Source organism: Camellia sinensis, chromosome 11, assembly GCF_055761805.1.
Source record: "Camellia sinensis isolate YWXY chromosome 11, ASM5576180v1, whole genome shotgun sequence".
NCBI classification, from domain to species: domain Eukaryota; kingdom Viridiplantae; phylum Streptophyta; class Magnoliopsida; order Ericales; family Theaceae; genus Camellia; species Camellia sinensis.
Genome location: NC_138971.1, coordinates 113,137,201 through 113,209,289, shown reverse-complemented (window position 1 = coordinate 113,209,289; position 72,089 = coordinate 113,137,201). Strand labels below are relative to the sequence as shown.

At 35.2% G+C, this 72,089-nt stretch overlaps 4 protein-coding genes across 10 annotated transcripts; 2 read left to right on the top strand and 2 right to left on the bottom strand.

Annotated features, from left to right (window-relative positions):
* The first annotated feature begins 38,453 nt into the window (after positions 1-38,453).
* Positions 38,454-41,938, top strand: LOC114270935 (uncharacterized). The gene is made up of 2 exons (XM_028212548.2): positions 38,454-40,215; positions 40,308-41,938. The coding sequence occupies exons 1-2, from the start codon at positions 38,687-38,689 to the stop codon at positions 41,635-41,637; spliced, it is 2,859 nt and encodes a 952-aa protein (XP_028068349.2). The 5' UTR covers positions 38,454-38,686; the 3' UTR covers positions 41,638-41,938.
* Positions 41,939-42,782: 844 nt separating this feature from the next.
* LOC114270936 (uncharacterized) lies at positions 42,783-51,459 on the bottom strand. 7 transcript variants are annotated; one of them, XM_028212549.2, is made up of 10 exons: positions 51,275-51,459; positions 50,567-50,683; positions 49,511-50,365; positions 48,831-49,232; positions 48,651-48,715; positions 47,822-47,896; positions 45,877-46,057; positions 45,675-45,746; positions 45,423-45,536; positions 42,783-43,378 (listed from the first exon to the last, which is right to left on the bottom strand). In XM_028212549.2, the coding sequence occupies exons 2-10, from the start codon at positions 50,606-50,608 to the stop codon at positions 43,331-43,333; spliced, it is 1,854 nt and encodes a 617-aa protein (XP_028068350.2). In that variant the 5' UTR covers positions 50,609-50,683; positions 51,275-51,459; the 3' UTR covers positions 42,783-43,330. The 7 variants fall into 7 exon arrangements, with proteins under 7 accessions (XP_028068350.2, XP_028068353.2, XP_028068354.2 ...); XM_028212552.2 differs by having other exon boundaries at positions 45,675-45,737; XM_028212553.2 differs by having other exon boundaries at positions 45,675-45,728.
* Positions 51,460-54,869: 3,410 nt separating this feature from the next.
* Positions 54,870-55,651, top strand: GLP7 (germin-like protein 7). The gene has a single exon (XM_028212591.2). It carries the CDS (start codon positions 54,890-54,892, stop codon positions 55,553-55,555), a length of 666 nt encoding a protein of 221 aa, XP_028068392.2. The 5' UTR covers positions 54,870-54,889; the 3' UTR covers positions 55,556-55,651.
* Positions 55,652-63,472: 7,821 nt separating this feature from the next.
* Positions 63,473-65,057, bottom strand: LOC114270937 (putative galacturonosyltransferase-like 9). Its single transcript, XM_028212554.2, has one exon. It carries the CDS (start codon positions 64,708-64,710, stop codon positions 63,580-63,582), a length of 1,131 nt encoding a protein of 376 aa, XP_028068355.2. The 5' UTR covers positions 64,711-65,057; the 3' UTR covers positions 63,473-63,579.
* Between the last annotated feature and the right edge of the window lie 7,032 nt (positions 65,058-72,089).

The window sequence follows — 72,089 nt, the reverse complement described above, 5'->3', positions numbered from 1 at the left end:
CACCCTTGAAGCACATCAACAAGAGGACAACTTCTGAGCCAAAACCCAGCTTTTTGAACTCCAAACAAACCTTTAAGGACCTCAGCTCTAAGGTAGTGGTGTTTGACTAGGTGTTTCTTTGCAAAAATGTGAAGAAAACACACTTCAAAGCACTATAGAGCACAATAGAGAGAGAGTATGAGAATTCTAGAGAGAGAGAGAGATTTTGTCTCTAAAATTTTTGAACCCCCAAATAGGGGGAAAGGCCTCCCCTTATATAGGCAATGCAAGCAAAAGCTTGCTTGATAAGCTTAAAGCTTGCTTCTATCCCTTCATATATGTGTATGGAGGATGGCTCAGTGAGCCACAATTGGCTCAAAAGATCTGAGAAAATATCTGTTAAAACAAAGGTGGCCGACCGGCCATCAGTGGTGGCCGGCAGTGCCTCATTGATGGCCGGCAGTGCCTAGCCCATGGCTGGCAGCCCTCTATGAGGGCCGGCAAGCCATCAAGGACACCACAAAGCAAAGACCAACACATAGTCCAAAAATGAGACAGAATAGAAATAGGGTTTGGAAGGATCAAACCTAGAGCATTCTGTCGCGAAAGTCAGACACTCGATGAGCAATCAAACTTGTTGCTGGATGAACCTACAAGAACATCCAAGTCTTGAGGACGGTCAAAAATGGGATGTCTACACTCATATGTGAAGCCCAAATCTGTTGTGACCTTTTGAGCTTTATAATATGAGTTCGAGAGTTTCACACCTAACGAGAACGCCTCATTCAATAACTCAAGTAACATGTCAATAGACTTGTCTGTTCACTGATTAAGCACTTTCAGACATAGAAGTCGAACAATGAATGACAAAGATGTGAACTTTTGACAACCCGGATACAATTCACTTTGTGCATCTTGAAGAAGTTTCAAATACTTTGCAGTCTCTGCATTTGGACCGAGCTGGGGTTCAGATGCATGAGGATCAGGCCCCTGTGGTTCATTACTCTCAACACTTGTACTGGCATGTGGATTTCCCATAACCCCTTGTATCATTCCAACCATATTATCCCCAATGTCTAAATTAGCCAATGTTTCATTCCCTCGATTACCATGCAAAGATACGTAAGATTCCCCATGATTAATCCAATGTTTGTACTTTTTTAGAAAACCATTCAAAATCAGATGCTCCCGTACACCCTCTCGTACAAGATGGTATCGATTCTCACATTTCCTACACGGACAACTAATTATCAAACCTTCAACCCTATTGGGGTAGGCAAACACAAGGAATTGATCAATGCCATTAATGTATTCCCTCGACATCCTATTTGGCAAATCAATCTAACTCTTATCCATCATCTGTGCTTCCCTCAAATGCACACTTCACTTCTTTTATAATCTTCTCAACAATATATATAAATATATTTAAATGCTAGTCATTTTCTACATGCATATGTGTTCCCCACCATTAATTTGCTTCAAGCAAACTTACTGGGAGATATACATCTCACATGCAAAACAAATATGCCCTAGAGAAAAATACAATTACAACAAATGTAAGGGTCATAATGATATAGGATTATGAGGAAGGCAGATAGAGAAAGAATGACAAAATTGGTCATATTTACAACAAATATGCCCTTGAGAAAAATATAATTACAACAAATTACTCATTAGCTGACAAAAGCGTTAAACTTATTTATATTTGCTATGAAGATTGTTTTTTTATTTTTGGGCGGGTACCATGAAGATTGTAAAAAATTGACTTTGTAACCCCATGAATGATTAGGAAATAAATGATTACTTAATTATATATCGCAAGAAAAACAATTTTAATAGCATTTCAATAGAGCTATATACGTATATAACTTCTCTTAAAGTTTCTATGTAGGACGATCAATTTAAGAAAATTTACATTTGACTCTTCAACTTCCAATTTCACAAACCCGAAAACGACGTCAACTTTTCATTCACTTATAAATGGTTTTGACGAATCGTTTTCACGAATCGTTTTCACCGTGTGACTTACCATGCGATAAGGAACACGTTACTTTTGGACTCACCCCAAAAAACGTGTGGGCCCCACTTAAATTTGGGTTCAAAGATGGCCCAAAATAAGCTTATAAAACTATGAATTTCCAACAATTTTCATTTATATAATACTATATTTATCAAATTTTCATGTCATTTATCATCTCACATATCAACATGTAATGGGTTCTCCACTCAAATATATCTCTAATATAATGTTGACAATTGGATTAACATATTAGATGTTAAGATAAAATGATACAAATAAATGATCATTACGATACTACTCATGGATATAGTTCCCCCATCATTCACCAGTCGGTTCATTAAAAATTAAATAAAATATTTAAAATATGATTTTAATATACATTTTATATATTTCTATACTTTTGTACATATTTTTATATGTATTTTAATAGATATATATATATATATATATTGTCATATATTAAGACCTGTTGAGCAGTGGTTGGGATCAAAATTCATTTATGTTAGTTTAAAAGTAAAAACATTAAAAAATATATTTCAGAATATTTGGAAATAAAAAATTATATAAATATTAATATATTCTCAATAATTACATTGGTAATGGCTCAACTATTGATAGAAACATTGATGTTGGTAGCCATGGCTTGGTTGAATAAGACATCAACTTTAGAAGGCCAAACAAAACCCATGCATCGCATAACACTCAAGAAGGCCTTATGGCCAAAAGGGATATCCATGACAGTGAATTCAGTTCTATTTTATATTTATATGAAGTCTATATGTTGCTTGAACAATTTTATTATGTTTCTCAATGTTTCATCAGTTAAGAGGTATTTTGGTGAACTTCTAAATTGCTGGACATGGGCTATGGTAATAACCCATAGGTTGTTTAAAAGGTCAAGTTATGATATGTGGTCTATGTGGTCGAATAATCTTATCTTAATAGTCAAAGAGTCAAGCTTTCCTATTTTTTAAGTCAGTAAATAAAAGTATCATATATATCCATTTAACCTTTCCAATCAAAGGATTTGTTGTTCGACATACCTTAACTTGGAGAGTGAAGCATAGAGAATCATAGATGAAATTCCTACATTCTCTTTTTATTCTTCTGCTTTGATTTTCTACATGTTACTCAACAACCAGACTCAAAAACCAATCTTTAACCCCATAAATTCTCTTTAATAAGCCCAACCTCCCTTCATTGAAGTGTTTCTCAATTGTGTGTGTGTGTGTGTGTGTGTGAGAGAGAGAGAGAGAAAGAGAGAGATCGTAATACGACGTCGCCGTACCACCGCTAGTTGTCGTCGAGGGCGATTGAGACTGCTAGCCGTCGTCGCTTGTCGAGAGAGAGATCGTCGGTGAACACTCGTCGTCGTCGCTCGTCAAGAACCTACCGTCAAAGTTTTAGGGATTTTGGGAGTTTTGAGGGAGAATGCTCTTAGGGATTTTGGGGATGAAAATATTTTGGGGGTTTTGATCGAGCGCCAATTAGGCTAAAAGAGAGGGAGATGAAAATATTTCATTACTTTTTGCGACGGTATAGATAAACCGTCACAAATGATAAAATCCATTTATTAAAACGACTCCGTTTCAACAAGGGTTTTTTTGCGATGGAGAATTGTTGTCACAAAATGTCCACTATTTGCGACAGTAAATTTCCCCTGTCTCAAAAAATTTCTTTTTGCAACGATACACAATGCGTCGCGAATATTTCCGTATTTAAGACACTTTTTTTGTGTGCTTATTAGCGACGGGGTTACTACTGTCGCAAAAGATATTTATTTGCGACAGTTTCAAATGTCGTCGCAAAAGATCACTTTTTGCGATAGGATACACGCTGTCGCAAAAAGTTCCGTGTTTTATGGGGACTTTTCTTGTAGTGATATATACATATTTGCTAGTGTATATGGTGAAAAATTTTAATTCGAATTTTGGCTCCTCAAGTAAGGAAATCCTAGTTGCGTCCCTGTGTCTATGATCTTTTCTCAAAATGTTAGTATTCGTGTATTTTTGCAAGAGTGTTTGTGATTTTACAAAATGCCAAAGTGTTTGTGATATAACTTTCAAATGTCAAAGAATATTTGTGATATGTTGAAAATGTTAGGGCTGTTCGTATATTTTCATCAAATGTTAAGGGATGTTAGTGTACCCATTTTATTTTGGTTTACTAAATTGACTCCAAAATAATAAATAAAAAGACTGCATTGTTTTCAATTGGGAACTTTAAAGTATCATATTGGATTCTGTGGCTATAAATAAGTCGATGCTCTCCTTAATTCAATGGAACTTTTAGTTCCTTTGGTTGAATTTTGTAGTTCCATTGGTAGAAATTTTTGGTTCTTTTGATCCCCCACAACAAGTTTTATTGGTAGGCCTTTAGGTATTTGAAGTGGCCTTTGATCACTTAGTATCTATTGGTTGAAACTTTAGTATCATGAGACTTGTGTAGAGAGAATTTGGGCTTGGTGAGAGAACTTATATTTTGGGCTTGGTGAACTTAATTATTTTGTGAGAGATTTTTTTGTCACCATTGTAGTTCTTCGGAGTATTGTTCTCTTTGCTAGTAGAATACTTCTCTTTGTGATTGTTCGTAGACGTAGGCATAGGCCGAACCATGTAAATATTGGTATCTTGTGATTGTTTCTCTCTCGTGAATTTACATAATATGTTTGGTTCATCTGCTATATATTTGAAGCTATCAATTATCTTGGTGTGGTTGGGTTTTTATGAGGCTCTCTGCACAACAAATAGGTATCAGAGCTTGTGTGACAATCTAGGCTTTGTTCGTTTGCTTCCATTGAAGTTTGTACCGCTGGTGGTTCTTGAAGATTGGAGAGAATATTGGCAAAGAGAAATCTTCTAGCAATTTTGCTTTGGGGGAGAAACTTGAGGATGATGATTGTATCTTTTTGGGAGGTAAGTTTTGGATATATTGTTTGTGGCTTTCCTCATTGTTTTTGGATCTATCCTTTAGAAATCAAATTTGTTTACATATGCCTTTGATTTGGTGAAGATAAATCATATGGAGACAGTTAAGTCAATTGGCACTGTTGGTATTTTTTGAATTTGTTTTGAATTTTGGAATTGCTCGATACTTTAGAAAATTTGACTTTTGTTATTGTTTGAAGTTTGTTCCAGTACTTTAGAATTTGGTTAGAGCTTGTTTGCAGCAGTAGTCTATTTAGTTTGTTTGGTTGAGAGTTCATTTTGGTTTTCTTAAAATTTGCTCGACTCTTTCATTCGATTGTTTTTTTTATTAGGTTCTCTTGTTTTGGTTCGAGCTTGTTAAGATTAAATTTGTTATTGCTTTAGGAGTTGCTTGGAAGGAGAATTTGAAGTCTTTCTTGATTTTGGATTGGCATCCTTACATTGGTTCAAGTGGTAAGTTTGTTTGTTCAGCATGGTTTGTTTAGTTTTGGACTTATTAGAGACGACTTGTTTACCTGGATGAAAGTTAGAAGAGCTAGCTTGTTTTGTTCTGTAATTTGTTTAGATTGGTTCGGTGCATCTCGAGCACTTGTTTGATTCTGCTGTTTCGTTTTATTTGCCCTGATTTTGATTTGAACGCTCGTATTTTAGTTTGGTACAGTAGAATTTGTTCAGTTTGATTTTGATTATTATGTATCTCACCTAGGTGGAGTTTTGTTTGTGTCGATTCAGCATTTGTGTCGGTGCAACATCTGAAATCTCGCAAAGGTAGAGATTTGTTGGTTGGTTGGTTGGCTCATTACAGTTGAATATTTCACCAAGGTGAAGATTTGTTAGATTATTGGCTCAATGTCCGTTCCTAATATAATTTGGATTTTATATTCTATTTCCTAATTAGAATAGGATTTGTGGATAGTCAAATATTGACTTAGTTTGACTTTCATATTGGTTTGGATTTATGAGAGACCTATTTGACTTGGTTTGAACTTCCTAAAATTTTGTATTAGTGTTTCCTAGTTGGTTTTGAATTGGATTGGAAGGAAACCTGTTTTGCTTTAGGAAGGATTCTTTAGCTATAAATAGGTGGATGCTCTCATTAATTCAGTGAAACTTTTAGTTCTTTTGGTTGAACTTTTGAATTCCATTGGTAGAAATTTTTTATTCTTTGGAGCCCCCACGGGGGTTTTGTGGGTGGGCCTTCACCTCTCAAAAAGATTGACAAGAATTTTCATAAATAAATCCATTTTTAATGATATTTAATTTGAAGTAAAATGTTTATAATGAGTTACATCATTATATATAAAAATTATGTATAAATTTTTTATTTGTATAAAATTACTCAAATAATACTAATTAATAGGTAAAATCCAATTTACTCCCTTGTAGTTTGACGCTGGAGCACTTTACCCTCATATTGTTCAAAAATAGCCAAAGAGATCCCATATGATTTTAACCATTTTGCACTTAACTTCCTTTTCACTACTAATTCTATCAAAACTATAGCGTTTCTGGTTCAGACCCGACCCATTGTATGTTTTGAATCAAGGTTTCGTTGTCTTTTATAGTTATTCATGTCTTATTTCCCCGTGTACCTCTTTGAGTTTGGTTATTGGGTTGTGTTGGTTGCGTTTGAAACAGGTTGGTAGTTTTTTTTTCAAACTTTTGGCGCCCAGATTTTTGTCCTTTCGCTCGAGCGAAAGCTTCTTGCGCTTGAGCGGTCTTTGTGAACCTTCGGTACTTTTGTAGGTATGTAAAACTATTGGGAGTTTGTATTCTTCGCTTGAGCAAAGATTCTTAAGCTCGAGCGACAAACTCTGTCTGTAAAACTACTCAGAGTGTATATTCTGCGCTCGAGTGGAACAACTTATTATATCTAGTCGCTCGAGTGACAAATCTTGAGCTCAAGCGAACTGTGTGTAAATTGAGCTCAATCTTGAGTTCGTAAATAGGCCATTTTGTATCACTTTTTCATCTCTCTCTCTCTCTAAAACATTTCAAAATCGTTGAGACCCTCTCTCTCTAAAACTCACATTCTCTCTATAAATACACTTAGATCTAGTGATTTCTTTACCCTACTCCCTTTGTTAAAAAGGTAGAGCTCACCTAAAGCTTTGTTTTGATCCAAACCAAGTTGAGTTTCGGCATGGTTGGAGTCTCTTCACTCTTTTTCTCGTCTTTCAAGCTCGAGGTAGGGATTCTCTATACTCTTTTATGATTTTTAACTTAGCTATTTGTCTTTGCAAAATAATTGCATGATATGGGGGATTTTGGACTAACTTAGGGTTTTGGTTTAAAATCAAAAGAGGGGCTTTTAAATGGATGTATTGAAAATGGTTGTGGAAGTGGAGATGAGATCGAGTTGTGATGAAATTATTGATTTAGATATGTGGAATGTGTTTTGGAAAAAGAAAGGATTTTTCCTTAAATGTCTCAAATATTTATTTTGTATAAATAAATGAAATTGATGTGAAGCCATGAAATTGGGTTGGTATTGATGAGGATGGTAGAGTTGAATATGTATTATTACTCACCTCTTGAGATTTGGAAGTTTATCTTTATGGAATATAATTTTCTGTTTAGAAATATCTATTTTGGGCTATTGATGCAGGATAGTTATGATTGTTGTAGAAATTGCATGTGAATTAGGAGAATTGAAACTATTTTCTCATTTATTTGCATTGAACATTATTTCACACTTATACATTGAAGATGTTATTGTTTTGAGAAAAAATGGTGAATCTGGGAAATATGAACTGAAATTTGGAACTAAGTTAGCATGAATGTCTAGGGTGAAAGTCTCGAAAACCGCGCGTATACATGGGTGCCGATCCCGCAGACAAAATCTCTATGAAATGGTAATAGTAATGCTTGCATAGCCTACGTTTACATGGGTCCCAGTTTACGATTTCCTCTGGACGAAATTTTCTGGAAAGGTTGTATTTGTTTTAAAGTTCACAGAGTATGATTCACTGCCCTATTTTCTGTAGTAATGGAAATGATTTATAAATCAATATATTAACTTGGCATTGCATGGTTTTGAAAAGAGATATAAGAATGTTTTTGCACGAGCATTGCATATGCATTCACCTTATAGCTTTGTTAAGATTCATATACTGTGTTGGATTATTTCTACTGGGCTTGGGCTCACCTTATATGGGAAAACATTTCAGGTGCTGATAATATGCTTCTACCAAGGCAGTAGCTTGAGAGGATTTGGAGCAAGAGCTTCTTTTTGTTGAATTCCTTTTGTACAGCCAAGGGCTGTAAATGTATTGGACCTAAAGTCTACTTTTGTTGTAATCAAGAACTATCTTAGAAAGTTGTAAGCCTTTAGGGCACCTGTTTATCTGTTTTACTTTCTTATCTTATCTCTTGTTGTACATATGCTATAGATTTAGGGTGAAACTTATGAGTTTATACCTACATATGTTACCACTTGTACAAGTATTTGGGATATATGAAAGATAAATATTTCATCACTTGTTATTATGTAATTAATATCGTGGATGGTTTACAGTAATTATTTCGGGGTGTTACAAAAATTGACAGAATTTATATAGCATGCGCTGATTTTGAAAGTGGCTTAAAGGAAAAATAAAAAAATAAAGTCAAAATTCAATTACATAGTTAATGGACAAATTTACGCTTTATTCTTTTTCTTCCCATTTCAAAACTAATCTTAATACAACAATCACCCCATCATCATCACCACCACTTTTTTAATTCATACTATTTATAATGCCCAAATATATATATATATATATATATATATATCTACTATTTTAAAAGTGTGAGCATCCTCAATTATTTTTTATTTTTTGTATTCCTAAAATACCCTTCTCAATATGTTACTCTTGAAAAAGCATCACATAGCAACAAGTACTAAGATTTTCTGAATTTTTGTGAATGGTTGTTTTATGATTTTCATCCATTAGAGAACTTCATATAATAATAATAATAATAATAATAATAATAATAATAATAATAATAATAAAATATTTGAAACTCTTAAAAAAATTTCGATTTAATCCACAATGATGTGGCATAATTAATGGTAATATTTTAATTTTTAATTTATTACACACTTAATTATAGTAGTAGATATAGTGTCCAACTGTCTTGCCACATTATTGTAATTAAATTTGTAGACATAAAATTATAGATTTCCAGCATTTTTCATATAATAAACATAATTTTAGGGTTGAGTTTTCCGAAAATTCAAATATAAACTCAATAAAATTTGACAGGCTCGTGAGGCTTACCACAAGTTCTATTTTAATTATTTGAATTGTTCATTTTGTATGACCCTCCATGTAATTTTATCGTGATTGTCTCAAAAAAATTGTTTATTTTAAACAATATATTTGCCGTCTATTTTTCAAAGACATGTGATAAAATAAACATGTTACGCTTATCAAATCAATCTAATTTTTTCTATAAATGATATCTACTGAGAGGTTCTACAAAATGAACGGTCTGAATTATCAAAACAGAACTTTTGGTAAGCCCATGAGACTGCCAAGTTCTCTCAAATTTAAACTCAACCCTAACTTTAAAAATTAAAAATTACCATTTTTATATAAACCGAATGGTTATGCTCCTATAAATCATTATAAAATTAAATTGAATAGACATATCTATTTATTGAGAGACATTTCATCTTCTATATAAAGTGAAAGTTTTTCATTATTTTTTGCATATACAATTTTTATTTATGTTTAATGTACAAGAGAGAATTCAACCACTTTTTATAACACACATTTATCTTTGTTATGAGGATTTCTATAAACCCAAATTTTTTACTAAAAATTTGTCTAGAAAATACATGTGTGGTTAAGATTTACTTTAGAAGTGGGACCCATCATTTAATAAATGAATCAAAAAAATTCATCAAGATTCTCGATAAATTATATGTTTAAGTTTCTGCTTTCTTATAATTTTTGCTTAGTTATTTGTCGGTTAAATCACATTTGTACATTATCAGTTAACTTTATATCAATGGTTGTATAGCTTTCTAATACCAAACCTATTGCTCTTACTTTGTTCATTCATTATGAAATATTATTTTTGTGTTTGGTTGATAAATCCACATAGTTTATAAATTCACTATAAAATACTATTTTTCTAATGTCTATTTCCTTTATATTATTATGAAGTTTTCCATTCAAAAATACAATTACAAATTCCAGTGCAACGCACGTGTATACCACCACTAATATATATTAAAATATCCAGATCTACATTTTTTGAGGGTATTTATTCATGAATCCTTCTTCACTTACTTATGTTCCATTTAATCCAAATTATTTTCTTATGTTCTAATAAGTCTTATGAGTGACCTAGTTGCCAAAATACCCATAATAAAGGGTGAAGCGCACATTAATGTTCACATTGACAGTGTGAATATAGCAGCTTGGGTTAAGACCCGACCTTTTTATATCTCTAGTATGGGTTTTGGTATCTATTGGTATTGTTGTCATTTGTTCTAGTCATCAGTCATCTTGGAGTTATGTTGAAACATGTGGGATTTTGAGTTTTCTGGGGAAGTGTTGGCGGTTTGTTCTTGGGTTTGCTCGAGCAATGTGTTAGTCGCTCAAGCAGTCTTGCATTTCTTCCCGTTTTTGAGATTGTAGTTTGAACTTCTAAGAGTTTTTATTCTGCGCTCGAGCGGTGTTTTGTTTGCTCAAGCGTTTTGTTCTGCTGTGAGGAAAGATCTTTTTCTTACTTTCTTTGATTCACTCTCTCTCTCTCTCTCTCTCATCTCTTTCTCTTTCCACCTTTTTTGGACCCATAAAGCTTCCAAGTTTGGGTTTCATCTATTTCTACCTGTTGTCCACCTCTAGTTCCATATACCAAAACATAGAGCCCGGTGAGGGTTTCTATTTAATTTGAGCAGATCGTGTTTTTGTCGCTATGAATTTTTCGGCTTTCTCCTCTTCACTTCAAGAGATAGGGATTCTTTTGCTCTTTTGCAATACCTTGTTATAGATAGACATGTGGTAGTTTTATTGCATTAAAACCATGTTTGTTTTGGGATTTTCAAAATCATGAAAAGGGGTTTAAAGGGTTGAGGTTTTGGAAATTCTAGTAGCTTGATTTTTGTTGCTTTGGTAAGTTTGGGAGGTAGCTAATCACATTAATGGTGATAGTGGCGAAAAGCCTTAATTTGTTATTAAGGGTTTAATAAAATGAAAAAGGGTAAAGTTAGGTAATGATTGTGTTATGTGTCATGGGATGGAATTAATGCTTTGGTTGCTAAAAGGAATTAACCAGATCCTTGTGATTCTTTGTTTAATGTTATGTAGTTGTGTATCATAAATTGGGTTTTATTAAAGGAAAAAAGAGTTTTTAGCTAAGGGTCAAAAGTGTTGAATAATTGGAACAACCAGTTTGGTTTTGAAGAACGAAATGATATTCGTAACTCTTTTGTGAAATAATTTCATTGAAAATGTTAATGATTTAAAATTGTGGAACCAGTCGTAGTCTAATTCGTGGAAGTTATGTATTTAACTATTAGAGGTTTTGTTTTTGGTCATCAGTGGAGGATGGCATTATTGTTGTTGATTAGATTAAGTGTATGTACTACATTCGTATATCTTCATGTGTCAATCATGTTGTGATATTGTTTGGAAGTCCGTTTATCTTCGATTAAGCCAGTAAAGCATAGCACCTTAACAGAGGTTCCTCTTTCTTCCAATTTGTGCCCAATAAAGTGTGAAATTGAGATTTGTTTTTCTCTAGGAGACTAGTAAAGCGTGGCGCCTTGAGATAAGTTCCTCTCCTTTCTTGTTTGCACTTGACAAAGTGTGACCTTGGGGTCTTACCACTCTAGGTGAGGCTGGTAAAGCGTTTTTATACTTTGCGGGTTGTCGCATTTGCCATTCGTACTATAGGTCGATGGAATTAGAAATATGTATTACTTTCAGTTATAAATGTTTAGAAATGTATATGTCATGGTAAATTCTTACGGGTGTTCTTTGTCCTTAGGCCCATGGTTAGAGAATGTAGTGGATGTATTGTTGTGTAAGTGTGTATAGTGTGTTGGAATGTAAGATTGGGTTATCACTAGTATGTGTGAACGTGTTTTCAAAGCAAGTGTTTAGATGAAACTCTTTTATATCAACGTGGAAGGTTTAAGTAACAAGAAAGTGTTGTGATAAAATGTTTTTGAACTAAAATGTAAATTGAAAAGAAAAGAAGTGATTTTGCATTATGTTGTGTTAAAGAGGATGATTTTGGAAAAATATACTTATATAAGTATATTTTGGGTATAAACTGTCACGTTATTTATATTATATGTCGTGGTGCATTCATGATCATAATTATCTGTATGTTGTTATTGTTTAGGATCATGATGGGATCTCTATTGGATTTTAAGTTCATCCCAAGTCGCTCATCATTTTTTAGGTATAAGTTGAGAAGTGGTTCAAGATCGGTGATCTTCATTAATTGTTGGCCATGGGGCCTTATACCTATTGGCGGAACGCCTTTGTTGTAAAAGGGTTAAGCCTTTTCCTTTTTATATAACAATGTAAGCCTACGGGCAATTGATTTAAATATAATTCATTTCGCATTCTATTGTATATACGAATGAGAGAATTTTCACCTACATATAAATGTAATGTACGTATAGGTTCTGTATGTTATTAATGGAATTGGATTATGTTAATGAATATGGTAAGATTATCCAAGTAATAAAAAGTGGGGCATGACAACTTGTTATCAGAGCGAGCTGGGTTGAATACTTTGGGCTCATGGGAAGTGTTTTTTTACCACGATGGGTTTCTTATGCTTGGTAAGGACATTTGCATATAGTTAGGATAAGTGTTAGGTGTTATGTGTTGCTTTTATGTGAGCATATGGTTAAGTTTCATGGACGATGCTTGTAGCCGATGAACTTGCTTTGAGATCTTATTGGAAACACGCTTGATTAACGTGGTTTCTGATGAGAATTCCTTGAGAGTTCTAGGATGAGTAGCTATCTTTGTAGCTTTGATTCGATTACGTGATTAAGTGTTTAATTGTTTATATGAATAGGATTATGTGATTTTGTGCTAAATGTGTCTTGTAGCTTACCAGTAATGAGTGTGTGTCTTGGGAAAGGTCGTTATGTTGTTCACTAAGTTTGGTTTTGTTTTTAGTTTATAGGATATCTACACAAGGGAGTAGAGATCATGTGGGAAATAGAAGTGTCGATAGGGGCACAACAGTTCCATTAGCATCTGTCTTTGCAGTATCGACTATGGGCAAGAAAGTTGCACGCGAGATTGTAAGAGCGGTGAGAGATGCTCTAGCTCCAATGAGAGGGACCATGAACGTACCCTCAAACTTACCAAGGAGTTTCTCCACTCCAATCCACTTGAGTTTTTTAGGAGAGCCTAAACCGTTAAGGGCAAAAGATTGGTTAGAAATGATTACCAAGACTCTTGATATGCTCAAAGTCGAGGACGAGGAGTTTAGGGTAGTTTTGGCTAGTTTCCAACTAAAAGAAAACACCGGTTATTGGTAGAAGTCTGCGAGGATTTCCATGGACACCACTTGGGATGTTTTCACTGAGGTCATTTTGGCTAAGTATTTTCCTCCTTCTACTCAAGAAAGATTGAGGAAACAGTTTGTTGAGTTACGTCAAGATGCTACTTCTTTGGCACAGTTTAAGGCAAGATTCACTAGTTTATCGAGATTCGCTCTAGAGTTGGTCGCAACAAAAAAGTGTCATTGTTTTGAGTTTGAGAGGAGGTTGTGTGATGATATCCAAGGAAAGGTTGTCTGGGCTGTGTAGAGATTATCACACACTTGTGGAGGCAACGACTCACATGGAAGCTGTTATTCTTGATGTTGGTCAAGATGGGAAAGAATATGCCATATCGGCAATTCCGATTGTTCGAAGAGGTAGTAGACCTAGTAAGAATTAGAGATGGGCGAGATCTCAAGTACAGGAACAGTTGTTGCTTCAATCTACTTTTGTTTCTTTGAACTCATCCTTTGGGAGGTCCAATTAGACTCAGGCTTCTTCGAGACAATCACGAAATAGGGAACTACCTACTTTTTTAGGTGTGGCCGGTTTGGCTATATTCGGTGTCGTTGCCCTCTTCGTAGGCAGGGATAGTTTTTGTAGTCTAGGTGGGAACGGTGGTGATGTTATGGAGTGGCGAAGTTTTATTATTAGTTATTGCAATGTTATGTTATTTGATGGTGGGCTTTATGCCTACTGATATTACATATATATGTTGTTATTGTGAACCTAAATGGTGTGGTTATGTAATTAATTTTGAAGTTGTTTATATTGAGAAATGTTGTGGGGATTGAAAATCCTAATTTTTGTTGTATATCTATTGTTATCTTCTTGGGTTGAGCATGTGTTGGCTTGCAAGCCTTAGATTGATTTAGAGTTGTTGGTTGAGAAGTAGAAGTTTGTATATTGTTATGACTATCTTGAATGTAGTGAGGATTGAGTTATATAGTGCTAAATGTGTTTGTTTTGGGGTGGTGTAATGCTTTAGAGTTCTGTGAGGTTGGTAAGAGTTACCTAGTGGATTGTAAAAGTGTTTGAAGGGAGTATGAGACTCGTGTCTCTTAATGATGAAGGTGGAGCTTGTGTTTGTGGTTTGTTGAGACTTGGTGGTTGTGAGTAGTTGTAAGTTAGTTTGTGATGAGTGTTGGGTGGCATTACTAGTAGTTTTATGGGATTCATGAAGGTGATGAGAACTTATTGGTTAGATACCGGAGTTGTGTTATCGAGTAAAGGGTGTAGTGTTATGTTATTGCTTTGTGTGTCCGGGATTGTGTAAATTGCCATTGACCCTATCGGTCTTTTGTCTAATATATGAAGGGTGTGTTTGCGATATAAGCATATGAATGGTGGTTTATTTGGAAACAATAGTGGTGTGATCCATAGTTGAGGAATTAGGTGTGATTCAACAAATATGTAGGTTTGTGTGTGCAACTCCATCTCAGAGTAAGCGGTGAAGGGTACCATGTCGGTGTTTGGGTGCCGAGTGTAGAGTTTTGTTGAGTCGATTAGTAGGTTGGTTGATAGCAGAGTTTGGTTGACAAATAGTCACCTTGGGAATAACTTGGAATTGAGTACGAGAGTTGTAAGTGCCTTAGAGAGGAATAAGCATTGAGTCTCGTGTTTGCAAATGTGAGCTTGTGGTAACTAGGTTAGGGTTACATGTTGGAACATTAGTTTTAGTGGGTGCTTTTGTGCAGACATGTGATTGGTGATTATGATGGGATGAGACTCCCAAGAGATTGTGAATTTTCTCTGTGCTTTATTGTATTATCAGCACGGTTGTTATTTCTATTAATTGTTATCATAGAAATGTTGTGTTTGTGTTGTGGCATCATTGTAAGAGTGATGGGTGTTGTTGGGTAACAGTTGAGGTTCACCAGTTGGTATGTTGAGAATAATTCGAAAAATAAATTTTTCCTTATGTGGTGGCCTTAGATGACATTATTAAACTGAGAATGTTGTAGATCTAATCTAAGTTGTAATAAGGGATTTCAATGAGTAGTTTATTCAATTTAATAAAATCTTAATCTAACAAATCATGAAAATGTGGATGATTATGTGTTATGAATAACACTTTTTGCTTTCCAAAAATATTTACAAAACTTTCAGCTTTGCGGAAAAATCATAAATGTATTTTGATTGTGGGTGGTGCGAGTTTGAGCACCTTTCGAAGGATTTTATATACAAAAGCAAGTTTTTTTTTTTTAGGAAATCGGAAAATATTTTGTTTACAAGAATGTGTTGTTAATTGTTTTGCCTGGCATGCTTGGGTTGCATCGTGACTTAGCTTGGATTACTGGTCATTGGTTTGTGTGATGTGTTTTGAGGAGGGTTTAGCGTTGTTGGGACTTGTTGTGCCAACGTGTTGTCTTTTGAGCCATGTTTCATAGTAAGTCCTCTTCTTTGGTGAGCGTTGACTGAGAGTTCTATTGTGAGGATAGTTTTCTTTTCCTCTTTGTTATAACGTTAAGCGCTTAATAGTGATTTTTGTGTTTGTTAGCGATAGGGAAGTGGTTGACGTATTTGGGTGTGAGTGGCAACCGTTGTTGTTTCTCGTCTCATACACCCCAACGAGTTATGTGGGTCGACGAGGCATTCGTGACCTCTTTCTTGGGTTTTGTCTTTTTGGGTGTCTTTGGGCGCCTCGAGGTGTTGGACCGAGATTTAGGAATTTATTCCAAGAATGGATCTAAACTTGGATTGGTAGTTGTATTTCCTTTTATAGTTGTATTGCCTTGCTTTTTGGTGTTTTTTTAATTTTGGGGACGAAATTTCCTAAAGAGAGGAGGTCCCAGGTTAAGACCCGACCATTTTATACTCTCTGGTATGGGATTTGGTATTTATTGATATTGTTGTCATCTGTTCTAGTCATAAGTCATATTGGAGTTATGTTAAAACATGTGGGATTTTGAGTTTTTTGGAAAAGTGTTGGTTGTTTGTTCTTGGGTTCGCTCGAGCGATGTGTTGGTCGGTCAAGCACTCTTTCATTTCTCATAGATTCTGAGTTTGTAGTCTGAACTTCTAAGAGTTTGTATTCTACGCTCGAGCAGTGTTTGGTTCGCTCGAGCGGTCTATTCTGTAGAGTTGATCTTCTGGGAGTTTGGTTTCTTCGCTTAAGTCTATTTTTGATCGCTTGAGCGATGTGTTGTGTCTGACATTAGAGCAATGTTTTGTTCACTTGAGCAGTTTGTTTGAATAAAGTTGCGAGGAAAGATCTTTTTATCATTTTTCTGATTCTCTCTCTCTCTCTCTCTCTCTCATTTCTTTCTCTTTCCACATTTTTTGGACCCATAGAGCTTTTAAGCTTGGGTTTTATTTATTTCTACCCATCGTCTACCCCTAGTTCCATATACCAAAACATAGAGCTCGGTGAGGGCTTGCATTTAATCTAAGCGGATCGTGTTTTCATCGCCGTGGATTTTTCGGCTTTCTCATCTTCCCTTCGAAAGGTAGGAATTCCTTTGCTCCTTTTCAGTACCTTGTTATAGATAGACATGTGATAGTTTTATTGCATTAAAAGCATGTTTGTTATGGGATTTTTAAAAGCATAAAAAGGGGTTTAAGGGTTTGACGTTTTGGAAGTTCTAGTAGCTTGTTTTTTTTGTTGTTTTGGTAAGTTTGGGAGGTAGCTAATCATGTTAATGGTGATAGTGGCAAAAAGTCTTAATTTGTTATTAAGGGTTTAATAAAACGAAAAGGGGTAAAACTGGGTAAAGATTGTGTTATGTCTAATGAGAATGAATTAATGCTTTGGTTGCTAAAAGGAATTAACCGGATTGTGATTTATTTGTTTAATGTTATGTAGTTGTGTATCATAAATTGGATTTTATTGAAGGAAAAAAGAGTTTTTGGCTGAGGGTTAATAGTGTTGAATAATTGGAACAACGGATTTGGTTTTGAAGAATAAAATGATATTCGTAACTCTTTTGTGAAATGATTTCATTGAAAATATTAATGATTTAAAATTGTGGAACGAGTTGTGGTTAGGGCTGCACACGGGTCGGTTCGGATCGGGTTGACCTATTAACCGGTAGCCGACTCAACTTTGGATTGGGGGAATTAATATCCACTTTCAACTAGGTGATGGTTTGAAACCGTCCGTTCATAGGAATCAGATTGACAGTCGGATTCGGTCAGTTTCACGGGTTTCTGGTGATCAGAAAAGATTAAATAAAAAAAAAAAGCATAGTAGAACAAATATGATTCTAATATTTAGAGCATTCAAAAACATGAACGATCCATTATCTAGTGCATAATATACATCAACTAATCAAACATGCTAATAAATTTTCATTTTGTAAACAGTTAACACAATGATTTATTGAAAAACTAACACACATTTTAAGTACCCAACAAAAAAAAAGTTATAGCGATCCTAGTTTTTCCTCTCTTTATTTATTGTATTCCGGACTGGGTTCTGTGGATGTGTTGTTGTCTCATTCTCATTTCCATCCTTTACTCTTCGTGTTTGAGTCTTGGGTTGTGTTGGGCAGGTTTGAAATAGGTTGGTTGTGCTTTGAAACCAAAAGTTGATACCCAGAATTTGGCCTTCACGCTCGAGCAGGCCCTTTGTTGTTGCTTCTCCGCTCGAGCGGGCGCTTTGACGCTCAAGCGTAGATTTCCATCTCCCAGTATTTTTTCTCCGCAGGTCTTCGTACGCTCGAGCGGGAGTTTTGACGCTCGAGCGTGACCCTTTGATTTTGTTCCTCCGTTCGAGCGGGGACCATCGTCTACAAAACTTCTGTGAGTGTACATCCGACGCTCGAGCGGGCGTTTTGACGCTCGAGTGTGAGTCTGTGTCTGACGCTCGAGCAGGGGTTCCCACGCTCGAGCGGGGCGACTTGTATATCAGTCCAAGTTTCACCTTTTGATTTCATTTCTCTCTCTTACTTTTTCAAAACCTCCATTGGAGAGCACCTCTCTCTAAAACCCAACTTCTCTCTATGTATTGATCTAGTTAGAGTGATCTCCTACCGTTGTCCCTTTGTAAAAAGTGTTGTGCTTGGTGTGAGCTTCACTTTGATCCGAAAATTTCTTGATTTGGAGCATCTGGAGTTTTCTTCATCTTCTTCCTTTGAGCTCCGAATTTGAGGCAGGGACAACTACTCATTCTTATGATCTTTGACATAAATTTTTAGTCATTTTGATATAATGTTGATGTTGGGTGTTAGGGTTTCAAAATATATAAAGAGGGGTTTTGTATTTTGATGCCTATACATGTGTATTTGGGGCTAGAAATGAGATTATTGGTGTTGTTGATATTTGAGCCTTTGGATCAAAGTTGAGAAAAATTGGAGAAAGCCCTAATTTTTTGCTATGAATTAATTTATATAATTAATTGGGAAATGTTATGGAATTATGAAATTGAGTGGGGAATAATGAAATTGGTTCATTATGTAGTAGAATGGTGGAGTTGGATTTAATAACCACTCACCTTTGAAAATGTTGATAATTTACCTGTTGGTGCATTTATTATCTGTTTAGAAATAACTGTTTTGGGCTATCGGTGGAGGATAGTCTTGAATGTTGTAGACACTGCATGATGATTAGGTGAACTAAAACTAATCAAGTTTTGTGTTTGAATACATGGGTGTCGGATCCCACAGATGAAATTTTCGTAAAATGGCCATTCGAAAATAATCACACATGGGTGCTGAATCCCGCGGAGGCAATTTTCGTAAAATGGCAATTCTAAATATTTATACATGGGTGCCGAATCCCACGGATGAAATTTCTGTAAAATGGCAATCCGAAAACATCTATACATGGGTGCCGAGTCCCGCGGATGAAATTTCCGTAAAATGGCCATGAGAAAATAATTACACATGGGTGCTGAATCCTGCGGACGTAATTTTTGTGAAATGGCAGTTTGAAGTATTGTTGGCTTAAGATGTAGTCTCGCTTAAGTTGTTTGGCCAGGTTCTGAGCCGTGTTTATAAGTTGAGTTTGTTAAGTGAAGGATTATGGAACTGGATTGTACTATATGTTGGTCTATATGAGTTAAACATTTATCAAATGCTTATGTTTTAGTTATTGCTCATATTATGTTTAGCATATCTCTACTAGGCGTTGGCTCACCCTATATGGGACATCATTTTCAGGTACAGGTAGCATGCCACCTCCAAGGACGTAGCTTGAGAGGCTTAGTGGCTTGGACATCTTTTGTGATTACATTTTTGTATTACATGTATATCAAGCCAAGGGCTTATTATCTGTTTTGAGTTAGTACTCACTCTTTTTATAACCAAGTGTTGACTTGAAAAGTTGTAAACCCGTAGGGCATTTACTTTTGTTGTCAACATGTAATTCATTTTGTAATGAATACTCTGATGAAATGTAATTATGCTTTATTCTCTTATGTCAAGATTATACGATTGATGGGTTTATTTTGAGGGCGTTACAAAAAACACATATGAGCATTCAGATTTTTTTTCATTTAGCTTCTTTTAAACAAAAACAATAACTTAAAACAAAGGTTTTTGTTAATAATAAAAAAAAAAAATCCATGTAGGGTTTATGTTAGTCTGCAAAAAATTAAATATATATATATATATATATATATATATATTAAATCTAGTGTTTTTGTTAAAACAAAATTTAAAAATCCAAAATCCATGTAGGATTTCACTTATTCAAGAAAAAAATAACCATAAACACAATATCAATCAAGGGTTGCAATTAGTCAAAAACATTATAAACAAATACCTAGGGTTTTGGTTAGTAAAAGAGCACCACCACTAGCATTGGAGCCTCTGATTTGAAGGATAGAAGAAACACCTCACAAAGTATCAAAGAGAGAGAGAGAGAGAGAGAGAGAGAGAGAGATTGGAAAGAGATGGAAGTTGAGAATGGGTAAATCATAGATGTAAAAAGATATACAATGAACAATGAGGGAAGAAGATGGGTTTACGTTATAGAGAATGAGATTAGAGAGAGAGATAGTGAGAGAGAGAGAAACATGGGGAAGAGAAGAGGAGTTGATAGATAGGTCTACTGCTGGAACTTTTTTGCTTTGAAAGTTGAAATACATCATCAACATAGAAAGCTTCTTGTGGAAGCTCTGCACTTCTCCCAAGAATAAAACAATTATACAAATATATATTAAAAATGTAGAAGCTGCCTGCTTGTGTTGTATATATTTGGTCGGGTCGGTTTCGACTGCAATAATTTACATAAAATCGTTGCCGATCGTAAATTGTGAAATTTAGCCAAATTAAACCGCAACCGACTGGTTGAATATTCGAAACCGTTCATTTTAATTCGATCCAGGCGGGTGGGCCGATTTTCGATTTTTCATGAACACCCCTAGTTGTGGTTTAATTCATGAAAGTTATGTATTTAACTATTAGAGATTTTGTTCTTGGTCATCGGTGGATGATGACATTGTTGTTGTTGATTAGATTGAGTGTATGTATTACACTCATATACCTTTATGTATCTAGTATGTTGTGATATTGTTTGGAGATTCGTTTCTCTTCGGTTAAGCCAGTAAAGCGCACTTTGAAAAAGGTTTCTCTTCTTTTTGGTTTGCGCTCGGTAAAGTGTGAAATTGAGGTTCGTTTATCTCCAGGAGGCCGGTAAGCATGGCACCTTGAGATAGGTTCCTCTTCCTTCTGGTTTACGCTCGGTAAAGTGTGACCTTAATGTCATTTCCCTCCGAGTGAGGCCGGTAAGGCATTTTTGTGCTATGTGGTTTGTCGCATTTGCCATCTATGCTGTAGGCTGGTGGAAACGAAAGTATGTATTATTCTCAATTATAAATATTTAGAAATGTATATGTCTTGGTATATTGTTGTGGTGTTTCTTATCCTTGGGCCTATGGCTGGGGAATGTAGTAAATGTATTGCTGTGTAGGTGTGTATAGTGTGTTGGAATGTAAGATCGAGTTATGTCTAGTATGTGTAAACGTATTTTCAAAACAAATGTTTAGATGAAACTCTTTTATATCAATGTGGAAAATTTAAGTAACAAGAAAGTGTTGTAATGAAATGTTTTTGAACTAAAATAGAAGTTGAAAAGAAAAGAATAGATTTTGCATTATGTTGTGTTAAAGAGAATGATTTTGGGAAAATATACTTATATAAGTATATTTTGGGTACAAGTTGTCACATTATTTATATTATATGTCGTGGTGCATTCATGATCATAACTATTTGGATGTTGTTATTGCTTAGGATCATGTTGAGATCTCTACTGGATTTTATGTTCATCCTACATTGCTAATCATTTTTCAGGTATAAGTTGAGAAGTGGTTTAAGATCGGTGATTTTCATTAATTGTTGGCCATGAGGCTTTATATATGTTAGTGGAACGCCTTTGTTGTAATAGGGTTAAGCACTTTCCTTTTTATGTAATAATGTAATCCTACAAGCATTTGATTTAAATAGAATTCATTTCGCATTCTGTTGTATACGAATGAGAGAACTTTCACCTACTTATGGATGTAATGTATGTATAGGTTTTAAAATTTTAAATTACATTTAAGTGAGATCTTATTCGATAGATTTAGTTAACTAGGTTTTAAAATTTTAAATTTCATTAAAAAAATAAAAATGTACAACAAAAATTATGAATTTTTAAAGTTTAATATATAAAAAGTACAAAATAGTGCACACCAAGTTACTGAGGGTTCAAAAAATACTTACAAGGATAAAATTGTCCATAAAATATCTTAAATATGATAATTAAGATTTTGTGAATTAAATGTCCAAATAATATGACTTATCGAAATATAAGAATATATTATGGACTAATTGAGATATAAGTACTGGAAGTGAGATTTTCTAATAAATTCTCTAATTTTCTTATATATTTAAGTTATTAAACCAAAGTTCAAGATTTAGCTACCGTCGGAATGTCGTCAATGTCACTACTGCAGCTCCATGGCCGGAATTCTATCTTAGGTTTCTTCTCTCCCTGCTAAATTTTTTACTCCCCTCTTTCTATATATTCTTCCATGGTCACTGCACATGGAGTATATAAACTTCATTGTGAATAAAATTTAGTTTGAAATTAAAGTTATTGTTGTTGGTTCTAAGTTTCTAATGGTTGAATAAATTTAATTTGAAATTAAGTTTCTAAATGTTGATGGCATCTGGTTGGTTGTAGCAATGGTGAGAGTTGACACCAAAGAAAAGCAAGAGAAGATACTATCATTTTCTATTTACTGGGGTTAGAATTGCATTTTATCCAAAATCATATGGAAAGTCTTTGGATATTTTTAAACAATAAGGGGTAAACTGCTCTAGCGGCAAACTACAATAGAGTAAATTAGATTTTGCTCTTAATTAATTAATAAGTGTCTTAAAAATATTAATTCATAATACTTAAGTTGATTGTATATTGGCCTCGTTTGGGAAGTGGCTATTTTAGTAGGCTATTTGGTTTTTTAGCTATTTTAGTAGGCTATTTTAGTTTTGTGTTTGGGAAGATGAGATGAATTTTTAGTTGGGTTCTTGTATTGGAAAGTGTGTTGAAATAATGTTTAAATTTAAAATGACAAATTTGTCCTTAACTTTTTATTTTTTAAATTGATATAAAGGGACAAAATGGTAATTTTCCCATTGATGTGTCACTTTCCGGCTGTGACAGTGTAGCTGTCCAGCTCAGTGCCTATTTTTTTTTTTTTTTTTTTTTTTTTGAAAAAGTTTTCAACCGTGACACTTTTTGGCTATTTTTTGAAAATAGGCTATAGCAGCCTCATCCGAGGCTTCCCAAACAGCGCCATTATTTATTACACATGCTCTCATATATCATGTACAAATATTTTAAATATCTAAAGAAACTCATTAACTAATAATAATAAAATAATTCAAGTTTCTCAAAAGTTTTTTTTTGATAAAAAATTATGTTTTTAAAAAAAAAATAGAATTACATTTTCAACCTCGGAAGTGCACAACTTGTACAACCTGTCAACCAGAGAAATTTTTGTTAGTTGAAAAAAAGTGCTACATGTATCCAATTAAAATATTAAAAAATATACACGATGTGATTTAAATTTATTTTAAACATAATTTCACATTATGTCTTCATTTAGGATAGGTTTATTCTAGCATTAAAAAGTTTTATTTAAAATAGACTTTTTAATTTTTTTAATTTTTGTGAGAAAAAAATAAAATGATTATGATTTAGATGTAACATTTTACCTTATTTGGCTAAAATAGTCAACTTTGTTTTATATAGCTATTTTAGTCCAAATAGGCATGTAGCATATATTTTACAATAATGTTAGCAAGAAACTAAATATAGAATGAAACATAACCCTCACCCCTTATGCTCTCGTTTGGCATGGGGTCACCAGGCTAAAATAACCACAAAAAGGCAAAATAGACTAAAAAGTCAATAAGACAAAATGAGTTCTTGGGAAAATGTTATTTTAGTTGGCTATTTTAATTTTTGATTACTTTAGTAGGCTAAAATTTTTGTGTGTTGAAAAGATGATTAGATTTTTTTTATAGTTGAATGTAATGTTTGTGAGAGAAAAAGTAAAATGATTATGGATTTGATATGACATTTTGTCTTATTAATTATTTTATCATATTTTGTCCTTTCGTGGATTTTAGCCTAAATTGGGTTAAAATCTCACTTTCCAAACAGCTCAAAAATATCACATCAAAATTATAATTATTTTATTTTTTCTCTCACAAAAGTTCAAAAAGTCAAAAAACTTAACTCAAACGAAACTTTTTAGTCCCAGATTAAAATAACTTATATCTCATTCTGTATTTGATTTTTGTGCCTATAAACTTATTTCATATTTTAGCCCTGATTTGGTTTTCTTGTTGGGACTAAATAAGTACATATGGATAATAAAAAAAAAAAAGTTACAAAATAACAAAACACTTGCCTTTAGAAGCAAAATTACGAAATTCACCTATATACAAATAAAAAGTCAAAAAAATATCATTTATAACTCCAATACAAAAAAGTCAAAAAAAACTCAACAAAAAAATTATAACAAACAAAAAAATCTCAAACTAAAAATTTCAAAAAAAAAAAACCAAAAAACCAACATTGCCAAACCACCCATTAATTGTGTGACTATCATTTCTAAAAAGAACGGCACCGAAGACTTTATTTGTGTTGCGACTTCCACGATGTACTTTTCACTAGTCAACCATGTCCTTTAAATACCTCAAAATCCCAAACTTCAAGAAATATTTGCACAGTTTTGAATTTCATAATGTGAAAGAACACTCGTCAACAAGTTTGAAATTTAAACAGGTGTATAATCTTTATAAAATTATGTATCGTAAAAAAATATATAATTATTTTAAATTTTGTTAACCAATATTTTTAAGTACTCATTAACTAGATTTTTATATAAATAAATAAAAATATAAAAAAAAGTGATATACAAATAAAATTGACGTAGAAGAGCATAGAGTCTTAAATCCAATGATGTATATAAGTTTACTTTTTAATTCAAAAGTTAGATTCACTTTTCAAATTTGATAATGTGGGGATATATTTTCTGAATCCCAACATGTGGCCAAGGTGACACCGACGTGTCAGCTGAGGTGCCACGTGTCCAGGTTATGACGCCGATGTGATCTCGGCTAGGCCGAGGTTATCTCCGTAGATATCGGAATCTGGGATAAGCGGATAAGGGACAAGAGTCCTAGAATGAGGAAAGACTTTAACATGGATAAGGATAAAACTCTCAAGAAGTTTATCTTTATCTCTTGGAGAGTCCAGGATAAGCACTGAGCAAGAGTCCATTGAAACTAGGCTTCTATTGGAACTAGGATTGAGTTTGCTATAAAAGAGAGGCACCCCCATGGGTCTAAGGTACGCAATTTATATTCTGAACAGTAAGTTTAGCACTATTGATTATCTTTGAGAGATATACTGACTTGATCGTCGGAGTGCCCCCGGGTAGACGAACCACTGCCAGAATCTTCTCTTTCTGTTGCAGGTCAGCCAGGTGTCATCTATTCTACCAGTGCTCTCCAACTGAATACTGAGTTGGGCAGTGTGATCGGAAAATCACTCACACAATTTGGCACCGTCTGTGGAAAAGAAAGGAGAGTAGATGGCCAGTGACAAACAGAAGGAAAAGATTGGGGACGACACTCCTGCTAGGAGTGGCAAACCTATCGACCTCGACGTCGAAGGAGACAACCGCAACACAGAAACTCGTGACCAAAATCACAGCAAGAAAGATGTCGGCTAGGATAGCGGCATACCAAAGAAACCAGGACAAAGCAAGTATTATAACGAGGACGACCTCCAAGTATGGAAGGATAGATGCCTTCGAAGGGATGAAAAAGTAAAAGAGATGGTGAACAAATTGGCAGACTTGCAATCGGTCGTCAATTTTATGATGCAAAACAATGACATGCAGCCACCATTCCCGCTGCAGGGCACGCCGATTCCAGCGGCCAATACACAGAAGGGAGGGCAGAAACCAATCCCAGAAATCCCCCAACACACCAGGAGCGAAAAACACTCTCACTGGCCTTCAAGGGAGGTCGGACGAGGAGAGTCGAGGAGAGAAGAATCGCGGAGGACGCATCGTGCCAAGGAGGCAAACCCCAAAGAACATCGGCATGTTCAGGGGCAGGCGCTTTGCTTCGACACAACTCATGGAGAAAGATCGAAAAGGACCCACCATGAAGCTGAGAGTAGTATGCCGAAAAGACTGAAGTCATGACATAGCTGAGCTCTTGGGCGGAGCAAAGAAGACTTGAGAGATTACCTCAAGAGGAAGCAGTAGAATGCCGATGCCGAGGTAACTTCCCCTGATAAACCCAGAACACCATTCTCGGTAGAGTTAGACAAATTTGAGGCGCCGAAGAGATTCAGTATGCCGAGGTTCCAAATATACGATGGTAAGTCAAACCCCAACTTTTATGTTGGATTATACCTGAATTCAATGGCGTTGTACAGTAGAAACGAGTCATTGCTCTGCAAAGTGTTCCCCTCATCTTTTGGGGAGATTGCATCAGATTGGTTCCACAAATTACCAAAGGGAAGCGTGAAGACTTGGGAAGGCCTGGCCGAGATGTTTGTGGCCAGGTTCGTGACAAACAAGCTGCAGCCATTGAGGGTGGGCGCATTAATGGCTCTGAAGATCAATAAGGATGAAGGCCTTAGGGCCTATGCAAAACGGTACTATGAGGTGTTCAACCGTATACCAGAGTGTAATCAAGAGGTGGCGGTCGTATCTTTCAAAAATGGCCTAAAAGACAACTGTCCACTACGAAAATCTTTGGCAAAAACATTGCCAAAAAGTATGGAAGAGCTCATGGCGAGAATCGAGAAGTATGCCAGAGCCGAAGAAGATACATCGGGAACCAAGGAGGCAAAGTAAGAGAAAGGAAACGGCTCGCCGAAGTGAGGCCAAAGTAACAACGAATCCAGCAAGCAAGAGATAGAACTAAGGGCAACACAGGCAGTGACAACTGTGTTTCGAATCCCAATTCACAAAGTCCTGGATCAAATTCGGAATCAACCCTATTTCAGAACACCAGCAAAGGCACTAGGAGAATTCATGGGAAGAAACCTTGGCAGGCATTGTGCTTACCACAATGAAAACGGGCATATGACTCAGGGCTACAGAGCCCTAAAAACACATTTGGAAGACCTGGTGAGGCAAGGCCATCTGAAAGACCTTGTCGATGAGGCCAGAACAAGGAAAGAACAGGTAAGATTGCCTCAGGCGACAGCAGCTCCACCTCCCCCAGCACAGCAACCACAAACAGGGGGACCTCGGGTAATTAATGTAATTTACTCGAAGGTCAACAAAAACGAGATTCAGGAGGAGACCCAGAAGGTAAAACACCTGCAGCATGTCTACCAAGTCGGGGAGAAGAGACATCGGGCAGAGGAGCGCCAAAGACCAGTAATGTCCTTTTCTGAAGCCGACCTTGAGATGGTGTAGCATCCGCATAATGATGCCTTGGTAGTATCCTTCCAGGTTGGGGAATGCCAAGTAAAGCGCATCTTGATTGACCAAGGCAGCTCTTGTGACATCATGTACGTCCGATGTTACAAGGAGCTTGGCCTTCACCCAGACAATATGGAGCAATCTAATAGCCTAATGGTGGGTTCAATGGAACGCCGACATGGCCACAGGGAACAAGTAGCTTGGAGGTGCAGGCAGGCACCAGGAAAATAACAACAGAGTTCACCGTAACTGACACACCCTCCCCTTACAACATCATTTTGGGAAGGCTATGGTTGCATGCAATGAAGGCTATTCCCTCAACTTTACATCAATTATTGCGGTTCCCAACAGAGTATGGGATTGAGGAGATCAGAGGAGATCAACTGCAGGCAAAGAATTGCCCCATGGCAGTAATGAAATCCACCTGCAGCATTCGAAAACCATAGAAGGCAGAGATCGAAAACGAGGACGTGGAGGTCCTAGAGGATGTCGGCAAGGAGCCAGCCGAAAAAAGTGAAGAAACACTGAAGAAAATCCTCGTCCAAGAGGGGGATGAAGAACGCTTCTTTCTTCTCGGCTCGGGCTTAGCCGAAGAAGAAGAAAAAGAGTTAGAAGCTTTTTTTAGAGCAAATATTGAGGTGTTTGCTTGGACGCCTTACGAAATGCCTGGCATTGACCCCGAGGTCACTTGCCATAAACTGAATGTTGATAGGTCGGCAAAACCAGTAATCCAACGAGCAAGAAGACTGACGTTGATACACGTCGAAGCAGTGGAGGAGGAAGTAGACAGACTTCTTGAGGCCAGGGCCATTCGAGAGGTAGATTACCCGACATGGCTATCAAACACAGTAGTAGTGAAGAAGAAGAATGGTAAATGGAGGGTCTGCGTGGACTTTACCAGGTTGAACAAGGCCTGTCCCAAAGACAGTTTTCCTCTACCCAAGATTGACCAGCTGGTAGACGCCACTTCGGGGCATGGAAGGATGAGCTTTCTGGATGCCTACAGGGGATACCATCAGATAGCCATGTATCCCCCAGATGAGGAGAAGACTGCATTTATCACTCCAAAAGGTCTATACTGCTATAGAGTGATGCCTTTTGGGTTGAAAAATGCAGGAGCAACTTACCAAAGACTGGTAACCAAGATGTTCAAACACCTGATTGGCAGAATGGTGAAAGTTTACATCGATGACATAGTCGTGAAGACCAAAGAACCTAAAGGTCATCTGGCCGACCTAAAAGTAGTCTTGACATCCTTAAAACATATCGGCTCCGACTCAATGCATCGATGTGTGCATTTAGAGTAGGATCTGGTAAGTTTTTAGGATACCTGGTGACTAGAAGAGGCATTGAGGCCAACCCAGATCAGATTAAGGCCATCCTGGAATTGAAGAGCCCGACGTCGGCAAAACAGGTACAAATGTTGACTGGAAGGGCCGCAGCCCTGAATAAGTTCATAAGTAGAAGCTCAGACAAGTGCAAACCTTTCTTCAACTTAGTGAAGAAAGCCACATATTTTTTATGGACAGAAGAATGCGAGGCCGCCCTGACCAACCTAAAGAAGTATTTGACCATAGCTTCAGTTCTTTCAAATCCAGAACCTGAGGAGGAGTTGTTTTTGTACTTAGCAGTCTCAGAACACGCAGTAAGCGCAGTGGTAATCCGAGAAGAAAAATGGGAGTAAAGGGCCGTTTACTATGTAAGCAAAACCCTGGCCGATGTAGAAACAAGGTATCTACCCTTAGAAAAATTGGCACTGGCTTTAGTAATGGCTTCAAAGAAACTGAACCATTACTTCCAGGCCCATAAAATTGTGGTGCTAACAGAACACCCCTTGAAGTCTTTGTTACAACAAGCAGACTTGACAAGAAGAATAGCCAGATGGGCAGCGGCCTTGGGACAGTATGACTTAGAGTACAGACCCAAAACAGCAATCAAAGGCCAAGTTTTGGCCGACTTCGTAGCCGAGTTCACACCAGAATCCATCGTACATCGGACTCCGTCAAGCCGAGGTGAATGATGTCCAAGCAAGCAAGGAGAAGCCCAGCCAAATGCAATAGAACAAAGGAAAAAGGAAAAACTCAGACCCTGCAGCATTTACATCGGCGACTCTTTTCGACTGTTTGTCGATGGGAGCTCAAACCGGCAAGGAGCAGGGGCAGGAGTAGTACTGGTATCTCCAGATGGAGAGATATTGGAACAGTCCATTCGATTGGGATTCAAGGCCTCAAATAATGAAGCAGAGTATGAAGCATTGATTGCAGGACTAAAGCCGGCGGTTGCAGCAGAAGCAGATGAAGTGATAGTCTTCTGTGGCTCCCAACTCATAGTCAACTAGACAACGGGTGAGTTTGCAGCCCGAGATGAAAGGATGTCAGCCTACGCAAAGGAAGTCAACAGGTTAGTAGCTCTGTTTTAGAATTGTTGACTACATCAGGTTAGCCGAGATGCTAACAGTCACGCCGATGCACTAGCCAATCTGGCCAGTGCAATACAACCTGGAAAAACAAGGACGATAATGGTCGAATACTTGTTGGGCCCAAGTATTGAACCACTAACCACAGAGCATGAAACAATGTGTGTGGACATGGGACAAAGCTGGATGGATGCAATTGTTACATTCCTGAAAAAAGGAAAGCTGCCAGATGACCACAAGGAAGCACACAAGATCAGATTGAAGTTGGCAAGATTCAGTCTAACAGCAGAAGGACATCTCTACAGAAAATCTTTCACTGGACCCCTTTTAAGGTTTATACACCCATCACAAGTTGAAGATTTCTTATATGAAATACATGAAGGAATCTGTGGAAGCCACACCGGAGGCAGATCACTAGCCCATAGGGCCATTACCCAAGGGTATTGGTGGCCCTACATGCAGAAAGATGCAGAGGCCTATGTCAAGAAATGTGAAAAATGCCAAAGGTTTGCACCATTGATACACCAACCAACAGCAGACCTAAACCCAGTATCCAGTCCTTGGCCGTTTGCCCAATGGGGCATGGATCTCGTTGGGCAACTGCCCCAAGCAACTGAACAAAGGAAATACCTGCTGGTAGCAACAGATTACTTCACCAAATGGATAGAAGCTGAGCCCCTAGCCAAGATCCGAGATGTAGACGTAAAGAACTTCTTATGGAGAAACATCATCACCAGATTTGGGATTCCGAGAGCAATAGTTGCTGACAATGGAACACAATTTGATAGCAAGCTAATCAAGAACTTCTGTGCAAAGTTCAAGATCAAGAACTATTTTTTAACCCCAAGCTTTCCTCAAAGCAATGGACAAGCAGAAGCATCCAACAAAGTTATCCTAGATGGGATAAAGAAGAGGCTGCAAGCAGCAAAAGGAAAGTGGGTGGATGAACTACCAAGGGTGCTTTGGGCATATCAGACTACGCCGAAAAGATTAACGGGGGAATCCCCCTTTGCCATGACCTATGGCACAGAAGCTGTTATTCTGCTTAAAGTCGGCATCCCTGGGATCAGAACCCAGGGAGTAGAGAACGGGACTAATGATGTACTCTTAGCCCGAGATCTGGACCTACTAGAAGAAAGATGAGAGAGAGCTGCAATTCCGCTCGCAGCCTACCAGCAGTAGCTTGCCAGAGCTTATAATAAAAGAGTCAACCCAAGGGAGTTCCAAGTCGGCGACCTAGTCTTAAGAAAAGTCGTTGGCAACAAGAAGGATCCCAGGAAGGGCAAGCTTGGCCCAAACTGGGAAGGACCCTACAGAATCACTTCGGTATTGGGCAACGGGGCATATCAGCTTGAAGATAGTGAGGGCAAAGAGTTGCCAAGACCCTGGAATACTTGTAATCTAAAGTTTTTCTATCATTAGATTTTCCTTGTTATTTGCCGACGTAATGAATAAAATTTTAGCAGAATTCTTCTATATTTGTGACTGATAAAGATACATAACGTTGTTTCGGAATACGTGCATAATGAGACCCCAAGTGGAACTTAGGTTCACATTAGGGGACAAAGAGAAGAAATGATGTTTAACACTTGTTGAAACTTGAGAAAAGTTTACAAGTTGAAGTTAAACCAAGATGATGTTTAACACTTGTTGAAACTTGAGAAAAGTTTACAAGTTGAAGTTAAACCGAAATGATGTTTAACACTTGTAAAAACTTGAGAAAAGTTTACAAGTTGAAGTTAAACCGAAATGATGTTTAACACTTGTTGAAACTTGAGAAAAGTTTACAAGTTGATGTTAAACCGAGATGATGTTTTACACTTGTTGAAACTTGAAAAGTTTACAAGTTAAAGTTAAAACCGAGATAATGTTAAAACACTTGTTGAAATTTGAAAAAAAAATTACAAGTTAAAACCAAGGGAGTATTAAGCTAACTACTTATGTACTTGCTGATGTAAACTAAAGTGTTTCACCCCGAGAAGGTTGCACAAGACTATGGCGCATCTTGAAGACACAAAATTATTCTAAGTATGAAAGTCATACAAGAAGTAATAAAGGGAAGACAAACATGCAAACATTCAAGAAAGAAAGAAGTTGTATTTATTAAACGGCACGTCGGCCACATGAAGAGCTTACATTGTCTCAAAAACAAAGAAGTACAAAGTGGAAAAAACAAAGGAAAAAGACATCAAAACTAAGATTCCTCAGCATCATTAGCAGGTTGAGTCTGGATCTCGGAAGACTACTGGGAGGACATCTCGGCCACCTTCTCGGCCGCAAGCTCAGCATTAATCTCTTGAAGGGTCTGATCAAGGCTCTTGTCGGCGAGAGGCACGTCCAAAGATGCCTACTCAGGGGTAGCTTCCTTAGGGACCTCCTCAACTTCATCATCTCGAGTCAAGTCTAGGACTTGCTCATTTTGAGGAAGAGACTTGGCCCTAGCAACGTTTTTTGACTTCCTCACCAAAACCTCCTCCTCGGACTTCGAGTCGTCGTCGCACGGGTTGGCTTGGAGTTGGGGGGAATGGCAGAGGAAGGACATCGGCATTCCTGAAGGGGGAGTCCTCGGGGACATCAAGCCTTTTCAGCAAGGTCATCCAGCCAAGGATGAAACCCTTGTTACATGCCTGCTTCACTTGCTTTTCATAGTCCACCGTGACATCGGCCACCCCTTCGTTGTAGCCCTTTTCATCGGCTGCCTTGACTTCGGCCTCTTTGGTGGCCAGAGCGTCTTGCAGTTCTATTGGGCCTGGGCCGTTTTCTCCTCGGCATCCTTCTTTTCGGCCTCAAGCACCTTTTTGATGGCCTTAGTAGAGTCCGTCTTTTCTTCGGCGTCGTTTTGAGCTTTGATGCCAGCCTTGGCCTGGTCTTCCAACTTTTTCATTTTTGATTGCAAACTTTTGTTGGCCTTTTGAAGACTGGAGACCTCCCTCTTCATTTCGGCCAACTTCTCCCGATTCTCGAAAGATTGTACTGAGAAAGAATGGGCATGCTGGATGGCCTGATAGTAAAACAGAACAGAAGTTGTTAGAAAAAATTACAAGTATGGAATGAACAGAAAGAAAGAAAAAGTTGCCAGATAAAGACACTTACTTGAACGGAGCGTTGAAGCATCAGGGCGTAGTTTTCATACTCACTCAACTCGGCGTTTCGGTCGAGATCGCCGGGAAGAAGCAGAGTGGTACTGAGGGCTACGCCGACGTTAATGTCATCAGCGCTATCGTTGGCCATAACTGGCTTATCCTCCAGAGTAATTTTGGGGCCCAGGGGGCAACATGCTTTTGAGACCCCGAGGTCGTTGCAGAAGATGACCTCGTCCTTTTTTATCTGATGGATTCAGATGGGTGTGTTTCAGCAGACCTCTTCCCTGGGACAGAGGCAATTTTCTCGCTCTCAGACAATTTGGAAATTGGCAAGGTGTCCTCAGTATCAACCCGAGTCACCTTTGCCTTTGGTTGAGCCTTTTTTATTCTTTTTTGTTTTGGTGGAGGCTAGGTTTGCGTTGGCTAAGCGTCAACGTCAGAAGGGATGCTGGCTAAGAGGTCTTTGGCAACTGCTTTTTGACGGCCCATCTCAGCAGCAAAAACGGATCATCGCCGACGTTGGCGTTGGGATATCGGGATCAAATATGGGGCCGAGGTTGATGGCTGCTCGGCTGGGTCAGAGGTTGATCCTTGGTCTGTCCGAGATGTGGACGCGACTTGTGGAGTTATGGCAGAAGGAGAAGAAAGACTTTTATTCTTCTTTTTTGGGACATCGGGAAGAGTCGATTTATAAGTGGGAATGAAGTTGAGAAGTAAAGGGGCCTTCCATTTGAGAACTGGCAGATCCAAAAGTCTCCTCAAGTCTTTGCTGGGAAAAAAAGACTGGCGGAAACCCTTTGGTGGCTGAGGAAGAGCTGCAACAAAATAGACGTTAGAAGCAGATAAAGTATTAAAATCTATGAAAAAAAATTTGAAAGCAAGTAAGTATGGACGCAGGGCTCTTACCATTGCCCTCTACAAAAATGGTTCGAGGAAAAGGGTAAAGATGGAGGTTCTCATTTGGAGCGAACTTCCAGTTCCCCGAGGTAATAAAGTAGTCATCTCCAGCTCCCTTGTTGGAGTCTGGGAGGTCGGCTACGATTTTGTACTCTGTAGATCTTGGCTTGAGGTAGTAAACGTAGCCCGTATCTCTTTTGAGGCCACACATGGTGTAGCAGTACTGGATATCGGCTAAAGTGATCCTAGCGTTTTCTTCTTTGGCTAAGGCTATGATGCCATTAATAACTCGGTAGGAGTTGATGTCAAGTTGCATTGGGTTCAACTTATAATAGTGGATTATCTCGCGGAAAAGGATGTTGAGTGGAAGCCGAAGTCCGCACTCAATAAAGGCTACGACAGGGAAGGGCATGGAGTCAGTTGTGAGCATGATAGAGTTGTCTTCCCCAGCCAACCTCAGATGGACGTTGGCCGGGATGTCAAACTCTTGCCTAAAATGCTCTAATTTACTCGGGGTGTCTACCCTATGTTTCCACATACCCATGATGTCGGCTTAACGAGAAGAAGATGGATTTCAAAAGAAAGTGTTTTAGAGGGATATTGGGACCTCGGCAAAAACTTAAGAATATGTGGGAATTGTTTCAGTTTTTCCTAAAAATTCATGGGTTCTACAGACAAATCCCAAACCTAGATCTATGGAAGCAAGGATGGAAGACGAGAATCTGGAAAAACACGGCAAACAGAAACAAGAATACGATTCAGATTCAAGAACAAAGATGGACTATCAAGAACATCGCAAATACAAAGGGTATGAAATCAAGAACAGTGACAAAGGTGCAAAAAAGTTGTGAACAGTGCGTGCATTCAAGACGTGAGCAAGAACAAAGTCGTGGAATAATCACATTCAGATATATGATTCGCAAATCGAATGTTTGAACAAAACAATAATGGCAACGAGTAATGAAAAACATCAAAAACTGAAAATAGGAGAAACAGTAAACTTACCGAAGAGAGGAAGCCGGTGTTGAGTTCGCCGAAGTCCGACGAACGGGAGCTACAGAAAGGATTAGAAAGGACCTCGTCGGAGGAGGTGGACGAAGCGAGTTGCAGAGCTTTAGAAGCTTGAGCAATGGAGGGTTTGGAAGAAAAAGCTAGAGAGAGAAAGCTTCAGAGACGATGAAGAAAAGTGAGAAAATAAGGAAAGGGGGAAAAAGTTTTGTTAAAACTTGAAACGGCAGCAAAGTAGAATTAATGCACCTAAAATAATGTGAGTGTCAGACGGCGCATGCAAGCGCGAGATGATTTAGAAGCGCGTACCAAGTACGATCAAGTGAGGGAAGGACACGTGGCTAGAACGGTTGAATTGTGATGCATGACAGCTCATACGCGTAAAGGAGATCTTGGAAACTTTTAAAAACCTAAAGGAGGCGTGTCGTCCTATAGTGATGACCTCGGTTGAAGCCGATGTACTGGCAGAAAGTACCGATATAGGTTCCATCACCTCAGAATACCGAGGTAATAGAACCTAGGGGACAGTTGTGGGGATATATTTTCTGAGTCCCAACACGTGGCCAAGGTGACGCCGACGTGTCATCCGAGGTGCCACGTGTCCAGGTTATGACGCTGAGGTGATCTCGGCTAGGCCGAGGTTATCTTCGTAGATATCGGAATCCAGGATAAGCGAGTAAGGGACAAGAGTCCTAGAATGAGGAAGGACTTTAACATGGATAAGGATAAAGCTCTTAGGAAGTTTATCTTTATCTCTTAGAGAGTCCAGGATAAGCACTGAGCAAGAGTTCATTGAAGCTAGGCTTCTATTGGGACTAGGATTGAGTTTGCTATAAAAGAGAGGCATCCCATGGGTCTAAGGTACGCAATTTATATTCTGAACAGTAAGTTTAGCGCTATTGATTATCTTTGAGAGATATACTGACTTGATCATCGGAGTGCCCCTGGGTGGACGAACCACCGCCGGAATCTTATCTTTTTGTTGCAGGTCAGCCAAGTGTCATCTATTCTGCCAGTGCTCTCCAACTGAATACTGAGTTAGGCAGTGTGATCGGAAAATCACTCACACAGATAATATATATTTTATTAGAATATCTAGATAACTTTATTTCTTTTCTAATATCAATCAATTATCTCTTGAAAAATGATTTTTCCCCACAAATTTGTCCCCCCGAACAGCTCGAAATTTAGAAGAGAAAGAGAAAGAGAGAGAGAAAGAAAAGAGAGGGAAAGAGGAGGAGATGGCAGCTGTGACAGCCCTCCGTTCGCCGTCGCCTCGTCGCAGCTCATCGCAGCCCCGCCGTCGCCTCTGCCTCTGCCTCGCAGCCCTCGCCTTTGCCTCTGTCTCCGCCCCCTGCCTCTGCCTCCGCCCCCCGCCTCCGCCTCCGTCTCCGCCTCCAGCCCGATTTTGTTGGCCCCTCCAGTTCTTCTTCTTCTCCTTCTTCTTTTTCTTCTCCTTCTTTTGATTTTCTTCTTCTGAAAAAAAAAAAAATCTAAACGACGAAACGACGTCATTTTTGAATTCAAGAGGATTCAGGGGCCTCTCTTTCGAGCTACCAATCACTTCTGTTATCTCTTTATACATCACTGAGTTTTAAAATTTGATTTAAAAAGTAGATTTCTATATAATTTCTCATTTGTATTTATCCATTAGAAATAAAAAATTCTATCACTATGTTCATAATTACAAAAATGACCTTACATAGATTTTTATTTGTATAAAATTCTTGTATCTTTAACATTTTTCTTTAAAAAAAAAATACACTGATTTTGATGAATAGGCCCTAGAGTACCAAAGAAACCAACCACTACATTACAAGTTGTGGAGAGTTTGTCTTATACTTTGACCATTTGCACACTTACAAATGGCAGAAAGAAATTTCTCAATGGGGTTAGCAGTTGCCTTTTTCAACCACTGCATAACAATTAGGTTATCAGCACTTTCTTCTTGTATTGTCAAACATACTCTTCTAGATTCCATCTTCCATTTGTAACAATATGATTTAAAACAAATAATAATACAATATTCATTGCACAATTCTTCTTCTTGGGGTCAGGAAGAAATGTACAAAGTACAATCTTTCACTCCTCTAAAAAACAATAATAATGGTAATATCATGAGCAAATTACATTGTACCCCTAAACTATTGTCTTATATCATTTTTCTCTCTTTAAATAAAGATTGTGACACTCAATCCTCTTTATTTATTTTTATTATTATTATTTTTTATTTTTCAATTTAAACCTTAATGACAAAAATATCCATTTAACTATAGAACTAAGGCCTTGTCTGGGATAAACTAAAAAAGTCAAAAAGTCAAAAAATTACTAAAAAAATTAAAAAATCTATACTATTCAAGGGTAGCTTGTAGGGGAAGCCACTAAGACAAAATTATTATTTTGCCTTTTGAATTGAACTACCCAAAAGTCAAAAGGGTAAAATAGTTATTTTAATTTTACTACAATATTTTATTACACATCTTTTTGTAAAAAGTCAAAAAATTATTCCAAACATACATATTTTTTTCTCTATTTTTTTAATCAAAAAGTCAAAAAATGCACTTAAATAGCACTCCAAACAACTACCAAATTACACTTTATCCCCTTGGACTATCACTTAATATCACTCTACCCCTCAACTAAAAAACATGTTTAATTTTTAATTTAACATACAATTTTTAAGGTTTTTTTATAATAATTTTTTTTTTTATTTTTAGTAATTTTTTTCGTATTTTAATCGAAAATTTATCTAATATCATCTCATTATTGACATGTAGTTTTATTATCTAATAACAAATTAACATATAGACATATTTTGTTAGGTTGAGTTCGCAAGTTGCTTTTTATTTATTTATTTAATTTATTTTGAAAAATTAAAAATTAATTTGACAAAAATAAATACTACTAAAAATATATTTTTGGATTTTTCAAAATAATTTCTATTCAAAAAAGAGAAAGCCGTATAAATAGTGAGTTTTTTTAATTTTTTATTTTTAGCGAACTAGTTTTTGAAAATTAAACCAAGGAGAGTATATCTCACTATATATGTGGTTGTTACATAATTAAGTTGAAACACGTAGCTATATTAGAACAGTAGAGTTTGTTATCTTTGTTATCTTAAACGAAAATGTTATCCTCAAATTTTCTACTAAACAAATGATCAAATGTTTCACATGGGTGTCATATGAGACATTTAGTTATTTGTTTGATAAAAAATTTGAAATCCCTAGCGGTATCCTTTTACTCCATTATTTGGAGAGACCATCTTAATGTGAAATTACTATTCCATGAAAGGTGGGGAGAATGCAGCTCTTGCTGTTTTTTCTACACAGAAAAGAGTAGCACATGCATGATTTTGTAAATATTTTTAGTTAAATGGACTAACTTGTAATTTTCTTTTATTTTTATAATTCGAATTTACCTTATCAAAAAGGATAAGGATAAGTCTTACTGTTGTGAAATATTTTTTTTTTTATTTTTTTCAATGTTAAATGGAGGATAAAAAAATTGATAAAGTCTTCTTCTAACTAATCCTTCTTAGTTGCGAACTTATCCCAATACTCTAAAAAATATAGTAGTTTGAAACATTAAAAATATGCAACATATACTAATTCAACTTAGTTTCAATGACGATTGAGTTTGGCGTCAGGACATAGCAAACCACAAATTATATTTTAAAGCAAATAATGGGAATACTATATTCAAAAACACAAGTAAAGTTCTAAAACACCCTTATTAGTCAACTATAAATTATTAGTATCCAAGGATATTACAGTAATTTCAAATTTGAAAGCCCGGGCAAAATCCAGGAAACGAAACAACTAACCACTCCTCCTTTGAAAATGTCAACAACCAAACCACCATTCAACAACAAAAGTAACAACTGAATCAAATGATTCAATATTCTCTCTCTCTCTCTCTCTCTCTCTCTCTCCAATTCTATCAAAAAATCCATGGCTTCAAAATTTTATCCATGGATAGTTCTCTTCCAGTTCCTCGTGTTCGTCTCCGTTGTTCCTTCCTTTTTTTGTCAATTGGATTCACCACGAAACATTCAGACCGTTTACCCATTTCGAATTTCAGTTCCTACACCACGGCCGCCGCCGCCACCACCGCTGCCACCGCCACCATCACCACCACAACGAGGTAAGTCGTCTTCAAAAGGGACTGTTGTTAAGGCGGTTGTTGCAACCGCGGCAAGCACTTTAGTCCTATCCTTGTTCTTCTTCTTGGTGCTTCAGAAGTACTCACAGAAAAGGAAAGAGAATGGTAATGGTAATAATACTAGTGTTCCTTATTATAGCCGGAGGAGGAGCGATCCAACAGTGGCTCCTAATGAATTTACGCGATTTGATGGGAATGTGAGAGGGGTAATTATCGATGAGGATGGTTTGGATGTGCTTTATTGGAGGAATCTACAAGGGGGTAAAAGAAAGAAAAGTTTCAGAAAAGAGGTATTTAATGGCAATTCCAAGGAGGAAGAGAAAAAAATGAGCAGCAAAAGTGAAAGGCAAGATAATAAAGCTGAAAATCTTGTACATGAAATTCCTCTGCTCCGTGTCAAGTCTTCAACTTCACAAGGCTACTCAATTCCACCACCGCGGCCCCTGGCATCTGTATTCGCTATTCCAAATACGCGTAGTCCTGCACCACGACCACCACCACCTCCTATGGAATCTGTATTTGCTATTCCAAATACGGGTAGTCCTGCACCACCACCACCACCACCTGTGGAATCTGTATTTGCTATTCCAAATATGCGTAGTCCTGCACCGCCACCACTATCTGTGGAATCTGTATTTGCTATTCCAAATACGCGTAGTCCTGCACCACCACCACCACCACCTCCTGTGGAATCTGTATTTGCTATTCCAAATACGCGTAGTCCTACACCACCACCACCACCACCACCTCCTCCTGTGGAATCTGTATTTGCTATTCCAAATACGCGTAGTCTTGCGCCGCCGCCGCCACCTGTGGAACCTGTATTTGCTATTCCAAATACACGTAGTCCTGCACCACCACCACCACCTCCTCCTGTGGAATCTGTATTTGCTATTCCAAATACGCGTAGTCCTGCGCCGCCACCACCACCTATGGAATCTGTATTTGTTATTCCAAATACACGTAGTCCCGCACCACCACCACCACCACCACCACCGCCTGTGGCATCTATATTGGCTATTCCAAATAGGCAACGTCCGGCGCCACCTCCTCCTCCTCCTCCATCAATCCCAGCTAAAAAAGGTCCTGCACCACCACCTCCACCACCTAAAGCGCCCGGTCTCGCCTCATCATCCAAACCACTGCCACCGCCAAAAGGAATCCCAAGCAGCAACAAACAAAGCGAGTCTTTGTCTAGAGAAGGCTCGACAGGTGATGGGAACGGTCAGGTTAAACTTAAGCCCCTGCACTGGGACAAGGTGAATCCTAATGTTGATCATTCAATGGTGTGGCACAAAATTGATGGTGGTTCCTTCAGGTAACAATCAGTCATTTATCAAAATTTTAATGCTAGATTTTTGTGTTTTTGGTGGTTCTGACTTTTTAAAGACTCTTCGATTGGCAATCCAGATTTGACGATGATCTAATGGAAGCGCTCTTCGGAAATGTTGCATCTGCCCGGCAATCCCCTAAAGCAAACAGCAGCTCATCAAGTCCAAAAAGCGAAAAGTCAAATCCACGCTCTCGGGTTTTCATACTCGATGCAAGGAAGTCCCAAAACACGGCAATTGTGCTAAGATCGTTAGCCATTTCTCGCAATGAAGTCATTGACTCGCTCATCGAAGGCCAAGGTCTAGATAGCGACACACTTGAGAAACTCACAAAAATAGCCCCAACCAAAGAAGAAGAATCTGAAATCCTTGCATTTGATGGAGACCCAACAAGACTAGCTGATGCTGAATCCTTCCTCTACCACCTCCTCGGCGCTGTTCCATCGGCTTTCACTCGCTTCAATGCCATGCTTTTCCGATCCAATTACAATTCAGAGATTCTCCACCTAAAGGAAACTTTACAAACACTTGATTTGGCATGCAAGGAGCTCCGGACACGCGGGCTCTTCTTGAAACTTCTAGAAGCCATCCTCAAGGCCGGCAATCGAATGAATGCTGGAACTTCAAGAGGAAATGCACAAGCTTTCAGCCTCACCACTCTTCGAAAGCTCTCTGATGTCAAAAGCATAGACGGAAAAACCACATTACTACACTTTGTCGTGGAAGAAGTAGTCCGAGCTGAGGGTAAACGTTGTGTTCTCAATAAAAATCGCAGCTTAAGTCGCAACAGTAGCCGTAGCAACAATGACACTGCTCGAAACTCTGACAATTTGACATCAAAAGATAATAAAGAGAGGGAATATACGAAACTCGGGTTACCAGTAGTAGGGGGACTTAGTTCTGAGTTTTCGAATGTAAAGAAAGCAGCCACAATGGACTACGATGCATTGGTTAAAACGTGCTCGGTTCTAACAGCCCACATTGATGAAATTCGACAAGTTTTGACACGATGCGGGGACAGTGAAGGAGGATTTGTAAGGGAGATGAAAAGTTTCCTTCAAGTTGCAGGACAAGAAGTTGAAGTAGTAAAACAAGAGCAAACAAAAGTGATGGAGCTTGTGAAGAGAACAACAGAGTACTATCAAGCAGGGGCTTCTAAGGATAAGGAAAAAAACCCACTTCAACTATTTATCATTGTCAAAGATTTCTTGGGCATGGTTGATCAAGCTTGCATTGATATCGCGAGAAATCTGCAAAAGAGGAAGACAACAACAAAAACAAATGCGGGATCAACATCGTCACCAAAGTCCCCGGAAAGTAGGAATGCGGTTAAATTCCCAAGATTGCCGGAAAATTTCATGTCGGACAAGTCGAAGAGCAGTTCTAGTGAATCAGATGATGATTTCTAAAGAGGCCTCAAATGCAGTAAAGGTAGATGAACATATAATGCTAGGTACCTAATTAACGTGACTTCAGTGATTCAAATATGTTAATTCTTTTGAAAATGTTAGTAGTACTATTTCATCTTCTCTTTTGTTGGCTAGAATTTTCCTTGGAAAGAAACAATTGAAGTGTGATGAACTGCTACAAAGGAGGAGAGTTTTTCGTCTTACAAATTTTTTTTATTTTTTTCATAGAAATGTAATGAATTGTATATGTGCTGAAAATTTTCTTGTAAATAACTTTAAACACCAAGGCATTGTTTTGCAAGGTTCAGATCTTCTTCTTTTTTTTTTTTTCTTAATATGTAAAACACAAGTGTATAGGACCACCAGGATGGTTCAATTTTTTTTTAAAAAAAAAATTAAGATTAAAATATAATGTACATATTTAGCCTACTCCTCAAGGGTAGGGAAGGGGGACCACTAAGTAAAAATTACAATGAGTGACTGATTGAATAGATAAAAAATAATTTGACTTTTTTTACTAATGTCACCACACTCTTGCATCTAGTTATAGTTGAACCCCCCACCTTTTGTCAGTGAGGGGTGGTCTGTTGATAGGGATGTTTCAATAAATGCCACTGGATCAATACTATCTATCTAATTTACTTTGGTTCAATAAATGCCATTTTTGTTTTTGTTTTCAACTTTTGTTCTCAAAACATAACTGACTTGAAAAAAATTATTTGACAAATCATTTTTGAGAAAATATTTTGAAAATACCCATTTTTAGGCAAAGTTTTAAAGTTGTTTTCTGCATTTTCAAAAACTATTTTCACAATTATAAAAACTAAATAAATAAATGGATTTCAATTGTTCTCGTTTGTGAAAACAAAAACATAAGATTTTAAAAAATAACAAAACATCAAAATGAAAAACAATATCAATGAGGAAGCAACAAAACATTTCCCATGGATAGAGTAGGATAAAAACCAGAAAATTCTAAAGGTTTTATATATACCCCTATATATATAGACAGAGAAGCATAGTGTCTCTCATGACACAACTGAACTTTATCAAATTTTGGTATCAAATTTACTCAAAACTATAGTATACAATACATCATAGTTAGTTGGATAACCAAGGCTTGTGCAATGGTGCAAGAATAAGCAGGACCAAAAAAGTAATTTTAAATATACATTAATAACCACACAATGTCTGCAGCTAACAATTATATATATCAAGATGCAAATTACAGAACTTCATGTTCTTCACATAGTTGAACAAACTGTCTATAAATTCCATAAACTCTACTCTTTTAACACTTCCTTTTCCATATGTATATATAATACTGAAATTCAGAGGGAGGGAAGAGATTATCAATATAAAGATGACAGAGAGCCTCAATCTCTTCTTTATCTCCCGCTCATAATAGATGGATAAACCGACGCACCAAATGACATGATGGCCCATACAGGTTTTTGGTTCTGTGCTCAGAGATACATCCTCTTACTCATTAATGGTGTTTCTGTTGGCTAAGCATTTATATTACGTGATAGGTCCTTACTAAAGTAATTTCTTCTTCTATACATGCCTCCTCCTCACCTTTTCCACTCATGTGTTTCTTCTCCAAAGTTTGCTCTGCCTCCCACATTATTCCAATCTTTGATAAAGGTTCACGAATTCATCTGACTTGGGTAGTTAGCTGCAGATAAATCTTTCACCTGTGCCTTTCTGGTCGATGATGGCGTTCGTTCTTGGCACCCTCCTACAAGTAGAGAGGAAACATGAAAAAGTAACACAAAAAAAAAAAAAAAAATTAAATTAAATGGTAAATTACAGGCATTGCTTCTAAGACCTACAAAAAATACAACAAACCCCACAAGTTTGGCATAACTACACCAACTTTCTTTTTATTAAGGCTAAAACGACTGAAACAAATACAGATGATTTGTAGACATAGAGATAAACAATGGTAAAAGAGATGGCAGTATCATTTTTTCATCTATATGGATAACAAATTATTGACAAAAGAGAGCTTAGTAAGTATTATGTAAATTCAAATATTAAGGTAACTCAATGTAATTATGTGAAACTTGTGGGGACTCGATGTATTTTCTCAAAATCTCAAGGGAGGTTGGTGTAATTTACGCTACAAAAAAATAGAAAAGCCAGAACATATAATCAATCTTTGCTTTTCTTTTCCCCTTTGTTATGATTGTTGCAAACATATACCAATCTGAATTACTTACAAAAGCAATTTCACAATTTTCCAATTAACTTGACATCCAGGAGGCTCAAACCTGGAGTTTACAAAGTGCTAAAAGGCTTCGGGTATGTTATTTCACCCCAAGTCACCAAAACATAAAGGGATCTTAATCTTCCAAGAATCCAAAGGACATCCTTAACATCCCATGAAAGGGAAATGGCCTAAGTTATGTTTATAAAGCATTTCTAGGTACAAACAAACTAATAGTCCAAAAGGATGAGAGAGTGCTACAGTTGACTGACCATTTTTTTTTTTTTGGATAAATACTACAGTTGACTGACCATTACGTTAATAATACTACAGTTGACTGACCATTACCTTAATAATCTCATGAAACAACGCTATCAAAAGCTTTTACTTATGGTTTATAAAGACAGATTTGTGCAAGAATGGTGATTAAAAGCATAAAAAAGAGCATTTTCCCTACAGATGTCTGCCAGTTTCGGCATTGTAATTCATTTCTGTAAAATTGTCATAATTTATAGAAGTGAGGCATCATTTAAAATATTTACACATTTATGTCAAGTTGAAGTCAATCAGAACCCATTCTTCCAAACATTGCTCTCATACACATGCTAAGAAACATGGTTGCTAAAATCAGAATCCTACGAGGAATCGGCAACAGTCTCATGGATCGGATTGTATGATCAACTCGAGAATTTAAAGATTCTACTTTCTCCAAACATAATTAAGATAAAAATACTAATAAGGATGATACATATTAAAAAAATAATATGAAAAATCACCAACCCAAAGATCCTAGTTGCAATCCTACCAATCCCATAAGATCCTACACAATCCTACATGCAATCCTGCTATATTACCAATTTTTACAATGATTTGGATCATTTTGGCAATTTGGGATCATACAATCCTACGATCCGGATCATGATTTTGATAACCATGCTAAGAAACTGCAGTGTTCTCAAAAGACCCTGCTTATATGACCATCAACAAGGCCAATGTTTGCTTGACTTGTAATGTGCAAGACTCCAAAATGGACAAAAAGCACATCAATCTCAACAACAAAGAAATGCTTAACTCATTAAAAAATATCACGTTTAGCGTTTACTATGACTCAATCCATGCCCACTTGATAAGCAATCATTTTCCGTTTTACACAAAGAAGACAACCATCCTCTCCCACCAACAATAACTTGCCTAACACTAATAGTAGTTGATATCTACAGAAACTTCAGCCATTCCCTAATATTATAATTGCACAAAGAAACTTTCTAGAAAGCATTTGAATTGATGAGTGAAGGATATATAGTTTGTTTGGCCCCCACCATTTCCAACCACCATCATGAGAAAATGTTGGTAAGAACACACTACTATATTGTCCTCACCAAAATAAAAAGGAAAGTCCATATTTCTTCCTAATGACATCTCATGGTAGGTGCAATGTGTTTGTCTATATTTTCCACTATAAAAATTCATATATGAAGATATATCTCTCAAAACAAATTAGTCTCAATCAACCTTCGTTAAAAAAGGAATTTCAAATTTATGGTCAGAAAAAGAAACTAGAATTAAGATATACCTTATCTAAAGGGCTCTTTGATGTCGCATGCCCCCGATAAAAACCTGGCATAGGGGTGGCTCTGAAATTGAGTCTCTGTCGTAGTTTTTTAATATCAGCCACCTCTTTTTCCTCCTACGTCAAGTATAAGGTGTTCAGATACAATATGGGTGTGAAAAACAGTAGAGATACTTGAACAGCCATACATGATTAATAAATAGGTTGAGCCATCACGGTCTTAATGGAAAACTATATACATGACTGAAAGTGTACCTTTGACTTTGAACAAAGGTCTGTTTTTTCTGCCTCCTTAGCATATGATTTTTCCTGCAGTTTCTTGAAAAACTAAAATATTTATAAGAAAAATAAAGTTAAATACACATAATATACATATGATTAACAGAGGCCACAATCACATCTACAAGATGTTAGAAAAGATAATAGGAGAGAGGAAGGATGGGTAGTCAATGCATACCTCCTTTCGCTTTTCAGCTCTTTCATCACTTCTCGAGCCAATAGAAGATGGGCCAGGCTTTGCACTCTTTCGATCCATACCCGGTCCTTTTCGATTTTCATTTCTTTCATCACTTCTCAACCCAAAAGTAGATGGGGCAGGCTTTGCACTCCTTTGATCCATACCAGATCCTTTCAATGACCTGTTCTAAGTAAACCATTAAGATTGTACTTTCAGGGGAAAGACTTATTAAATTGTTGACCACCAACTCATCTAAAAGCTTAAGCTATTAGAGAGAGGGGCAACTTTATTATTTATATTATATTCTCAACAAGACTTGACAGCACTTCCAAATTAACTAGTTAATCACAAGCATTTGTAAACAAATTCTAGCTAACAAGCTACATGAACAAAACTGTCTTCTGCTATTATTTATGGTTTACAATTTGGAAGCATCAAATAAGGTATATTTCTAATTTTATGAACACTGATAATATTAAAACTAGATGGATAAATAAACGAGGTAATTCTGTATTTTGCCTGGTTGAATGTGGATGAAAATGGTCAGGTTGATCAAGTATTGCTGAGAGAAAGAAAGAGAGAGACAGAGGGGTTGTGGATTGTCATAAATGGGTTCATGCTAACATTGAGACTCAAGTTACGGCAGGTTCCAGTTTGGCCATCTTCAGTTAGTATAATAGTAGTTCAATTTAATTGTGTACTATATCTATACATATATTCATTATATAAAATAAATGAAAAAATTCAGTTTGGTGTGAAAGGCAAAGTGTAGTTCGGTAATGCTTTTTTTTAATTCCAAAATTGTCTAACAAAATCACTTTTTTACTGTTTGAAAAACTTTTATTTATTTTAACTGTCAGTGAAAAAATTGTAAAATCTACACATTGAAAATATTTAGTCACGTGCAAATACCATGATAACTTCAATTCTACTTAAAGAGACGACATGTACAGCAGGGAGAGAAAGAAGAACATTGAATGCAAGAAAAAATTAGACAAAAGCAGAAAAACATGTAGATCAAAACCAGTACAGTAGAACTTAGTTGCACGAAACGAGGGCGGAGACGAGACGGGAGCGGGACGGGTGAGCAAGGGCATATAGAAGTTTCTATGGTTGGGAGTGCAAATGGGAACGTGTATATTTATATATAAATACATTCTAACAAGTATTTTTTTTTTTTTTGCTTAGTTGTAAAATATGTATTTCATGTAGCCGACCCCATTTGATTGGACTTAAGGCTTGGTTTGGTTTGGAGTTGTAAAATATGTATTAAAAATTTAAATTATTATTGTAGATTGATGTCAATTACAAATTATGTGTTAAGTATAAATAAATATTAGGGTAAACTACACTAACCACCCTTGAGGTATAGAGAAAATACAAGCAGACCCATAGTTTTGATATAATTACATTGACCTCCCTTTTAGTAAGGCTAAAGTGACCGAAATTAAAGCAAATAGTGTGAAATCACAATAATAAACAAGGAAAAATATACATTTCAGTATAAAAGATATGGCATCACCATTTTTTTCAGCTATATGACTAACAAATTATTAATGAAAAGGGTGCTAAGTGTTATGTGAATTAAAACCTTATGGGAGCCCAGTGTAATTATACCAAAATTATAGGACTTATTGTATTCTCCCCAAATCTTAGGGGAGGTCAATGTAATTTACCATGTATATTATGTAAATAGAACGTATTGTTTTTCTTTTGTTTCTTTAAGATTTTTATGCTTGAAAGGTTCTATCTCAGTTGAGAGCGAGTTTCTTCCTCAAACGAAGCAAGTTTCTTACTTGAGACAGAATTGTGTTTCTGAGTAAAAAATGTCACTCTAGTAGGAGTTTCTTGCAACTAAGCATTGGACTCCAGAACAATAAAGGCGTTTTCTAACAAACAATGAGATATCTGAATCCTTCAAATGAAACAAACTCAAACATCATACCCGATTGAGGTAGCATTCCAGCTTCTTCCCAACTGAGCTCTTTGAGCATCCATCTTCTCTGCTGCCTTCCTTATTCTACAAATAAATTAGATAATTCATATTTAAAGCTCAAACAAGTCAATCAGGTAGGTAACTGAAAAAACCAAACACATGCACTTATGGAAGCCTGCATATTGTCTATGTGACATCATAAAATTCACACATGTAAAAAAATAACAACATACACATATGCACCACAATTCAACATTAATTTTTTGAAGGCAATTTAATCCTTGCAAAGACATTAAAATTAATTAACATTGTCAAATACTGAAGTATAATGAAATATTTTAAATTACATCAAAGAGATTGCAAACATAATTATGAATCTACAGGTGCAAAGAAATCTTCAATGTTCAATCACCAACAAACACTGTGATAATAATGTGTAAGCAGAATCCAGACAGTGCAAAAAGAAAAATTAAAAAATAAAAGGAAGCTATTAAACATTTGAGTCGAAAGCATTGAATTTTACACTGGATTTGTGGGCTCATAATCTGCATTTAGCATATTACTTATGAGTAACTATTGATTTCATTGGTTAAATCTCAATATGTAATTGAAATTAGAAAGAAAAAAAAAATTACAGATATATAAGGAAGTTAACCAAGCTTCTGAAGTTTTAAACAGAGGAGAAATATGAATATAAAAGATTTCAATTTCCTAAACATTTCACATATGAGAATAATTTCAGGGTTTTAAACATTTACCACTAAGAATTAAATATTTAACTATTCAATACGCAAGCACTAATTCATTTGCAAATAAAGAGAATTAGGTTGCAGATTACCCCCTGTTCTCCTTCCGAGCAGTCAAAGAAGTGAACAACTTTTGTTCTGGCCTTGTAGTTGACATCTGATCAAAGTCCACAAAAGGAAAAGATTATAAACTCATTGCCAGTGTCTTAACAATTTAAAAGCAGATACTCATAATTATATGAGCAAATAATACACGTCACATAATAACCAACCTCCTTTTGTCCAAAAGATCTCCCATCATCAGAAGCTCTTACTTGGTTGAAATTGTTTTGAAATGTCTTAAACGCTCGCTTAACAATGTCCTTGTCCCCCATTTTCTCCATAAAGAGAGACTTTCTAGTTGTGGTAAGAGAGTTTGAATCGGAATTTGAAGGACCCAAACTAAGAGACATGTGCAGGGATGAAGGAGATACTTTCTTGCTTTCTCCTGAAGAAAGATTTTTGCTCCTCGGTAATGATGACCTGTTTGTCTTCTTTGTTGAGGACCAAGTGGAGGTTGATGTCGGTTTTGATGGTTTTGGGGTGGAAATCTCTGGAGATTTTTTGGGTAAAGGTGATGATGCTGGTTTCTTCTTCGTTCCCGTTAAACTCTTGTCTTTTTTGGAGGGAGTCACCTAAATAACATATCATGAAATAATGTGAGATAGTAGAATAAAACCAATTGGGTTGTTTGGATCAAGTATTTGAGAAGGGATTTGAAAAGAAAAAGGAAGGGGAATGTGACAACAAAATTAGTTTCTATTTCATTCACTTTTCCCTTCTTAGTTCCTTTCCCTTCTTAGTTCCTTTCCCTCCACAAATCTCTCCTCAAATCCTTGATCCAAACCCAATCTTACAGAATCTCTACCATCCTAATTTTCTTTAAACGACTATTCGTCAGCAAATTCAGTACCTTCACCTTTCGAAATTTGTTTGATGCATCCAATTTCGCATTTTCCTTTCTATTTTCAAGTGTGTTTCCTGTCTCCTCCAAGTTCATTGGCGATTCCACCTTGTCCTGTGATCCATTTCGATGAGTGTCCTCATGAACCGAAAAGGGTGGCACTTCCACTTTATCCTCAAATTCATTTAGATGAGCGTCCTCTTGAACTGAAAAGGGCGTCACTTCCACTTTATCCTCAAATTCATTTAGATGAGCATCCTCTTGAACTGAAAAGGATGGCACGTCCACTTTATCCTCAAATCCATTTAGATGAGCATCCTCTTGAACCGAAAAGGGTGGCACTTCCACTTTCTCCTCAAATCCATTTAGATGAATGTCCTCTCGAACCACAACAGCTTCTTCTGATCTATTCAATTTAGGGCTATCCAGTATGCCATTCATTTCTTCCTTAGCTCCATCGACCGGTGAGCTTTGAAACTCAGTGATTGCTTCATTGTCATTGGACTCATCAGAGTGGCTGACGCTCATGACACCAATTGAATTGGTAACTTGCTCAACTCCTTCAACATAGCTTTGACCAACATGATCTTTACCATTTTGATCATCTTCCGTGAAATGATTAGTTTCCATTTGCTTTTCCTGATCCAGTTGTTCAGCCTTCCGAGCAGCGATTTTCTTGTAATGAGCTTCAAAGTAAGCCTTCTTCTGAGCTACTGATCCGGGCGTTGAACACTTCTCAACTTCTTCCAAGTACTTATTTTGGGAAAAAGATGACCATTTGTCCCAAGAAAGCAAATCATTTTCAAACCTACCGAACGAAACTGATACTTCCAAAGAAGCACCAGAGTCAAGTGACTCTCTCATCTGTTTATATAAACACAAGATCCAAAAATCAATCCAAATTTCCAAGCAAGAAACAAAGTGACAACTCACGACAACATACACAGTACTGAAACTTTGCAATTATGGATTGGAATCAACCATAAATCTAAAAGAAAACAATAATTGGAAAGAAATTAAACAACTGGATCAATTTTTACTGATCAAAAGGACAAATGGGTGTACCTTATTTTCAACATCTGGTGCTTCTACAATTGATTCACCCATTAATGCTCTTAAAGCTGAATCTCAAGGTTGAATCATAAAACCACCATAAAAACACACAATGTTTCACACAATGGCCTGTACAAGCATGGGCAATGAATGAATCCACTAAATCAGACTAAGTAGATTAACAATAATGCAACCAATGAAGACCCATGTGATATGTTCTCTATTTTGTTAGTTTCAAAACAAAAGATCTATTTTTTGATTCCAAAACAAGCATTTTTCTTTATTCAACTATCTACATTTTTTTTTTTCACAGTTATGAAAACCCTTGTCAGTTTCTGGTACTTCTGGAAACTGCTAAAAGGATGAACTCAATCATCAAACAAAAACAACATTATGAAAAAGAGATAGAAAAACAAAAGTTGGATTCTTAATAACTCCAAAAGGTACTTTAATTTATTATTCTTCTTTTTACTGATAATACTATTTCTAAAGAGGGGGAAAAAGTTGAACTTTTTGTAGTTTATGTGAGAGTTATTGATAATGTGTAAATGGAACAGAGTAAAGCAAGCAGATTGTAGAAAAAAAGATTAGTTGGTTGAGCTATGGAGATCCAACAAAACATTGAGGACTAATTTCAGAAACACAGCAAGAAAATCTTAAAAAATTAAAATAAAAATAAAAATAAAAAAACAGGGTTGGGTTTTTTAATAGATTAGTTACCTAAGGACTGCTCATTCATGAAGATGAGAGAGACCCATCAAAGATATTGATCAGATCGGCCATGAAAGTAGAGATGGTCGGGCAGGTCCACTCCACTGGCGATGGCAAAAGTAGTATGCTTATAGAGAGAAAGTGAGAGAGACAGAAAGAGAGATGGCACGTGACAGATCAATAATGGAAGCAGCGGGGGACACGTGTGGTCCCTACGGATTTAATTAGTTGGAACTAATTGATCTGACCTTGCAAATGCAATAGAAGACACAGAACGATGTCGTTTGAAGTTTGAAACGACGGCGTATTTTATGTTTTAACTGGACAATGTCATTAGGTGTAGAAGCTTTGGGTGGCCCAGATCATCTGGTAGGTGCTTGTTTTGAGGCCACATTTCCTCAAGTGGGGACTATGATCATCAAACTCTTGCAAGGTCCAAATCAAGTGGCCTGTTATCAATGTGGTTCATAAATTTTTTTATCATATACTACTCACCGTGGCCTGTTCTTACTGGCCATCATTGTTTTATCAATAGGGTCATTTGACAACCATAACATTTGTTTGGTGTAGGTTATTTGAATTGTTTATAGTTCTTTTTTTTATTAAAGTTTATATAAGATTGTTTGATATAATTTTCGGTTATTTATAGTTTATTAGGTATAAATAATTTAAATAAATTAAAAATATTGGGTGTGTTTGGTTTGTTTTTGAGAGAATGATTTTCAAAAAAAGTTTTGGGAAGAGAGTTTGTTTGGTTATATATTTTGAAAGTAGTTTTGAAGTTTGGGAGTTTGAGATGATTTGATATTTTGTTGTAATTGAGTAAATATATGTGAAAGAAAAAGTGATTGAGAATGAGAGAGGAGAAAGAAAAAATGATTGATTGATGTGTAAGAGAGAGAAAGTGAATTTGAAAATTTTTTGAAAAAAATCTCAAATCAAACAATTTTTTGAAATTTTATTTTCCAAAACTTCTCTCTCAAAGCTAAACCAAACACACCCATTAATTTTTAAAAGCTGATGGGAGATATTTTGACTTTTATTTTTGAAATTATCAACTTCTAATTTATAATAAATTATACCAAACAACACCTGAAACCTGTTTGACAACTTCACTTTCTAAAAGCTGATGAGAGATACTTTTGACTTTTCTTTTTGAAATTATCAACTTCTAATTTACAATAAATTATACCAAACAATACCTGAAACTTGTTTGACAACTTAACTTTCTAACTACAATAGTCTCATGCAAAAAAAGGTCAAAAAATCACTTTAAAAAAGACAAATATTTTAGTAATTCATAATTATCTATACAACTAAAAAAAAATATTCTTAAATACATTAACCTATTTTTACCTTATAAAAAAATTTAAAAATGATTAAAAAAATAAATTCTCAAATTTTTTTGCATATTTTGACCAATTCAAGGCTAATTAAGATCGATCCACTCAAATTGCATTTTTTTCCCTTTTAAGGCCATTTCACGATCATGCTAATTAAGATTGATCCACTCAAATTGCCTTTTTTCTTTTAATATCAATCATAAACTTTCTTTCGTAATTGAATATTCAACTATATCATTATATGCATTAATTTGGAAACTCAGAAAATGGGTACCAGATTTGTCCGAAAATGCAGGTGTATGGTGATGATTTAATGAGTGAATTATAAATGTGAACAATTGGTTGAAAATTATGAGGGTATGAATTTGTAGTATGACTGTCATTATATTTATATTTTATCTCTTATCCAAAAAAAAGTAGAAAGTTATATATACTTTTTTGGGTGACCAATCACTAAATTGACACATTGACAAATTATTTAAATCATCCCAAACAACCCCTTAATCTATAATCTATAATATAAAATAAGTATCTTTAAAATGTGACTCCAAAAAAGATTTATTTAGCCTTTGTTTTGCAATAGCAAAATAAGTTGCTTTTTGTTATAATAATAATAATAATAATAATAATAATAATAATAATTGAGGTGTTTTGGGAAGTTGGTAAAAAGTTAATTTTTTGTTTTTTACCAAGCTTTTTAGCTTTTTAGAAAGTGATTTGGGAAATTGGTAAAAAGCTGACTTTTTACTTTTTAGTTTAATATTTATTTATGGTGTCAAATCAAATTAAAATGACCAAAATACCCTTACCCTAGATAAGAAATTTTTTTTTTAATTTTTTTTGTCATAGAGCCTAATTTGTAATTTCACACCTGCATTTTTGGCCCTTCTCAAACCAAATTTGTTGCGTTTTTAAAAATGATAAAAAACGTGGCTTTTTTTTTGCCCTTCCCAAAACAGCACAATGTTTGATTCTTGATAAATAAGTAAGTGTAATATAGTTATCTTTACAAAATAAAAAAAAATTTGAAAAGGCACACAACTTTCTTCCTAACAAAAAACTATTTTTTTAAGTTTGGCATGATCGAAAAAAGACAAAAAGTCACTATCCTATTTAAGTCACATCATCTTATTTAAGTCACATCACTTCTCTAACCCATCACTTCAAACCCAACCCAAATCCAACCCATATTTCATAAAAAGTCAAAAAATACACTTAATTAGTCTTCCCAAACTAGGCCTAAATACATAAGCTTTTATAGATTCTAAAATATGGCCATACCTGGCCTGCCCAGCCAGTGCCATACTTGTAGATGTTGGAAAAAATACTTAATCTGTAGGGTTGAATCGGATAAAGATTTTTAGTCCATTTAATTTTCAAGTTGGCTTTGAGATAAAAAGTTTTACTCCAGTCCAGTTTGGCCCATCTATTTATAAAATATTAATTTTATTTTTTTATTGTTTAGTTATAAAATAAAATAAAAAAATAAAAAATATATATATTTTCTCGACCTTAGATTAAAACATTCCTAAAAAGGTTATATTTATTTTACAATTGAATTTCCTTAATATTCTAATTGAAATAATTATTAAAAGGGTCTAATAATTTTTCAACACAAAAAATAAAATAAAATAAAGAGCTAATATATATTCGTTTAAGTGGGCGATATTGAGATTTAGACATTCTTTTAGAATTGGGCTTAAGATGGAGAGGTTAGACATCATATCGAATTGAATTAGATTTGAAATAACACGTATACTCTTATTATATAGTGACAATCCAGCCCAATTTTGAGCACCCACACACTTTACACTCTAAAATTAAGAATTTAAAATCTTTTCAAACAAACACGATTTTTTGATTCGGAGGCCTAAATAATGGGATTTGCTCAAAATTCAATGCAAATCACTGCATGGCAATGAGTTAAATTTATTGGGTCGTTTTGAATCGAATATAAATATTTTGGTCAATCTTAAAAAAAATAACAAAATAACACCGTTGTAACACTCAATTTATTGGTGGCATTGAACACTGAATACATTCTTGTTATGCAAACTTGATCACAATTTCCTATATTTTACTTTTTTTAGTCTAAATCCAAACACACCCTTCAAGGCCCTAACTTGGCTTGGTTCTCAATCCTATAATGCTCTTAAGCCACTCCATCACTTCCCCACAAATTGATTTGATCTTAATAATTAAGAAACCTACTATTACTCTCCAATATATATAGAACTTGTTTGTGTTCGATTTTATTATTTCATAGTACAAATCCAACAACATGAAAACCAGTTCTTTCTCATTCCACTTCTTCCTCACTCTCCTCTCTCTTCTACTAACCATTGTCAAACCCGACCCGGACCCACTGCAAGACTACTGCGTCGCAGACAGAAACAACCCCCGATCAATCTTCATCAACGGTGCACCATGCATTAATCCGTCACTAGCACTCCCTTCCCATTTTGCCACCTCAGCATTGTCCATACCCGGCAACACCGCCAACCAATTCGGGTTTAATGTCACTCTTACCACCATTGCAAACCTACCGGGCCTCAACACTCAGGGTCTAACCATGGCCCGAGTCGATCTGGCCGCAAATGGAGTGGTCCCACCCCACTCGCACCCTCGGGCCTCGGAAGTGACCATTTGCCTCGAGGGTTCGATTCTTGTTGGTTTTATCGATACTTCTAGCCATATGTACACGCAACAACTACGTGTCGGCGAATCATTTGTGTTTCCAAGAGGATTGATTCATTTTCTGTACAATATGGACCCTATGAAGTCCGCAATGGCTGTGTCCGGACTCAGTAGTCAGAGCCCGGGCGCACAGATAGCTTCCCTTTCCATGTTTGCCTCGAAACCGGCCGTGCCGGACGAGGTTTTGAAGAAGGCGTTTCAGATTACGGGTCAAGATGTTGCCAAAATTCGCAGGAACCTTGGTGGGTGATTTATATTTTGAATCCAGTAATGTATGTATAAAATATGAGCAATCCAGTCTTTACTTAAAATTTTACTAAAATTCATTTATAAATTTTATTTGATATGATTCATGGCAACGAACAAATTTAAATTTAAGCACAAATTTAAGTAAAAGTTGCACTAGTCTTGAAGATTTTGAGAAAACAATTGACTCTACCTTAAATTGCGTCATAATTTAAGTAAAATTCAATTTTGTATAGGTTTGAAGTAAGGAGTTAGAATGTTTGAGTAATTTTTACCTAAATTTAAGTTCAATATAAGTTTGAGACAAGGATCGGCGCACCACAGGGATATTGCACTGTTAGTCCCACTAGTTTCAGTAAAATTATACTTTGGTTTTTGTAATTTTAATTTTATTAATTTAAATATTATATTTTTAATTATGTTTTAATATGATTCCTAAGTTAATTAATAATAGTATTTTGGACAAAAAGAAATTACATACAATCAGGGATCGAATTATGAGAAGACTACCAGGGGTCATGGCTCCCTTTGCTTATCTAACAATAGTGTTTGTCACAGTACTTTTAAAAATATATATCTCATTTTATACATAAAATGACCCCAATATAAAAATATATATTTTTTATTTTTTTTCATCTTGTATTCTCTTTTTATTTTCCACTAAAAAAACTTCTTTATTCTATTAGAGATTAGTTCCATGGTGTTTTAATTTTTTTTGTGTTTATATAATTTATATATTATATTGTACATATATGTGTGCCTAGGTATATGATTAAAAAAAAATATTCATCTTATGATCCTTTCAATGGTGAAATTTTGATTTTGTTCCTGCATTCAACTCACGTAGCTATTTTAGCAATTCTCACTTAATAAAAAAAATTAGATAAATTATATCGATAATCCTTATAATTTCATCTGAAATTCACTTTGGTGCTTTAGTTTTTTGTGCGTTTTTTTTTTTTTTTTCTCTAAAATATGAACATACAATGATGGGATTACAGAAAATAATGCAAGTGTAGCTTTAAAATTTATTACATACTTTGTCCTATAAATAATGTTAAAGTAGTTGCATTCATGACAATGGAGACCATTAATAAACGCATGTGTTTAGTAGATAAGACATGTGAATATAGTTTTTATTTTTTTATTTTTTAGACAAATGTGATGAAATGAAAATACTATAATTATTAGATTAATTTAATTCTTTTTATAGATAGCATATATGAAAAGTTTTACAAAATGAACAGTTCAGATTTGTGAAACAATACCCATAGTGCACCCCACCGACCTAAACATAATGATCAAATTCATATTTAAATTTGGGATAGACCTAAACTTTTTTTTTCACTTATTTTTCATTATTTTTGAAGTGTGAAAAATAATTAGAATGCTTGTGCATTTAAGTGTTTTATTTTTATTAATTTTCTCTTGACAAATCAACTGGCTTCCCGACGGCTATATATTTGTGTTGGAAATTACGTAATCAGACTTCAACTTTAGTTAACATTTCTTTCTTTTTTTCTTTTTCTTTTTTTAAGTTTACAAGAATGAATCATATGAAGGGGTTAATGAAACAGAATGTCTCATGATTAAAAGTCAAGAAAACAAGTTTCAACCAAACGAAAATAAAATTTAAGATTCCATATTTTTGCAATATTTTTTTCACTTTCCATTATTAAAGCAATTGGAAAAAAGATTCTTCATGCTTTTAAATGTGTTTCTCTAATGTTGTGTTTGATTGAGCGATTTGAGGAAAGATTTAGAAAAAAAAATGAAAAAAATAAGTGAAATATGAATAAAATATACCTATATTTCACATACTTTTTTCTCTTTCCCTTTCCACATCCGTCCCCAAATCCCCCAACCAAACACAGCCTAAATATATATATATTAGTAATTGTCAATATTTTTTTATTTGAGATAATATAAGATTAAAATAGCCATGTCTTTATTTCAACTATAAATATATAATATTACGATAACATAACATAACTATAATATTGTGAATCTATAGCCGAGCAATTAGTATTCAATACTGTGATTCATACCACTTAACATATACCTTGGATGCAAAGTGACTTTGGAATTTGCTGATCAAAAAAAAAGTGACTTTGGAATTTATTCATTCTCTTTTTCATGTCCTTCCTCTGGTATATTTTCCCTAGAACCAAACAGAGTGAGACTTCAGTCATCCTATAGTAACATAGTACGTAAAGGGGGTGTGGCTCATGGATCCATTAGATGACAAGCCATCCCTTGCTTGTAAAATAGGGGGATTCTCGTTTTATATTTCTAACATGAATAAGTTTTCTTAACTAGCTAGTTGTGTTACATGTACAGATGAATTAGACATAAAATATATAGATGTAAGATAAAAAATATTTTGATATATAATTATGAACAGATGCGCATCTTTAATTATAAATGTTTTGTCTCATATCTGTGCATAAATGTTTTGTCTCATATCTGTGCATTTTGTATTCGATAGCTTTGCTGCATATGAACTTTTTGTTTCTTAAAACATGCTTGAAAACCTAGCCATGCCCTCTGAATCTGATTCCCTAGATTGTCTATGCATGTTACTTTCTTTTTCTTTTTTAAAAAAATAGCACATTTCTAAGAAATATATATATCGGTATGAATGCTGATAGAGGTACAATACAAGTATGTTGATATTTGCTAGTACGAACACGTGGTATTCTTTAATATTGTGATTGATAGAAAAGATGGATATGTGAGATATTGTGTTGGGTGATTAAAAAATATAAACGGGCATGATGAATGATGATTAGCTAAAGAATACAGACACGTAATATTCCGGAAGTATTCTATAATTTTCATATATTTACATAAATAATTTTTATTTTGTGAATTTCTAAAAAGATATGCAACATATTTATTCTAATACTCCAATATTCTTTTAAAAAGTATATATCTATATCTCAGCATATTCAAAAAAGTGCCCAATTCATATTTATGTTGCAGGTGAATTAGGAGTGGTTATTCGCCCGCTAGCCTGCCTAATCCAACCTAGTCCTATTTGTTTTAGGATTTAGAAATGTTATTTTAACCTATAGGATCGAACTATGTTAACATTTTTAGCCCGATATATTAATGGGTTAAGGTTGGGATTTATACTTCCAAACTAGTCTGACCCGCTATTAAATTGATCAATTATTTATAATATTTTAAAATATATATTTTTTGTTAGGATCTATACTTTATCTTTATTGATTTTATTGAAACTCATATTTGTGGTGATGTGTAATTGAATTTATTTAAAAAATCTTTTAATTTATACATAAAATCTTTCAATTTATAATGTCAGTATATTTATTTAAGAAATATAAAATGTGATTGAATTTAATTACGGAATATTTTAATTTTTTTAACATATAGCCTGATGGTAAATTTGGGATTTATAATTATTTTTTGGGCTAGACTTAGAAAAATATATAGACCTAATGTTAAGGTCGGGCCGGACTTCAATAAATACAAAATTTCTTATTATATAGTGCCGGCTCAACCCAAACTCGGCCCAACCTGACGAATGTCCAACCCTAGCTTGAATTGTAGTCGACATTCAAAAGTTCTTTAAAAAGTATTGGATATATTTTCATCTACACCATGATTCCTTGAACGAGCATTGTAATACTGGTATGTAAACATAAATTTCAGAACATGAAACTTCATGTTTCGGATCATCTACCATGTATATCATCCAGAAATTAAGACAAAATGACATACCTGAATCCATCGATGAACGGTTAAACGGAAGCGTCTGATTATCAATAAAACCTTGATATTGACTATATTATTGCCTTCTAATCCTTTCCCCTTTGGTGCCTTATGTTTCTCCTTGAGAGGATTTAGAAAACAAAACAGTATTCTTATTTTTTCACCTTAGGAAGGAATAGGGACCATAACCTTTTAAAGGTTGTAATTGGTTTTCATAACTGAAAGGTAATGAAAACCAATAAATTAACCATTATTAGTTTTAAAACTGAAAGGTAATGAAAACCAACTTTAACCAATATGTTTTAATTTCTATTTCTGCCCCTCATAGAAATAGAAATTATACAACTAGTATCTACACATTAGGTCCATAACACATATACCCTTAAGCCTATTAACTAAATTGAATCACTTAAATTGTATAAATTAACCATTATTGGTTTTAAAACTGAAAGGTAATGAAAACCAACTTTAACCAATATGTTTTAATTTCTATTTCTGCCCCTCATAGAAATAGAAATTATACAACTAGTATCTACACATTAGGTCCATAACACATATACCCTTAAGCCTATTAACTAAATTGAATCACTTAAATTGTAGGCTTCTTATAAATGATAACACCACATTTAATTATGTGGTCCCATTGAGACATTATCTAACATGGTATACGAATTAGTAGCAAATACGTATTCAGTACTCATACAGGATAATCATAGACGCATTTCAAAGCCATGTGAGCACACGAGAACTTGGTTTGACATCCAACTAAAAAAGACATTTTTTTTTTTCAAACTTTCATTCTTAGATTTTTTTAATTTATGTCAAAAAATTTTTACTTTCCGAAAGGATCTGAGATGTAAAAAAAAAAAAAAAAAAAAAAAAGGTGTACACTAGAGACAAAATTTTAAAAAATAAAATAAAAATTGTATACTTTGAGGTTTTACTTGACTAGATGGATCAAAAAATAAAATAATTTTTTTAAAAAAATTCATTAAAAACGAAAAAAAGTCAATTCCAAACAAAACTATACAACTTCCATTTTAAATGCGAAAAACCTAGGACACCAAAAACAATGTTGAACAAACATAGTGTATGGTGTAGATTCAAATTTAATGTAACATAAAGTATATTAAAAATGAATCTAATCACACATTTTTCATTTTTTAATCACTTTTTAGACTATTTTTCTAAAGTTCGGTTTCTCTACCATGATTTTTGATCTTCTTGTAGTTTTTATCACAACAAAACATGGCAACAAAACATATAATCCAACAGTTATAATTAAAATTGAAGTAAAATGACATTAAAATGACACTCCCTAAAACGATCTAATTTTGTTTTAGCTTAAACATAAGTTGTTAGATTACCACACAAGATCATTGCAAAGAAATCTATTTTTATAAGTTCCTAATTCATTTTTCTAATTCACTAATATTGTTGTTTCAATTGTTGCATATCTATACTATTATATAGAGCAAACACCTCTATTTGTTGGTGTAGATGATACAAAAAATAAATAAATAAAATGCCCTCAGAATATGATAACTGTCATAAATTATTTCAATTAAATGATTGCCATAATTACAAGCTCTTAAATAATGTAATGGAGATCTTCCATTGCAACTTTGGAATAGAGAGGATGTGGCCACCTCTCGAATGCAATATTTACCAATTCAATTTCCAAACCAACAGGTTATATGACCCGTGAAACTTTCATGCCCCAACCAATTTTTATGCCCACAAAGTCACATGAAAATTGAATGCTCCAAGTCTTAAGAGATTATGATATGAGCGATGAAAATGATATACTTACACAGAATTGTTTACAAAAAATACATTGACGCTGTATTTGGTTAGGAAATTTGAGAAGAGATTTTGAAAAGAAAAAGAAAAAAGTAAGTGAAATGTGAATAAAATATACCTACATATTACCTAGTTTTTCATTTTTCTTTCTAAATCCTTTCCCAAATCTCCTCATCAAACAGGAGCAAGGATCCTCTAGAGTGATTTTTTTCTAAAGTTTCCTAAAGTGCTACATTGTGTGGTTGAGATTTACTGGCAAGTCACATCAATTTTTCTGATGTGACTTGCCAGTAAATCTCAACCACACAATGTAGTACTCTAGGAAACTTTAGGGAAATTTCACTGTAGAGGATCCTTGGTGATCAAACAGAGCGTACATTTTTTTATTATGGGATGAAAATTCATTCTAAATATAATCTTTCACAATATATTGATTGAATTTGGACCATCCAATCTGTTGTATTGATTTATTTCTGTACATCAATTCTATACACATTTTACTATTATCATATAGGGTCTAAAGTGGCTATTGAAAAAGGAATATGCTACACTATTCCTAGTCAATAATGAAGTTCATTCAACCTCATATTGTGTGTTTGTGTATTCACCAAATGCGAAGCACAATTTGAAGTCAATAAAAAAGGCCAAAAAGACCCAACAACTTGTCTATGAAACATTCCACGTGTTAACACTTGAAGCTGTCCACACCTAGAATTATTCAAACATAAAAAATATATGTATAGAATTGGTATTAAAAAAAATATTCAAAAAATAATTGAATAATTTAGATTTAACTTGTGTATGGTGAGTCTTACAATTAAAATGAATCTTGCCCACCCACTCAATTTTCTTAATATATTTTTGTGTATCAATTCTGTATCGTGTGGTTGCTATTATTCAAATGAAAGAAATTGTGCAAGGCAAGCATACGTAAGCCTTTAGACTTTGTAAAGTGATTAAACCAACTTCCAAGCTTCCAAACCCAAGCAACAAGGCAAAATGACCTCATGAACTGGACACTTTCCAAACACTTCCTTACCAATCTTCATTCATATTATCTTAGCTTTGAATATTAATCATTGAGATTGTCATCAATTCAATCATAACTTCATCAATGTGCTCCACCAGTTAATCTTCATTTTTAACTTTTTTTTTATGCCTGTTTTATTATTATTTTAGTTTGATCCTACTAACCACTGCTCAATAAGTATAGTTAAAGTTTAAATAATTAAAAAAACATTAAAATTAAAATTAAAATTCAATTTTTTATTTTTATTTTTATTCGTTATCAGCAAAAAAAAAAAAAATAATTATTAATGCTGAAGAAGAAAGTCCAAGGAGACTTTACAAAACATCAAAATTAGGAACAACAAAAACAGCAAAGCAGTATGCACCTTGAGGCAAGTGCAAAAACCAGAAAATACTTTAAAGCAACAAAAGTTGGCAAGTTGCCAACTCAAAGTCACACCCAGCAAATAAAAGCAAAAGCAAGTCATTTCACATATTTTTGTACATTTATATGTATTTTTTTACACAATTCACATATTTTAAATGGAGATTGGATTCTCTATAGTAAGACATCCAACTAGAGAGGTCCAGCTGACCTTCAGTGGACCCATTTTGTGATCCACATCAGTGATTTAAACCAGTTATCTTTTAGTGTACCCCAATCTATCTTGTAATGTGGGATGAGCAAAACATGTATTCAAAAAATTAAACTAATCAAATATGAATGGTCACATGATCAAATCATATTTCTCTTAAAAATAATGGATAATTTAAATTATTCATCTTTATGTTAAGTATATTTAAAAATTAAAAAAATTCAGTAAAAATAAAAAACACGAAAAACAAAAAAAAATTATTTTCTAAAAAATGAATCATGAAAATAGAAATTAAAAATACCCTTTTTATGCGTATGTCAATCTTACAATTATATTTAGATGAAAGATTTGAAAGGATATTTTGCACCAAGAGAATAAAATATCAAAAGTGCTTTTATCTTTTTTTTCAGCAAATTTTTACTCAAATCATTAATTCAAAAGCAGAAGTGCAAAGCATTGTTTATTTGACTTTTTTAAAAAAAAATGTTTTCAAAAACAATTTATCTTAAAACAAAAATAAAAATAAAAATGATATAAAAACGAATGATGCATTTAAACATTTCTATGTTTTTGTTTTAAAATAAATAAATAAAAAGTAGGAAGGTAAAAGGGTCATTTATGTGAAAAAATAATTTTTTATGAAACAATAAAGCAAAGAAGTTAAACAAGAGTAAAGCCGCATCGTATTCCTCTCCCACTTTCAATCCGTATTGTTCCAATCACCCAACAATTGTTCTTGTTCCAATCAATGAACCCCAACCCAAAACTAATTAAAATTTCGTAAGAAAATAATAATAATTAATTAATTACTCCCCAGCTTAATCTGTACACACCTATGAAAGAATGTCTGAATCACCATGTAAAAATTCAAAAAATAAATAAATCATAAGAAATAATTCGAGTATCCAATCAAATTCGAGGTCGTAGTAGACAAAACCAACGGCTGATAATGCGAATGCTTCAATCTATACAAATCATACGGTTCCCATAAATAATCCAACGGACAAGGTTTCTTCATATCAAGTCTAACCCATGGCTTCCCTTTCCCACTCCAATGTAGCAAACTCACCGGACCCGGATGCAACGACCTACAATTCCCCCTCCGGTTATCGCCGCCGAGCCCATGCTGATTCCACCGGTGATCCACCGCCTCCACGTCGCCGGAAAACACCAGCAAGAACGGCGGCAACGAACCCAGTTCGTATATCCTTTTCTTCCTCTGCACCTCCATCCACTTCTCTATCTCTCTCGTGTAATTTCCCAATCTCCATTTCTCTACGTCCATCACCATCACACCCGTGTTGAAATAGCATGGGTTTCTCGACCCGAATACCCGGGGAAGATCCGGGTCGGACCAGAAATTGTCGGTGAAGTACTTGGTGAAGTTGGCGTGGCAGTATTCTGGTGCTCCGATAACCCGGTTTCCTGTCAGGGTTATGTTCCAGAGCTTGTGTATGTCGTCGACGAGGACGAGGTCGGAGTCGAGGTAGATGACCCGCTTTACGCACGGGTCAAGCAGGTCGCCGAGGTAGTTTCGGGCGTAGTTTAACGGGTTGTCGAGGGCTTGGCGGATCGATGATGAGATGAGATTGATGACGGCGTCTTCTCTGAAGATATAGACCTTGAAGTTGAGAGAAGGGAAGCTGGATTGGACGAGTCGGGTCAGGATCCGAGGAGTCATCGGGTCGAACTCGGAGGCGATGAAGTGGAAGAAAAGGTGTTGTGGGCATGAGGCGTGGCGGAGGATGGAGTGCACAGCGGCGATGGAGCCACGGAGGTATTCGGAGTCGAGGGTCATGGCCACGTGGACGAGAGATTGGTCGCAGGACGATACTGGTCTCTTATTGGAGGAGAGAGGACACTCATCGTTGTTACGGTAGTCCGGCGCTTCAGAGAAGCGTGAGAAGGTGTAGATTGCGTCGGTGGTGGTGGGAAATGAGCGAATCCCAAGACAAAGGAACGGCCACAGAAGAAGAAGAGTGGTGAAAAGGACGGTGGTGATTGGCCGAACCATTGCTGGGTTTTGATGGGTTTTTGGAAAACAAATTTGGGCTATTGAGATTGCATTGGATTGAAGAAGAAGCAGAAGAAGAAGAAGAAAGAAAGAAAGAAAGAAAGAAGGAAAGAAAGAAAGGGATTGATGTAGAGACTAGACACAGAGAGGTCAACACATATATATATGTGAATGAATTGGGTATTATTGTAAGACAAAACGCGGTGAATTCACCACCGGTGGATATAAGTGAGAATGTGAATGTGACGAGTATATTGTATATACGAATGGTGAAAATTCAGTTCTTGCTGTCTCTGTCTTCATTTCGTGTATTAAGGTGGGAATAGTCAATTTAATTTTATTATTGAAAGTATATTTTAATTAATAATTTAAATAATTTTATTATTATATAGGTGAATAGTTAAAAAATTTATTTTTTTTGTTAATTTTATTAAATAAAATTTTTTAACAATGGATATTTGTAATTTTTACAATTACAAAGGATAATTTATATTTTAATTTTTTTAATTTGAAAGAGAGCTGCAACCGAGTTGAAACAATTGTAAAAATGTGAAAGAATAAAAATCAAGTACAATATATGGAAATTAAATAGTGATTAAAACTAATAATTACTGAAATAGTGATATATAAATAGAAAATTTATATATTTTTAGATATAATGATATGCTTTATGAATAACATTTCACTTTAAAATAAAATCTTTATGTATTCATAAAGATGACTTTTATTTACAATAATAATATAATTACATCATTCTTTTCATTTTTTTTTTTTTTGGGGGTTATAAATTGTATGTATGGACAGAGTTTTTCCTAATTATTATTATGTTTTAGCCCTCTTTCTTTCTTTCTGCATGATTCTCTCTCTTCTTCTGTCTTCTTCCCCAACTTCTCCAACCACATTTCATTATTCATTCAATCTTCCCAGTTTCCAGCCACTCTTACCCATTTTTCCTAATCATTCACTACCTAATTCTTATCATTTCTAGTCGACGACCCTCTCTCAATCTTTACTTCCCAATGTCAACCCCTGCCACTTCCCTGACGCCATCACCGCTTTCCCTCCAACCCTCCTTCCACTACTTCGCTCGTCTTAGTCTCTTTCACATCATAGCCCCGTACGTATTTGCTAACATTGCAACAAAGACCGCAATCGCGATGAAAGAAATAAAGATTAAAAAGGGGTGAGATTGCGATGATAGAGAATGAGAGGATTGAAGATTTTATATTCTATGAGAGAACTTGGGGTATCGCGATGGCAGCAAAAAGAAGAATTGAGGATCTAGAGCTCCGGGAGTGAGGTGGGATGTCGTGGTGGCCTAGAGATGGGCTAGGGTCTTGCGATGTTCCGAAGAAAAGATTGGATTGTCACAATAATTATATGGGCAAATTACGTATACCTTTTTCGAGGTTTTGTTAAATTACAATATTTTTGACATTTTAAAAATTACAAATGTCTTTCGAGGTTTATATTTTCATAATAAATTGTTCTATGAGATTTATATTTTTATAATAAATTATTCTCTAATTTGTTATGAAAATATAACTTTTAAGAAATATCTGTAATTTCTCAAACCTCAAGAAAATATCTATAATTTTACTAAATTTCGAGAGGGCATATGTAATTTGTCCTAATTATAACGAAAAAAGGGACTACATGGGAAAAGAACTAGAGAAGTTGAGGCAAGGCTACCAGAGAATGAAGACGTGTGAAAAGAAGTTTCTAGTGATTAAAGGGATGAAAAGAGCACCAAGGATCCTCTAGAGTTTTTTTTCTTAAAATTTTCTAGAGTGGTGTGTTGTATGGTTGAGATTTAATAACAAATCACATCAAAAAAAAACTTTAGCATTAATAACAAATCACATCAATTTTTTAGCATTAAATCTCACCCATACAACACACCACTTTAAAAAACTTTAGGAAAAAAAAACTCTAGAGGATCCTTACTCTGAAAAGAGATGACATGAGGGCAAGGGGAAGAGGGCAAATTTGTAAAATTCACTATGTCTTTGTATAATATTAAGGGTAAATTACACTTATCTCTCTTGTTGTTTTTGATAATTACAAGGATTTTTTCTATGATTTTAATAATTACATTAACTTCTATTACGTTTAAAATTATTATCAAAATTTTTCTATTGTTAGGTTATTTAATAGAATTTACTGATGTCATACTAATGTCATGTTGATGTCATAGGTTATGATATCAAAAATGATGAAATTGTCCATTAGTTACCTTATATATTCAAATAATAAATTCCACTTAGATCTCTTGAGGTTTTGCATATATATTACAAAAAAACTCATACATATTTTAGCATTATTTAATAAAATTGTTGAATTTCATGCAATATTAAAAACCCTTAAATTATTAAGACATTATCAAATCATTTAATGAAAAAAAAAACTTAATTTTCATTTCTAAAATACTTAAAATTAAACAAATCTCTCTAAAATTATCTTTTTGTCAATCATATTGGCCCCGTTTGGGAAGTGAGTTGGTTTTTTGACTTTTTAGTTTTTTTGGCTATCTTAGCCTGGGGTTAAAAAGTCTAATTTGGGAAGGACTTTTGGTTTTTTTGACTTTTTTGACTTTTTTGTGGAAGAAATAATGTAATGATAATAGGTTAGATATGATATTTTGTCTTATTGGTCTAAAAAATCTATTTTGTTTTTTGTAGCTATTTTAGCCAAAAAAGCCTCTAAACCAACTTCCCAGACGAAGCAAATATTATTATCAAATTTTAATTTTTATCTTTGAATCATTAAACTTCTAGTTGATGCACATTTAAAAAAAAAATGCAAGTTAATATTTCTTACATGACTAAAAAAAATTAAAAAATAAATATAGAAGTAAAAAAAATCTAATTGCCTCACAATAAATAAAATTAGTTGATAGGGAAGGAAGGATCAATAAATCATTTGAGTTTAATGAACAATTCAAACAATTTATCATTTCTTACACTTAAAATTAAAATGAATCTTTACTTAAATCAAAAATTATTTGAGAATAATAAAATACTTAATTAATTTGTTATATATGATACTTAAAATCTATTTCTCCATCTTTATCTATCTCATTTAAACTATTTTTATTAAATTAAATCTTAAAATTAATTTCTCACCTTTATTAATGGTAAAATTTTTATTTTACTTTTTGTTTATAAAAGTTCAAAAACTTGTTGTGGAAAAAAATAGAGTCAAGAAATTACATTTATATTTTGAAAAAGTTATAAAAAATAAATAATAATTTCATATATATTTAATAGGACAAATTAAATTTAGTGCATTTAAGATTAAGATTACTATTGATAATAAATGAGTTCGATTTAATTATTAGAAACCTCAGTAAAGATAAGATTTTTTTTATTTCTATATTTATTTTTAAATTTTTTTAATTATGTAAGAAACATTAATTTGTGTTTTTTTATTATAGAAGTTTGATGATTCAAAGATAAAAATTAAAATTTAAGAATAATATATGATTGAGAAAAGATAAAATAATAATTTTTTTTACATATGAATAAATAAGTAATGCAAATTACCGGAAAAAAATAATAATAAATCCATTTATTTCAACTTTGAAAAAAATTCAAATAATAAATGCATTATTTAAAATGATAAATTTTACATTGTTTATGTGTGAAACAAGTCTTATATTAAATTATTAGGACGTTATCTAACATTGATTAGAGAGAGATTGTTTATTTTTAAGTATTTTATCAATGTGAATTAATTTTTTTCCATTAAATGCTTTAACAATGTCTTAACTATTTAAGTGTTTTATTTAATATTGCATGAAATTTGAATTTTTTATTAAATAATGCTAATATATATATATATGGATATTTAATAATATATGTCCAAAACCTTAGGGGAGGTAAGTGTAATTTATCCATGTTGATAATGAATGCGTTGATTTATGGGTATTTTATTCTTTTCACATACAAATCAAAGGATAATATGGTCATTTTCACACTCAACTAACGCCATTTGTATGAACTTAACAGATTGGAGAAATCTTAATAATAGTTTCAAAAATAAGGGAGGTTAGTGTAATTATTGAAATCACATGAAAGGTCCCTGTATTTGTCAGAAATCTCAAGGTATTTAAGTGTAATTTATCCAAATTTTAAATATGCACCTCTGTTGCAATTATTTCAATTTTATTATGAATTGTTAGAGATACTCTAACGAAAAGGTATTAGAGCTGCTATTACTATAAAATAACATAAAGTTCACTTTTTTCTTCTTTAACGGTGAGTTATCAGAACTGCTAAATTATGCTTTTACTATATCTTCCATCAAATTTGATACCGATTTTACCTATAGTTAAAACTGTTAACGTAACAATTTTGGAGGCTGGTGGCCGACCGGGTGGTCAACCACTTGGTGGAAGTTACAGAAAGTACTAAGCTGTAGAATTTTGAAATCCATCGATCATCTAGCCGACCGTGCTAAAAAATAACAACTTCACCGTTGGAGCAACATTGCTATTCTATAACTTTTTTACATTGTTCATTGCTAAATTATAATTTTAGCTATCTTTTTTACTAATTGACCGTTGGAGTTACTCTTACACACGACAAAAGTACCACATAGATTTTATGTTTCTTTTGTACTCATGGTCAGCAATTTACAATTTTTTCTTTTTTTTTTGGATTCAAATGAAAAGGGGACAAGAAGTTAAGAGTTATACAGAACAAGCAAACAAACAAAGAAGGTGACCAGTCCCTCTTTGAGCTAGCAAAAACCATGTCTGTAATTAGGAAAGAAAATACCAAGCTTAGTGGATCTTCTAGGAAAACAAGGTACTCTTTTTGGTTGACCCCAATGTTGGCAAGCGCATCTGTACATTGATTTGCTTCTCTTGGAATATATTGAATGTTGCAGCTGCACCTATCAGCATGAAATTTGCATCCTCAATCAATGCTTTGTATAGGGATGTTCCTTCAGCTCCATCCTTGATTAGTTTCATTGCTAGTTGGGAATTTGTTTTAATTTCTATATTAGCCATTCATTTTTGCAGATTGTTAGTCTTCTGTATAGCCCCCAAAGTTCAGCTTCCAAGCTCGTGCAATTTCCCAAATAGCCATAGTATCCCCATAACCACGTGCCCACTTCATCTCTTAGCAAGCCTTCATATCCATATTGGCCTGGATCTCCTTCAGAACATCCATCAGTGTTAGCTTCAGTTTCCCTGCAATAGAAGTAAACTATTTAGTTAGTCTTGGCTCTAAATAATTTAGATGGAGGGTATTAAAATAACTGATGTATTATTATTGATTGTATTTGTTACAAGATGTTGTATTACAAATCAGAGTGGCTCATTATATAGGAGAGGGTAAAAGGTGTGCCCAATTTTTCAAAAGGCGTGCCATCAAAAGGCGTGCCCACTTTATCAAAAGATGTGCCATGAAAAGGCGTGCCAATTTGTCGGGCGGCAAAAGGCGCGCGATGCGCGTGGCTGGCCCTGGCTATTTAAAACAAGGTTGAGGCGAAGGCTGTGCATACGAGTCTGAAACCTCTGAACGCTCGGAGAGCTTGTCTCTGCAAATCTCGAAACACCCGGAAACCAACCCTTCTCTGAAACACTTAGCAACTCAAAAAACATGGCCTCTTCTTCCCGTCCAGTTACCCAGAACCTGCTCACGCTCTTTCCAGAACTGAACGAGCCCACAAGAGAAATAACTGGTGCGGTGGCCAGTGAACCGCAACCAAACACCTCTGGTTTTGCTCCATTGAACTTTCCGATGCGGTCGGTGGAGCAAAAAATGGCGATGCAAACTGATATTGAGGCTAATCAGTATACTCTGAAGTCATGCGTGGAAACCATGACGGCGGTCACAAATTTGTCGAACCGGCTGCAGAGTAGGACAAATGAGGTGCAGCATGTAAACTCCCAGCTGGCTCTGCTCCAACGCATGTATAAGGATGCGCGAGCAGAGATAAGCGTGCTAAGGGCAGAAAACAAGGAGCTGAAGCGGAAGGCCACTGTGATGTTCCGATTTGGAGGGCCGCCATATGCTGCAGTGGAGGAGCAGGGGGGAGTGAATGTGCTTGGTGGACTAGGAAGCACAGAGGCAACACCGTCAAGGGCCGTCCAGGACGGAGGCAAGAAGAAGAGACCTGCAGCAGAGTAGAGAAGAAAAATCCCACTGTGGGTGGGTGTTTTGTTTTTTTTTTGTTTTTTGTTTTTTTTTTTTGTGGTTGTAAAATGGTGATCGGGGTAAGCCCCAACATGAATAAAATGAGTGTGGTTTTTGTTTTGTTTATTTTATTTTATTTTTTATTTGTTTTTTTTTTTTTTTTTTTTGTTTGTTTATGGAGTAATAATAATAAGAATAATAATAATAATAATAATAACAATAATATAGGAAGGAGGAAAGGATGTGTGCTGGTGTGAGAAAATAAAAAAAAATAAAAATAAAATGGAAGAGAAGGTTGTGAATAAAGTGGAAGTAATAAAAAAAATAAAAAGGAAAGATGAGATGTAAATTGATTTGGACGGATCTGACCAAAAGGAAAAGGAAGAGGATGTTGCCATTGCTTTTCAAAAAGATGGAGTAAAAAAAAGAAAAAAAAAATTGAGTGGGGAACAGGAGTGATGCAGACAAGCGCAGTGAGCATGCCTTGGACAGCACATGAGTGAGTGGTGGTAAAGGAGGGAAAAGAAAAAAAAAATAAAGAAATAAGAGAAGAAAAGTAAGAGAGGGACTGAAATAGGCAAAGTGGTCTCGGGGAGAACGGATAATGCGGTGAAGAACCGATTTTCCACACTGTGTAAGAAGAGGGCAAAACATGAAGCCTTAGTGAAAGAGAAGAATAGCATTGCAGACATCAATCCGAACAACAAAAGGGTTAGCTGTGGCAAGGGGTTGAATATAGCTGGAATATCAGAAACTGCAAGACGATGAAGAAGATGAGGAGGACCGATGTCCAGTTTAAGCTCGTTCGCGATATGCAGACCAATATTAAGAAGATCGTCAATCTCGATGACCTCGCTGCTGGCCATAACAAGCGTAAGATCATTCAACAGGCTAAAATGTTGGATCCTGGGAAGCCGTCTTTCACTCCAAAGAAAGGGAAAACAAGTGTAGTCATGTTTGTCGGTTTGCAAGGGTCTGGGAAAACCACAACATGTACGAAATATGCATATTACCACCAGAAGAAGGGTTGGAAACCAGCTCTGGTGTGTGCAGATGATGGCTGCTTCAGCCAACAAGCTCTTCAAGCTGCCAAGGCTCATTCTTTCTGTATCAGGAAGAGAGATGAAGGCTGTGACGATGGTGTAGAGAGAGAGGCGGAGGAGCGGCCGTACAAATTGCCGCCGCAGCCGGAGAAGCCGTTGCCGGGGGACTGTTGCGGCAGCGGATGCG

Coding starts and splice junctions, on each gene's coding strand:
- LOC114270936 (XM_028212549.2), bottom strand. CDS start 50,608: ATGGGTGAATCAATTGTAGAAGCACCAGATGTTGAAAATAAG. Junction 49,233..49,510: donor ACAAATTTCGAAAGGTGAAG/GTACTGAATTTG, acceptor TATGTTATTTAG/GTGACTCCCTCCAAAAAAGA. Junction 43,379..45,422: donor CAAAGAGCCCTTTAGATAAG/GTATATCTTAAT, acceptor CTCTACTTGTAG/GAGGGTGCCAAGAACGAACG.
- LOC114270937 (XM_028212554.2), bottom strand. CDS start 64,710: ATGGTTCGGCCAATCACCACCGTCCTTTTCACCACTCTTCTTCTTCTG.
- GLP7 (XM_028212591.2), top strand. CDS start 54,890: ATGAAAACCAGTTCTTTCTCATTCCACTTCTTCCTCACTCTCCTCTCT.
- LOC114270935 (XM_028212548.2), top strand. CDS start 38,687: ATGGCTTCAAAATTTTATCCATGGATAGTTCTCTTCCAGTTCCTCGTG. Junction 40,216..40,307: donor ATTGATGGTGGTTCCTTCAG/GTAACAATCAGT, acceptor TTGGCAATCCAG/ATTTGACGATGATCTAATGG.